Below are 72089 nucleotides of genomic sequence, written 5' to 3' on the forward strand. Positions count from 1 at the left end.
TCAATTTTCTTTTTTAATAAACAGCATATGCACTGCAGATATATATTGAAATATAGAAGAATACTTCAGAATTGTGTATTTGTTCTGCTGTGGTTTATTTATTCTTTCTACATAGCTCTGTGTCTAAGAAACCTTCAAAGCACACCCAAAATAAAACAGCCATGTTACACATAACTTTTTAAGTCAAGGAATCATGGTTTCCTAAAGATAGCTTCTAATGAAAGCCAAGGGTTTTTTTACACCACCTTTACTGATGCAATTATATTTAATCACTGTAAAGAATCAAGATTTTTAGCAGCTAGATGAAGTATACTGGATTAGCTTAATAGCCATATCTTTCTCAGACTTTTTAAAACCTGTTTTTCTTTCCACTGAAGCAGAGAGCGAGGGGATTGGAAACTTCCAGTGATTCTTTTGTAGACTAAAGTAGTTTAACTCTGCTCATATAAGAAGACAACTCTAATTCTCACGGGTCAAGAAAGAGAACAAACAAAAACTACACTCACTCTCTACATTAGCCAGAAGCACATATAGTCAGAAAGGAAACAGGACAGAAAACGTTAGCTGCTGTACCAAAATATACAGGCATAAAATAAAATCCTTCGGGAAATTTGAGACCCAAATCTCTTCAAAGTTTTTTGAAAAAGAGAGCCCATGAATTTAGAACTAAACTGGATGAATCCATCACTTGCCTCAATACCCCAAGGAAAATGTGGCACATAGTATATTAAGTTAATAAAAAACAAACAAATGTACAGCTAATAAGTCTGAAAATTCAAACCTTAAGTTCCTCATTATAAAAGCCACAAGTGACTTTCTATGCAGGACTACCCAAACCACTATGCTGCGTCCCTAGGGACAATCGGTTTTCCTTCTCATCTTCTTTGCTGCTTTTGTACTGATGTATAAAAGTTTAGTTGTCTGGGGCTCAACCACTTTCAGGCAGCTTTGAGCAGTCACCAGCCTAGTGATGAGATGACCATACGTGATGAAAGGACAAGGTTAACTCACAGTTTCAGAGTTAGCGTTGGTGTTTCACGTGCCACATGATGAATAACAACATGAGAGGCCCCCATTCTTCTGAAATATAATTGGCTTTTCTTTAGAGAACAGCATAGAGAAACACAAAAAAATGGGGTAACATTCAGGTCACACTCAGATTGACTTCCTGGTGCCTCTTTCAAACCTCATCTTCCTCCTTCTCCTCTCTCAGAAATGCAAATGGATCACCCCAACTTTCCTTTTGACACTCATGCTTTCCTTGCAAACATTTGGTGACTATCTAGAGATTGCTAACCCAGAGACCCCTAAAGGCTGGCTCTTTGATTCCATTTTCCTTCAGACATGGAGCAGAGCAGAGCTCCAGAGCATCCTGTTGCTTTGTCCACCTTGCCAATGCCCTGTCACTGCCCCATGGTTTCCTTCTGCCTCCTGTATCGGGAGAGCCTGCTCAGCCAGGCACAGCACCACTGCCCACTGCTCAACTAAACCCTTGTGGCTCCCTTCCCACCAGCCCCAAATCTTCACTTTTGTGCACTGCTCGCAGGTTCATCTCTCTCTTCCCTCTCTCCTGGACTCTGCTGTGTCCTGCAAAAGTGGCTGTAGTTTTGCTCCTTTTCCTGGACAGTTCAGCTGCTCTTGTTCTTTGATTCATTCCTTTAGGGTTAGATGTTTTGTTTTTTTCTCAGCAATTCCTCCTGTAAACTGGAATCACATGTCCTACAAATAATCCTGTCTCTAATTAGGAGATCTTTTATGTCTCTAATATACATGTGCATGCCAGAATTTTCCACCACACAATGCAAGCATCTATCCTCCTCTCTGCTTCTTGCGTTTGGGACTTAGAGAAAAGTATCACTCTACTACCTCCTGTACATTTTCCTCAAATATTTTTACCAGCTGTTTCAGGATTTGTGTATTCATTCCTGGAAATTTTATTTCACTCTTTCATTTTGTCTGGTGAAAGCGTAAGAAAGCCCTACGTTCATCTTGTCATTTTTATCCCTTTTGTAAGGCTCATGCACAGACACAGCTCTTCCACATGGGCCTGAAATCTTGGTCTGGCAGTTTTGCATTCTGAGGTGTCTGGTTCCTTGCAAGGGTTTACTCTGCCCTCTTCTAGGTGTCGTTAATCAGATTTTTTTCTCTCTGTGGCTCTCTCAGCCTGCCTGATGCTAACCACGCTTCCATGCACACCATGCTAGGTAAATAACATGAGGGCTCCATATTTTTGCAGCAAACTTTAATATGGGTATGCAAAGAGCTTTACTACCCAGAACATGTGGATATCTCAGTTGGGTATGATGACAGTAAAATATCCAGTGTTTCAAACTGTGCTCCTCTAAGTTCCAGCTGGGCTCCCAAAGTCACTGTGACAAGAGTTTACTCTCACACATTTTGCAGACACTTCCAAATCTCCTCACTTCGATCCTGCCTAAGTAGTGAATTTCTTTTCCTACACTTCTATCAGCCATGTTTAGGAAAACTACAACATTCTTTAATGACAAGTGTCTTATGAAGAAGTGATGGTATCAGTCAGTCCCAGCTGCAGATAAACATTCTTGCATGAAAAATTCTGGAGGCAATGCTTGACCCTAACAAATCACCTGGCAGAACACCTCTCTTCTGTAGCACAGCTCCATGACTGTACAGCAGACACAACCTGTCTCTCCATTAATTCATGCCTCTAAGAGTTTCTAAGCTCCATAAGCTGAAGGGAAGTTGTTTTAATCACGTACATAAGCTCTGATTGTCAGAAGCTGTGCTCTGAGAAGACACTCAACCCCACAGGAGGAGAGCACCCCATGTCCCTGATACTGGAAGGGGGCTTGGAAGGTGAGAGCCCCTCACTGTCCCAAGCCGAGAAGCTCCACTGAGCCTCCAACAGAGAGATGCACCTGTCTGAGGCATCCTGGTACTCTCTGACCCTGCACCCTCAACTCAGGGCTGGAGGAGGCCAGAAAGGATTCCCAGGACAGGTGGCACATCCAGGTGGGTCCAAGGGGCTCCCACAGGTCACAGACACGAGCACAACAGGGCTACAGTTCCAAGGAGTAAAAACTCGTTTAAAAATACTTTATCCGAGCAAGTGGAAATTCTGCAAATTAGGATGGCAGAATTTAAATTGTTCTGCAGGGTCAGTGTACACTTCATTTGACCACAAATACCACCAAGCCTCACCACCAAATGACACAGCAAAGTGCTGGGATTCAATCTCCTGCTGCGCCTCTTGGAAACCTCCATGAGAGCAAATTTTAAGAGCTGAGTTCTAAGATTTGGGACTGGTGCAGACCTTTCTATTTGCAAATGCAATTTTAAGGCTTGATTTTATTGTTGCTAAAAATGAGGTAATAGAAGGGTTCTGGTCTTGCACTATAATGAACTGCTGGCTCAATTGTTTGAAGAAGGAAAATCGCATTGATGAGACTGGATCAAAGACAAACAAAAAGAAATCAGTTATTTCCTCTTGAGGGTAAAAATTGGGGAGGCTCATGCTTTTTCAAGCTGCCCTTACTGTGGTTTAGAGGCAGAAAGATCTTGTAGTCAGATTTGATTTATTAACAAAACAACAAGAAAAAAAAAGAGAAATGGGCACATGAAGACTCTAGTGTCAGAAAACACTCAAAGAAAACCAAATGTAACTGTTCCTATTACAAAGTGGAACATGTGCCCAAGCTTGCTTTGTTTCAGAAATGAGCTGCAATTCAGACAAGGGAATGGCATTTTTTACAGCTACAACTGTCTGCCATCCCCAGGCAGGAAACCTCCTCCTAAACTTCAGAGGCACCACCATTTTTAATTCCTTGCCAACATATACATTTGTCACAATTGTTGGGATGCCAACTATTTCATGACAGAATCCAAACAGCAAGAATTTTTAATCCAGGGAATACTCAGAGCAAGTTATGTCAGTCCCTGTGCCTCATACAGAGTCTGAGAATAATGCATGGCATAGCCATTACAATTTAACATTTTACATTTAAAATTACTTAGTCTTTCATGCCATCTTTTAATGGTTGTCTATTGTAGCTAGTCTACTAAATCTGAATTTTGTGGACACACTATTTCCTTGTCCAATAATATTGAAATTAAAAAAAAGAAAAAAAAAATAAAAGAGCAAAGAGGCCAGGTAATTGCTTGAATCCAGGTTGTAGGAAACCAGTTTTATAGATGGATGTCCTGATTATATCAGCCAGCTCAGGAGCCCTAAACTTGCCTGTGATCTGTGAGGCTCTTCGAAAGACAGCTGAGTGGTTACATGGTATTGACTGATCATGTCAGGCTGCTAAACCATATCTAGAAATGGAAGAAAGATACACTGCACTTTCTTTAAACTACTATCCTATAAGTAGTATTTGTAGTAGTGTTGCGTGAATTTAAGAGTTTAGGGCAGTGTGTGTGCCTGTGACCAGCAGCTCCACATTTACACTGAAAACATGTCCTTAAAACTCACTTTTCAACAACACTGTGCACTCTGGAGTTTTCACAGACCAGAAACAGTCCCCTCCCATAAAAAACCAAACAAAAATCTAAAAACTTTCAACAAAATATAAGAATCATATCCCGAGTATTGTATCCCTAGGTTTAATCAAAGAATATCAGATATACCTGAAAAAGGGCTCCACTACCTTTCTTGAGCATTCCACCTTTTCCTATTCTGCTGCCCATCTCAAGAATTGCTACAATCCCCTGAAAGGCACATTGGGCTGGAATTTCCTGAAGTCTTTGAAAATGTGAGACAAGGGAGACAGTGACCTCAGAATCGATGGGGTTTTACTCAGCATCTGAACTGGGTTTCTTAAAAGCTAGTATCCCTCATGTCAGGTCACCTGAAGACAGAGAAGTGACAGGAAAAGGGGGAATGGCTTCACACTGACAGAGGGCAGGGTTAGATGGGGTACTGGGAAGAAATTTCCTGTGAGGGTGGGCAGGCCCTGGCACAGGTTGTCCAGAAAAGTTGTGGCTGTCCCATCCCTGGAAGTGTCCAAGGCCAGGCTGGACAGGGCTTGGAGCAACCTGGGATAGTGGAAGGTGTCCCTGCCCATGGCAGGGAGTGGAACTCTTTAAGGTCCTTTCCATTCCAACCCATTCCATAGTTCTGTGATCCTGTGGTTCAGTGTAAAGGAAAAATTAAAGACTGACCAGAAGTGTCCTGAAATTCTCCTGTTAAAATTTTTCCAGCCAGTTTAACAGGCACTGGCTCTAGTTCCAAGTAATGTAGGTGTGTGGGTCATCCTGTGGGACTTCAACCTGCTGGCCATGGGATGCCCAGGATTGGGCACTCACCATACCTGATGAGGACACAGGCATTTCCAGAAATCCCCCTTCCATCCAGAGCAGGCTTGTAAAGTAGGTGGGGAAACTGACCCATCTCATTTCATCAGCCACAGAGAAATGATGTTTCTGGGTACTTTAAACACAGGTATATCAATTTCTTTGAATACTATCTATCTCATATTTTTCTTTAGTTGGATATGGAGCTTCCAGGGATAAGAATTCACATATGTGAATCATCGTTTGTTTAAAAATTTGGTTTAACTGATTACTGATATAAGCAAGTTATTTGAAATAGCAAAATAATATTATGAGACTATGAAAGTACTTGGTAACCTGTGTGGTAATTTTAAAAAATACCACATTTATGAAAAATTAAAAACATGACTTATACCAAAATCTTCAAGAAAGATCATGACTTGCCAAAAATACTCCAAATTACCAATTCTCCTGTTCTACCTTTCTCCTGGTTACCCAGTGAGTATAAGCATCCTCTTATGCTATTTCTTGCAAGATCTTTTTTCTCCTTAAAATCTTAAAATAAAATTTCTTTTTTTCCAATGTTTGATAGAGCTTTTTCTCACAGGACCACCTGTACAGAGACAAAGAGCCACACACTGAAAACCACTGCTGTGTTTAACTACAGCTGTCGGTGCTTTTTAAAACCCATCAGAAATAGGATTGAATTCTAAGGAACCTACACTCATCTTGTGATCATTTTTCAGTCGGAGATTGAATCAGCCAGCTGACTGCACAAATGAAGATTTTCTTTAGAGAAGAAAAAGGTTATAGTTAAAGCACAAAGTTCTCAGAATTTAAAAGATGCCAAAGGAAAGGCTACCCTCTGCTCAGGAAAAGTGAACTGTTATGACTGAACTTGCCTATGGCAGCAAATCTGAATAATATACTCAGCACTGAAAGTTCACCCCAAATATTTCAAGTTTGGCAATATTCAAAAGAACAGATAACAATGACAGTAAGAGGCAACCAGGCCCTCCCACAATTAACTTCTCTTGTTTTAGTACTCTCATTTTAGTTTGAGAAAGTCAATACCTTTACAATTATCTAACTTTAGGATATGTATTAATCTTTATGTTACATACTGTATTTCTACCCCAGCACATTCTTTCTCTGGGAAAAAAAAAGAAAAAGAAAAAAGGATTATCAGTCATTTCCTGTGGGCTGGAAAGAAATCCAGCTTGAAAGGCTCACAAGAGCAATTTAATATTGGAACAACTGCACTGTCCATTCTCTGTATTCATTGCTCACCAGCTGAGTGAAGATTGCTTGGTTACAAGGGCATCTGCTTTTCACAGGTGGGTCTGACAAGCCAAATTTATTCATTTCTTGTGGAATTACAAAGAAAACTGCAGCTGAGAGAAAAAAAATCCCACACAACCAAACCTCTTTCTTCACCTGAACACATCCAAATTAACTTACAAGTAATTTAACAAGCATGGGGTCAGCCTTTCCTCTCAGCTATTATTTACTGTACACACTGCCGATGTTCTGACTACAAAGTTATTTTAATTATTTGTGACAATATCATTGGGTATTACCTGATTTTATTGTTAACTGTGTTTCTTCCTCAAAAAAATGAACTTCAGTCTCCAGAGACTTTAATATTAACATGATTTCATACATTAGAGTTCTTGGAATAGACCACTTCCTTAAAAATACATGAGGATCAAGTTTTAGAATATTTTAATTTAGTTTCTGATCTTGCAAATTTATTCTGAGGTCTAGCCCTAAAGAGATACATGTATGAGTAGACTTAGACACATCAGAGGTAACAGTAATAACTCACTGTTTTCTTAATAAGAACAGCCACCTCTTAACCAGACAGATACTTTTTTCTTTCTCTCCATTTTTAAAAAGAAGATTCTTATGATGAGATATTTGTGTTTCAAATTCAGTGAAAAATATATGGACACACAAATATCAGGTTTTTAACACTGCTGGCATTATCTAAAGACATAAACCAAGACAAAAATCATCAAACTGGTAATATTTCCTCAATAGAAGTCATCCCTCTAGATAATTATTAAAGACCTCAAAACTCCTGACCCCCAAGCACCTTTTCATCAGATACACAGCCCCAAACTGGTGTCCCCAGGTGTTGCAAAATGGGCTTCACAGCCAATAAATACAAGCTGGTTTGGACCAAGCTGTGAGAAGAATCAAGTCATAGATTCTCTAAGGGCCCTTACAGAAACTGTGCTATGGGAACTCTCAAACACCAGTGACCCCCCAGGACTGGTATTTCAGCTCATCTCAAGTGCCTCAGAGCAGACATAAAAGATGTGCAAACCCTGAAGTTAAAAGGTCCGCCACAAACAGGACTCTGCCCTCCAGACACAGGCAATCCAAACCACTTTACATATATATACACATGTATGCATGAACACACACGTTTCCTATGCAAAACAAAATAATATCATTCTGTGCCAAGATTCCTGGGCAGCTTTTTCATGTGCCTGATGTAATCCACAGTTGGGCCATGCAGGCTCCAGATTAGCACGATGGATTCCTCAGACAAATGGTAATTTACAGTAGTCATTTCCAGAAATAGGACACTGATGTAATGGTTACACAAGTCTTTGGCTGTGTTTATTAATACCTCTGGTGTTCTGGGGTGCACAGTGTGGCACTTGTGTCCAGCTATCGTTCTTATCTACAACATTTGGAATGATAGCAAAGAGAGAAAATAGGCATGCCTTTATTGCAGAGGCACAGATGATGGGAGGATAGGGGATAACCAGATTCAACAAATAAACAAAAAAATGAATCTGTATGCTGTTGATTCCCCCACACTTATTACTGTGCGCTCTACCACAAATATTCTCTTTGATGCTTACAGGAAAGATGAGCTACAAAGGCTGCAAGAATGCTTATGCCCATTACTGTCTTAATTATAAACTTGTCTGTCCATAAACAAATGAAAAATAATGTCTGTTTGTAGGCCCAGGCTAAACTCCTAAGGCTATAAAGTGAGCATTCCATTATTTGTCATTTATTACAAGCAGCATCTTATATTACCCTGAATGTGAAAACCTGCAACATTAACAACTGTGCCCAACATGCATTTAGAAAACAAGATTTCTGGAATGTGTTTTAGTTATACATATCTGACCTAAAACAAGCCAGAGAAAAAAGTAATGTATAAGAGAACATATTGAAAGCCTCTGGAAAATGCTCTTTATATAAAATCTTATGACTACAGTGATGGAGAAGGGATGCTGATGACATCCCAGCTGTACCACATTGACAGAGAAATAAGGAAATACACCGGAAGAGTTTAATTCACTGAATGTAAGATAATGGACACCACTACAAAACATGAAACAAAATCACTAAGGACAAGCAATGGCATGAACTGTACACAGTGCAAATACTGCAGCTATTTCTCAGGAACAAGCAAGACAAAATACAATGTCCTACTCAGTGGTTTACACTAACACTTATTTTTCATTGTTAAACACTTTGTACTTTGACACATATTTTCAAAAAAATAAAGAAAACATAATACATTCTCTCATTTTTTAATATTAAGAAATTTCTTTATATATACATTTATATCTATTTAATTCTGGGTAAAGTTTGGCTTATCATTCCTTCTGCTTGATTATTTAAACAAATATTGCATTGAAATTTTTTCAATGCCATTGCTCCTGTAGACAGGAGTCAACGCACAAACAGAATGCTCTCTGCCCTAGAATTATACCTTCACACTTTTCACCAGCTTCTACTTTGCAACTAAGTTGTTTGTTCTTTATTTTTAATTTTACCTTAAGCTTCAGAAGACCTGCAGGAGTCCTGCAGACAGTGAGATGGAAAACTTCTTGGCGACTTTCATAATGCATTTTGAATGATGGTTCAGTTAAGTAAGAGCTTTTCCAGTCTTAAAGTAATTTCTGCTGTAAATTTTACACTCCTGACAAGGTGACTACATCCAGGCTGATATGCTGCAAAAATAATAAAGACAACAACTTTCACAATGCAGGAAGAGATAAATATGTATCAACTGAAGCAGTAAATATCTGTAAGGGTTTTCTTTTCTCTGATTTTGGAACTCTGGGGCAGGATATCATTACTAGCTGTAAGAGAAAGGCTGCCTGCACACTACATTTAGATCTTGAACACACACAGACCAGTGAGAGTATAGAAGTCCCAGTTTTGCAAAAACAACCAGTGTTTTTAACTGGGTCCTATATCAGAGTTGTTAGCAGGACATTTTTTGTGCACACATTTTAAGTTTGCAAGGGCAGTGATTCTCAAACAATCCCCCTGACAATGATTTTGTTCTTTTTGTGTCCTCAACCCACTGCTCCTCTCTCTCAATGCATGAGCCTCACGATAACACTGCACAGAGCGCTGCTCTTTGTCAGAACACTGCACTGTGCCACCAGGAAAAGCAGCAGCTCTCCAGCTGCTGCCTACAGAGGGTGGGGAAGCAGAGCAGTTCTCTGCACGGGGAAACGGGACAGAAGCAGTGCTTTGAGCTGCACACCACGTGCATTTCAGTGCTGTGGGGAGGACCTGCACCTGCTCTCTGACTTACACATCACGTGGCCCGTAAAATAAGCAAGCAGAGTAACCATGGTACAGGCTGAGGTGGCACCTCACTTGGTAACTCACACTGGAGACTTCCTCAGGACAACTGTGTCATGCATCCAGGGAGCTGGAGCTGGAGTCGACACTACAAGCTTAAATCTAAGATAAACTCATCAATAGCTGCAGAATTATCTCTCAGCAGCCACAGGCCTCCTCCACACAGCTCAGCTGGACACAAACCCATCCTGCACCTAGTGCTCCCTGAGGGACCTGTTGTGGATGTGCCAGCCTGGCCTGGGTGAGCCACACCTCAAGGAGGTAGGAATTCCTCTTGTCCTGCTCACACAATGCTTGCAGACACTTCAAAGACTCCTTGAGCAGTATTTGAGCAGCTTGACAATTCCACCTTTAGTGGTTATTACAGTGCAAGTTTTACCTGTAAAAATGCTTGTCCCACACTGGATAAATATGTAAATAACCCCGCTCCGTATCTTTAACAAAATTAAATTTATTTTTTGTATTTAGATTTAATAAAACATATGAAACACCAAATGTAACTGTATTCACATTCAATATACAAACTCACAGCTTTCTATAGCAACACATATGCTGTTGGACTCAGCAAGCAAATTCTATAGGGGCAGTGATTATTTCAATCCATACTTCTAAACACATGTCTCAGAGCATTAAAGTATACTTTAATTACTGTGCCAAGCAGATGAGCACATAATAGCAGCTATCATTTCAGAACTTTACAGATGTGGTTCACTATTCGAAAAAAACCCTCTTAGATGAACATTTGCTTTACAAAAGCAACAGACTCTTGATCTTATTGATGTTGCTTTATTTTAAATCAAATCACAATTTGATGATACTGGGTATTGTTCTTAAAGCCTTGGGTTCTGCAGTTATGCAATTACATGACACCTAACAAATTTTAAGACTAAGTATATCTCTAACTGTTGTGTTTTATGCTTAAAACCTGTATCTCAGCAGCTCAAAAACCAGTCTGCAAAAAAAATTCTACAGTGCTTTAACACCTTCTACCATTTAAACTATGATTTTTGAATCCAAGCTAATATTTTTATATATTAATACCTGAAATTAGTAATGCCACACTATTAACCCAGGAATCTGCTGTGAAGGACAAGGCCAGCCAACAGCATCAGCTCCTGGCACTGCTTCCAGCTGATGGTCAGCAAAAATACCCACACCCCTTAAGGGGGCTGGACAAGAGTGATGCAGTTCACAGGGAGCCACCCTGCCTGTCCTGGTGCCAGCATCCCATGGGACAAGCATGAGTCAGCCCCAGCACTGTCCTGAGAAGCTCCTGTGCCACTCCTCAGCCTGCTGAACGATACTACAGTGTAGGCAGAATGAGAAGGACCCCCATGATGACCATCAGACCTGCGAGAAGGGGCTAAGGGACCTGAGTAGGCTTTGGTGACAGCCTCTCCACACCCAACAGGAGGCTAGGAGAAGCCAGAGCCAGGCTATTCGCACAGTGGAGTGTGGTGTGGGAACAAGGGACAACTGACAGAATTTGAAATACGCAAGGTTCAGGCTAGAAACAATGGAAAACCCTTCTGCCATGAAGTCAGTCAAGCAGTGGAAGGGGCTGCACAGAGGCTGTGCAGCCTCCATGCCTGGAGGCTTTCATGACCTTACTAAACAAAACCTTGAGCCGCCTGGTCTCAGCTGGCCAAGCTTTGAGCAGGATGCTGGACTAGATGCCTCCCAAGATGCCTCTAGTCTAGTGACTAGATCCACTCTGAAGCATGAACCTATGAGTGCCCTGTGCTGCTTACCATTGCTGCCTAACTGGAATGTTCTCTGGAGCTCATCTCAAAAGATTTTATTTGCTCTGTTCACAGCTCCGAGACCCTTACTTTTGACACCCTTCAGGACCTGGAAAAGTGTCTTAGTTGACATCCATGAGACTTTTTTCCTTCTGAGAGCAAAAAGCTTCAGACAATTGAACCTCAAAGTATTTTAGCAAATACTTTACAGTTCAGGGTTGGTTTTGGCCTTAATTGTTCCTATACAATGAGCAACAGCACACACACACACAAGAGCCATTTAACACGCACAACAGAAGAGTGAAACACCTGTTAAAATTTTTTCCTCAGCATGAACATAATCCAATTTAGTTTAAGACATTTTCCCCTTAACTTTTAAAAAATACAATTCCATGATATCACCTTGATATATCTTTTCTCACTGAGGTCAAAACCACTGCTGAAACTGTTGGTATAAACATATTTCCATTACTTTCCTCCCGCATACGTTCTACATTTTCAGCTCCCAAAGCATAGTGCAGAGATCAGGAAGGGCCCTATGACAGCCTCCATGCAGAACAGAAGCCCAGAGCCAGCCTGGCCCATGAAGCAGATTTGCACACATGGACCTTTTTTTGTGGTTACTGGAATGCTGAGCATAATACCACCAATACAACCATACACAAGGGAACTACGAAGCAGCACTGTTGAGCTACTTAGAACCCAAACTATCTGACATTTGAAAATGCTCCTTAGGCTCTTACATGAGATCCTGGGGACATTTTGGTACACAGATTTTACTGCTCAAGTCTGAAAATAGGACAGAGGGAACTCACTGAAACAAGTCTTACAAATAGTTTGAAATACATAGCTATAACAGGTGACCCCAAAGCAACTCACACAAGTTAGCACAAACCTACCATACTCTTATTAGAAGACCACCTTCTTAAAGCAACTGCTTTAGTTCCTGGAATGCTTCTGCTTAATTTCATTGCCTTGTCCAGCTGGGCCCTAACTCCATTTTGCCAGTGTGTATAATTTCCCCTTAGAAAATATCAAATGGACAAATCAGGTTCCAGCCTCTGGAACCAAGATATTACTGAGCTCCATAAGCTATTAGGGGGTTTCAAATTATGGCAAACAAATCCCTCAAGGCTCACTTAGAAAAAATATAAAAACACAGGTCTAAGCTTGCCAGACTGTCTGCCTCTCACATTCACAGAAACCCGCCTCAGAAGAAAAAAAAAAAAAGAAAAAAAAAAAAAATCTTTATTATGTATGAGGTACAGACCATCTGTGATGGGCTTTGAGAGCCAACTTAAAAGTAGGGGGGAGGAGAGTGTTCCCAACTGCATTCACAGTCAGTGAAGAGCTTGAGACTCAGCAGCTGTCTGTGAGCAGGGAAGAGGTGGTGGGTCAGGAAAAATGAGGCTGCACAAGACCTGCCAGGGTCAAGGATGGAAAGGCACATTGTTACACACAAACTGTGTAGAGGCATATGGAGAACAGCAGCAAGAACCAAGAAAACCTTGTGGAGATAGTAAGATATCCCAAAAACAAGGCATTCTAGGAGTGCTGTTTCCCTGTCACTGTGGAAAAGTAAGGGTTGATAATATTATTCTTGTGGTTCTAATACAGACCACTGAACGACTCATGCCATGGGAAGTAAGAATGGCAACAGTAGTAAACTGGTAGCAGCAAAGAATATGGGAAGGGTTTCTTTTTTACCCTTTTTTTAAGAGAATTATACACGTCTTTCTGTATCAGTCTTCTAACTTTGCGTAATCCTTTTGACGCCTCTTTTCACTACTCTACTACACAGATCTGTAGTAGCCATTTACTGTTTTGCATATAATGCAGCTCAATAATATTTCATTTCTGAAAAGGAAAATAATTACTTTTTAAAAAAAATTTCAACCACCCAAACTAGAGTTAGATTTAACCCTCCCCACCCAAAAAACACCAATCCCATTAGACCATTTCCTAACAACTAGCAGATTGCTACACCGTTTTGTGTTTGCAGCTCAACAAATAGGATAGTTCCTTTGGCTGCAAATGAACTGTGACCAGGTAAATATGAGTAAACCCTTACAAGTGACTCTTGCTGCTTCTGTCAGGAAGCAAATCTATTTATATCTCTACTCAAGACTAAATCATCACAAGTATTTATCCTGTTTCATAAAATTTTGCTGGCTTTTAAAACACAACAAATTAAACCCTGCATTCACTGATATCCCTGGCTAAAACTCATTCATGCCTGTGTGGCCAGGCTGTCACCTGGACCGTGAGTGTGTGTATGGGCTGATCCTGTAACACTTACCAGTGGTGGAAGGGGCACTGGTGAATCTTGCCATCACACACCAAACTCCCTTTTCCCAGCGGTCTGTTCCACCTGGCTGCTGGAGATGAGGGCTCTGCATGCTGAATCCACGGGCTCAGACCTCGGGTGTGCTGCAGCAGCTCTGCCGTGAGCGATGCCCATCCAGGGGCCAGAGCTGGACCTGTGGGTTTGCAATGAGGTAGCTCAGGTGTGGGTTTTGCTGAGGAAGCACTAATCCCCAGGGAAAGGGTGGGGTGGGGAGTTTGGGGCAGTAGGAACTCAAAGCAGCTCCAGGAGGCTTGCCAGAGGCTGTCTGTCAGCGCCCCAGCTTTGCTCCCGCACAGAGCCCGCACACATCAGGGCCTTCAGCAACATTCACACCTGCACAGGAGGCTGGCACCTGGTGAAAACACCTTCGAAACGGGCACAAGGACATCACCTTCACTTTGCTCAAGCACAGCAAAGACTGGGAGAAACAGTGCAGGAGTGCTGTGCTTAAATTTGCTCATTTATTTAAAATAAGGTCAATTTTGCACACCTGCGCCAATATCTGTAGAAAATTTACTGTCTGTGCCCCTGCAACTTCACACTGGTCTGCATACACTAAGCATCAATTCAGATAAGCCCTTGCTATGAGAATGCCTTTTTACCCACATATCTAGGAATACGGTTATGCCTAAGCAGGGAATTTTAAGTTGTTTCCCAGACTGTTCCTGAATCCAACTGCAACCTGTTTATTTTGACCTCAGTTCCTAGAAACTGTTGATGCCACGGTAGAAATATGCTGTGTGTTCCAACAGGCAACAAACAGTCCTAATGAGAGCACACTCCATCTGTGCTGCCAGCGCACACAGCCTCAGCCTATAGCTCGGATACGCTGGAGCTGAGCATGCAGGGACGAGCTCATGCTGCAAGGGACATCCTGGCACGGCAGAGCTCCCCAAAACAGGCCTCTGCGAAGTCCCGAGGCAGCCAGGGTAGGCACCAGCAGCACTTGAGTTCTCCCTTCCCTGTTCTGAGTTTGTAGACTACAAGTCTTGACGTTTTTTAAACGTTTCAAAACTACAAAGTAAAGAAAGCTGACTTAAAAACTGCCCAGTGCTCTCCAAAGGTAGGAGTTAAAACGTGCAGAACATATGGCACTATTTACAGCCGGCTCGCACACTGAATTCAAGGGAATTTTCCATAAACCTTGTACTCTCCAAAAGGTACGTTACAGAAAAATGCATGTGGGGATCCTTTAATTTCTCTTGCATCTTCTCTTATAAGATGCAGCTGGGGAGCAACACCCACTGGTATTGGTAGCATGAAACGGCAATCCTTTCCTGTTACCAAGGTCTGGTACAAATTACCATGGATTTAGAGGCACTATATAAAAGACAGTGCTGATTTGTTTCTAAATTTGTATCTTGATTAAACTGTCAGGCTATAGCACAAATGCAGAGCTCACCTGACTTTCCAATCCTACAACAATAAATTATCCAAGAAGTGCAGTACAATTTGAAAATGCTTATAAATGGATCAATACTATGCTTTATGTTTAGATTTTACATCTCGGTCATGCCAAATCAAATGGAATAGAAGCAGCACTTTATATTCAAACTGTAAACTCAGTGTGTTCCAAATAAAACTGTATGTGAGGTGAGACTGTGAAGCAGGATTTTAAAAACCATCAAGCTAGCCAATAGAATAACAACTGCATTATTATTTTCAGAACTATTTTTAACTCTGTTGTGGTAGACAAAAAAACAAATATAAAGGACAAAAACTCCTATTCTCAGGAACTTGCATGCAAACTTGCATAGGTTAGATCAGTGTTTTTCAGCATTTATCCCTGTAAACAGAGCAGAATTTGGTCTCATCCATTAAAGTGAAGTAATTCACTCCAGAGTAACTTCCTTGATACTGAATATATTTTAACTATCCAGAATTTCAACGTCTAGGATTAGTGCTGTAAACACACATAGGCATTGCAGTCTAACAAAAGAAAAGTCAACACAAACATGGTGCAGCAAAAGTGAGATCAGCCATGCAAAACTTCCAAAAAGCAGCTTAGGAATTAAACTACTATTATTAAAGCTACTGTTATTGAACTACAGCTGTTAGAACTTCCACAGTTTATTGAACCATTCTGCATAATGCAAATATTATAAAACAGAATAGATCAGTTTTCCATCATGATTACAAGCCACTGCTGTTCCTAAAGCTTTTGTTTTTTTAACCAGTATTCTTGTATGTTTGAATACAATTGTTCTACTTCCTTTTATAAGGCATCCATGTAAGAAAAGAGCTATTCTAAATTAATTAATCAACACACACCCTTCCAGAGAGGGAATATATGATAAAAGTATTACATAGTGTAGTTCAGGCATATTTTTATACTCTCAAAAGAGGTAATTGATCCTCCCCTCTCCCCAGTTTCAAATTTGGAACTTGGCTGCTGTGGGTTCTTTCCCACACAAATCAAGCCCTAGCTCTTTTGAATTGAAACAATATGGGATGATTATTGTGGGAAATTTTTTTACTGTTACTGTAATTTAAAACTTTCTGTACCCAATTTTGCATTTTCTATAAATCAAAAACCCATTTCACTTAGGGCTACAATTAAACAGAGGAAATCAAAGACTAACTTCTAAGCAAGTCTTGCTATTAATCATAAGACAAACTAGTAGTACAACCACTTTTACTGCAGTTCCTTTCTGGTTGAGAACTACATTTTCATCTGAAGCTCGAGCTCTTTGGAGGAGACTGTGCTGCAGATGGGACAGATTCAAGAGAGGTACAGCAAATGGGAGAACACCATGTGATGCTGAAAATGAGCCTGCTTGCAGTCCAGCACCAGCACAGGGCTACTGCAGAGACAACTACTTGGGGGTCTGATGCTGCCATTCCAGAAGCTACTGTGCTTCTTCCTTCACCAGGAGCAGCCATGGAGTCACGTCTGTTGCTTTACATATCTGAACGGAAATCAGCATCTTTTTCCTTTTAAAAGAAAAAATTACAAAAGCAGTGGATTTCAACACTGAAATTCGTATTGAAAACAGGACATACAAACACAAAAACGAAGTGCAAAATGAAACCATGTGGAATAGGAAACATAGGTCTTCTGTTTTTTCAAACTGGAAACCAAATTATGTATTTTTATTTTCTAAAAAGAAAAAAATGCATATTGATCGCTAGACAAAATAAAACATGAATTCTCAAATCAACAGAAACATGTTTCACCCAGCTGTCTTTATTTTTTTTCCTCTGTCTCTGTTTCTCAAAGAAAAATTTTTATGTCATTTCTTCTTTTCATATATTTTAGGGAGAGGTTTAATGTCTCATGGTGTTAGTCTTTGCAAAACTCCTACACGTCATACAAGTAATCACATTATTTGCAGCAGTACATCTACAATAAGAATAAGTGATACTAGTAACTTATTCATAAAATATATGCTCAAAACAAAAACTGGCTTCCAGTTAAATACTCCACAATGTGTATTTCCATGTTAAAGAGGAGCCTTTTACCTACTGCAAAGTAAAATTCAAATGTAAATTTGGAACTGTAAAAAATTCCACTTATTAAAATCAGACACAAAGAAAACAGCTATGAGGGGTTTGAGGAGTTATTGGAAGGGCTTCTTACACAAACAAAACCAAACCTTCCCAACACTGACTTACTACTATAATAACAAAACATGAATGGATACAGTTTCACCTCTGAGCAGGACTAGATTTCAAAAGTAAATGACTTTCTGAGGCTATAGACTGAAATATTGTTTTACCATTTATTTTCTTCCTAATATCTCTCACGCACTTGCAAGTCTCATTATCTCTGACAATGAACTCCTGCAGCAGTTGACACATCTGTTTCTCAAAAAGTGCACTGAAACCATGTCAGTCTGGCTGTGGCACCAGGAGCTGCCAGGCCTTTCCTTCAGGCTGCTGAAACCTGCTCTTCTCTTTGAGCACACCCTTCACCGAGGACAAGAGGGAGCTTCTTTTGCCTTCCTCCAATCTGTGTATCAGTCAAAGGCAGGCGCCAGCCACGCAGGAGGTGCACGAGCAAAACAATGCCTGCAAACACAGCTCTGCCTACCAGGAATATTGGAAAGACTGGATGTCAATTGACCCAAGGGGTAAAGAAAGAAAGAGTGGGGAAAACCCAAAAAATCAAACACAGAAGTTTGGAAGTCTCATGCAAAGAGCATGAGAAAACATCCAGAGCACTCCACATAGATGGCTACAAACCCTGCCCATCTCCACAGCCCAGACTGGAACATCTACACCTTCTCTTTTTCTGTTTAGGTTTATCACATTAATTTCTCCCATTTGATCTCAACTGATACTGCAAAAAAGGGAGGGGAGCTGCCTGCCCTGGCCAGCTTTCACTCCCCTGGTGCTCAGGACATCCATATGTAGTTACCAAAAGCAGTCCTGAGCCAGCTGGAGACACCAAAATAAACCCCAACATCGCAACTCAGGGGCCCAACAGCACTCACCCAAAGACTTTTCAGAGCCATTAATAATCAGACTATAAAGCTGCCAAACTGGGCAGAGGAATACCAGGAAACATTTCAGAGAAGTCTGGCTGCAGGACTTCTGTATTCCAGCCTTTGGTTCAAAGCACTGGTTTGCCAGTCAGCACCCAGCAGCTGCAGAGGAGGGCAGAGGGGATGTGGTAGAGAGGAGGAGAGGACATGGAGAGAGGACACAGAGAGTTCCAGTTGGGGACTTCATGTGGGTGCACAGGTCAGTCCTATGCATAAGCACCTGCAGGATTTGGTTTTCACAGGCACAGACGTTAAAAATGCAGGGAAAAACTAAACCCAAACAGCTTTTCCAGTGTTTCTGAAATACCCTGGCCTGCTGGAGCCATCCACACAGTGGAACCAGTGTGGCTCTGTGCACCCAGTTGCTCCTCACTGAGCAGCCCATGTGAGTCTGGGCCACTCCAGGGTGGCCATGCTCATGGGGCATGGACACTGGACACAGAGTGACCTGCACATTTGGAGCCCCAGCCACTGCAGTGCCACTGTGCCAGTGTGGACAAACCTGCCTCCTGGATCCCAGAAATCAAGCTGCTAGTGCAAACAGAGGAGAGGCTGCTACAAAAAGAAAGAAATCCTAAACTCAATTACATTTAGGCAAGCAGTAGGATAAAAAGAATAGAATTGTCATTAAAAAAAAAAAAAAGAAAAAAAAGACCCAGCAAACAAAACATGTAAAATATGCTTGTCTCTTTATTTTTAAAAGTCACCTCCCAGCTTTCTGTCCGGCAGGGAGCACATAAAATGTTATGATTTGTAAGTTCTACTTTTCATGGCCATTGCTTAATATTCCGTAAAGGTTTGGGGTTTCGTTTAGTTTTTTGGATTTTTTTTATGCAATGACCTATCCAATCTCCCAATATAATCTTAAAATGCTATCAACATATCAGATTTTAATTACTTGCACAGCGGAATCCTAAACTGGAAGGATAAAAGACCAGGCAATTGCACAGCATCTTTCTCCCAAGCTGTTCTGCTCTGACCTGGACTTTGACTATATTGACGTAGATGCTGAGTGGGTTAGTCTCTCCTATTATTTATCAATGCATAAAACAGCTTTATAAGATAGTGGTGATGAAGAAAAACCTCATGACAAGAAATACATAACCTTTCCACTTTGGTAAGGGATACTAGCGAATTTTGGGAGGCAAGGCCTCCCACAGCTATGAGAAAAAGCCTCCATTCAAAGGCAGTAAAGGCCTAGAGTAGCAGTGACACCCCAGATCTGGACAATGAGATGCCCCTTGTGCAAGGGCAGTGCTGGACCCCTCAAATTCTGCAGGCTCTGCAATTGTGAGCAACTCTCCCTTCCCACATCAGTGTTATGTGCGTTCACTGCATGAGGTTTATTCAGCTGTTTCTCACAGCAGAAATCTGGGCAACACCAGATTTATCTCCAATTTACAAGGGGAGGTGCTGAGGCATGGAAAGAGGAAGAAATTTGAAGAGGCTCTTACTCTTATACCTAAGGCTGAGTGAAAAAGAATCTCCCAACTTCTCACTCACTTTTCCAGACAAGGCCACCACAATTCCCATTTCATCACGGCCTAATTTCTGGACAATAGCATGTCTAGACGCATATTTTACAAATTAAAGGATATTATAAGAAAAGATAGAAGAATGACAAAATAAACTCTGTGATCAAAATAATCTGCAGTCCCAGAAGTGTTAACTCCAGTGATTTTGATGGCAAAATACAAATTATTCTTTGTAGCCATTATTTTTTCCAGTGGCTTCTATAGTAGTAGCTCATGGTACATGACAGACAGAAAAAAGCTGGGGGCTATCTGAAGTGATTTGAGTGGGGCTTAAACTTTATATAGGCCTTGAACTAGCCATCAGCACAAAGGTGAAATTCACTCTGTGAAGAGTGGCTTTATTTTTTTTAATTGCCATTAGAAGCAGTAACCACCTGACAGCCACTGTGGAAACTTTTTTGTCCTGAGTGCCCTACAGAAATGCTCATACAGAGCTGGAACAAAGGCTGCAAGTGCACTGGCAAAGTGGCTTTCCAGCTTGATCTCTTGGTGTTAATTGAATTGTAAGACTTTTCTATCTGTAGTTCTTCCACTACTTGCAACCTTAAAACTAATATACACAGTTAAGGCGCAGGCCTGGTTTTTCACAGATAGATGTTCAGGAGAGCTTGTTAGCACTTCCTCCTGAACTTTCAATTGCTCTTCCATTTAATGTTTTAGGTTAGATTGTATCTCAGGAAGAACATACTGATGACAAGAAAGGTTATAAAATTCAGGAGCTAGATACAGGTGCACTCATCCCCCTTTTCCAGGTGAAATCCCACCCACCACCAGACCTGTGTGGACTCTGGTGTATTCAGCTCAGCAGGCATCAAAAGCTAAAAAGCTTGCAGCAATTATTTCAACTATGATGCAATTTTAGTGCTTCTGTGTCCAGCCCAGAACCTTATATGGGTGCAAACCAGCCATATCCAACTGCCACTGTAAAGAAATCTATTTTGGGAAGAGAATTATGCTCATACTTCCTTCCAGCTTGCTAATATGGATTGCAAGACATGGCCTGCAGTGTGACGGACCACAGGGACCCACACCAGCAAGGGCACACATACATGTATGGTACCTCCTACACACATGAAGGTCTCCTTAGAAAATTACACTTTTATGTTCTCTCCTGACTTCTACTCTGGCTTGCTCCTTACAACAGGTACAACCACCTTCCAGCTGACTTTCCTATCCCAAATCAGCCCTCTCCTTGAGACTCCAGGCCACCTTGTTCCCAGCTGATTGCACCTGCAGCCATGTGCTATTCCTTAATATATTTTAATTAATTAATTAAATAGTAATACTTAATCTTCTATTCAGCAACACTTCTGAGTTTTGATTCCTGAAAGCATTTTGGGGGAAACAAAATGCAAGCACTAGATAGATATCATTTTTATGCTGTTAAATACCACCCCCAAAAACATTTTGTGTTATAGAGAAGTAATCACTACTCTAAGTGCTAAATAGCATCTTAAATGTATACATGTGAATACTATACATGCAACTTCACTTTTATTTACACCAAATAGGAATGCACACATACAAAAAATACTCAGATCTCATATGTGAGACATACACATAGTAGAGTTGGTTATACTTTAAATGAAATAATTTTATAGAGACATTCAAAGGTACCAGTAAGACAGTAGAAATAATTGTTTTAGTATAATTTAAAATGTAAATGTCATGTAATATGTAATTTAAATGTAAATCTGCCCCTTAAACCTTCAATCCATCAATGTAAATCTCCATTTAAGAAACAAAATTTCCATGTGATCATGTTAATTCCTCCTTCTATAATAATTATAGAATGAGAAACATATAACCTTCAATTAAAAACTGGTAACTAGCTATCTTCAAAACAGATCGAGTTGAAAAACTGTTTTTATTAAATGGTTACTAATAAAAATAAATTTTAAAATGTTAATTATTTATTCATATAATAACTAAGCAATCAAAAAACCCTATATGTCACACTGCATTAAAACCAAAACTAAACCTCATGATGAACCCCTGCAGCAAAATTATATATGTCCTTTGGCCCTGTAACAGTTTCCATCCATTTTGGGACACGATCAGTTTCTTCTATGCACCCTGCAATTCATAAATGTGTGCTGGAGTAGGAAGAATACTGATGCCGTACCCCTTAAAACCAGAAAGCAGGACTTTGACACTCCTTGGGTTAAACTGGATAAAGCAAGAAGGTACAAAGAGCTCACTACCCAAGGAAGCTTGTGCAGAATGTAGCATTCTTTAAATGCACTTTAAGAGTCATTTGAGTTCAGGCTTCCTGCATCAGGTTTTTAAATTAGTGTTAGTTGGGTTTGAGAGTACAATCCAAAACCCTCTGATATCTGTGGGAGACCTTCCACTGACTCAAGACTGGATATACTATTTTGTTTCCTATAGACAAATTAGACAATACATCTTATCTGCCAAAGGTAACAAAACTATCATGAGAACTCTCCTTTCTTTTAGAAAAACAAAACAAGCCCCCCCCCCCAAAATAACCTGCAACCAGAGACAAAAATAAATACATACATACAAAAAAGAAGAAAATAAAGAACGATTTATCAAAGAGGAAAATCTTTTGAAAATTATACTTGCTGTATATACAAATGTAGAAGTAAATATACCAGACCTCTTTGTGTTTGGGTAGCAAAACAAATACAGCGATCAAAATCTCTTGGATGCAACAAAACAGCCTTCCTAGCCGTTTGCAGACTGCATTTCAATAAAAAGCAAGAGCAGCTCTGAAAAGATTGCCAGTGCATTTAGAAGTCCATGGCAAAGCTTTGTGTTCACCAACACAGAACTGCCTGAACTGAAACAACTGTCCATCTGAGACACTGTCAATATTTGTAGCTGCTTTATGGTTATTACATCCTGCAGATGAAAATGTAAATGAACTCTCCCACAGAAGAACCCCTCCTCGATCACCCTATACTATTGCAATTCCATGAGACCAGTTACTGTGAGCAGTGCTTCAGAAATAAATTTTTTTGCATCAAAAACCCAATATTTGGTGATCACTTTAACAGGCCCCTCAAACTGACTCCTCTCTCTGAAGAATTAACTCCAGTGTAAAACACCTTGGCCTAGAAGGGCTGTGAGAAACAAAAGCACTCGACTCTCACATATTTCTCTAAGCTACTCAATTCAGCAGCCTGCCCCCCCTGCATTAAAATAAATAGACTTGATGGTGCTGCTCCTTGTTTTCCAACTTCTGAGATCAACTGTTCGCAGGCTACTTTCCTACTTTTGAAACGACATAAAACAAGAAAAAAAAATCAGAGAAAAATAAAGAAAACAAGACCAGTCTAAATAGTACTATTTTTTCTAATTTGGCACTCCAAAAATATTTGCTTCTGTAGTTACAAAACCATGTGAGCTGCTTTATTATTGAAATTGTAGCTGCCCCCTTCTCTGGAAATGTCTGCTTACATTGACAAAAGAACTTCAGGAGCTGAATGAATGCCACAGCAAACATATCTGTGTGAAGGTAACTGAATAAATGGGCAACATGCTAAGTGTCCCTCAGATTTGAAGTGTGGCAAAATATCAGTCAGCATATCAAATGCAATCAATCAAGGGCTGTAGAAAATGATGACTTAATTAATATTTGATAAAGGTATATTGGTTATTATAATAATAATTTCATTTTTCCATAGATCCTCTTCCTTCCCCTTTGCAAAATGTTCGATTGGTATGCATAGCAATTTACTTTTCTATTTGTGCTTTAACAAGTTTGAAAAGAGCAAATCACTTTGAAACTCCACACAGATTGGACAGGAGCTAAATGTTTTCCTTGGCAGATAACAGGATACGACGGTTGAGGTTAATTTAAATTTATGTGTATAAAAATAAATAGGCAGTACACTGCCATCTCAAATCTACGGACTCCTTCCAAAAAGGCTGCCCTAATTTAAATAAAGAATGCATAAGGTAATGCATCAGCTATATACCAAATATTGACCCAATATTCCCTCTTTTTTATTCATAGAACACTCTTTCGGAGCACCAGTGAGATAAAGCCCTTTGGAGCGCCACCCTGCCCCCTCCCCTTATTTTTTTAAAGCAAAACAACAAAACATGATTAATGCTTAGATGTGTATTTTAGAGCATCATGCCTAGACAATTTTTATGAGAGTTTTCAAAAGTTTTGTGGAAGACCCTGAAAACCACTGTAGCAGTTAGATCTTTATTTGAAACTATTATGTATATAGTCTTAATCCAAATCCCATTTGAAGTCAGTGGAAAAACCCCTGTCACCTTCAGAGGCCTTTGGATCAGATCCTTTGTTTCCAGAGGTACAGAACAGCAAATTTCAAATGTATGCAAGAATGAGGAGTATACAACTACTAAATAAATGGTAACACTACTCTGTGAAAAAAGACAGATTTTATAAAGGGCAACTCAAAATGATGAGATCTCATATTTGATGGTATTATTTTTTTTTTAAAGACAGGCTGCAAAGGGCCCGGGAATTTTATTCCTACATATACGTGTATAAATGAAGGCATCTTGAATAGAATTACATTCTATTTTGGAAATTGTAAGTCAAATACCTTCTAGAACTGGAGATTTAAAATATCCTCTGTGGGTGCAAAGGAATACCTGTCGAGTTTTCTGCACCATTCCTGAGAGAATCACAGGCTGGTTTTCTCTCTAGTGAGAAGTTACAGGCCAGAATTATTAGTGATTCCACAAATGTGCACACAGACTATGTTAGTGAATATCTGGTGGAGGGGGATTGCTCCAAAGCCCATCAAACTCAGCTCAATAGAATTCAATGTATTGTGGCTCAGGCATGGAGTCAGATTCATAAACAAGTACAGATCTGCACAGCCCAGTACAGTTTACAGAAGATAAACTCAGGACTTGCAGAAGTACATGTGCACTTCTAAACATCTACCCATCCATCTTCTGTCTACTGGGATCACTGCTGGGAATGTCTATTTTGCTGGCTACAGGGATTCCAACTTTTTCTCTTCTGGCTGCAAACATGAGTCTAGATAGCTGCACGCATACTGAATAAATGAACACTTATCTCTGCGACAATCAAACGCGCTGGGCGAGCACACACTGCACGAACACGCATGCGGCTATGAAGGAACACGCTCCACAGTGTGTCTTATTTGAGAAACAAAAGACACGCAATCATATTTTTAAATTATTTTTCTCCCCTTCTCAGACAGGTACAGGCACCATAAATCAGCATTAGAACTGTGGCAGCGTGGCTTTGTTGTGCATCTCAGACCTGCACAAGCACCACCACTGCGGGGGGAGGAGGGAGGGCTGATTACCGGCACCTGCTTCAAGCTGCGAGGGACTGATGCAGTTAGCAGGAAAAATGCCTAATTAGAGCACATTTCCATTTTCCTGAGGGAAGGTGTCACGATCACTGAGCACCCATGTGCACGGCAGACTCTGAGCACCAAGGCCCTGCCAAGGTTTATGGAACATGTGGCACATGGACAGAGGCCGAGTGCAGCACAGAACCCATTCTGCTTGCAGAGGAGCTGATGAAGTGCTGAGTGGATGTGAATTACACTCCCCTCCCCCCCCAAAAAAAAACCATAATTCTGTTTTTTTCCCCAAGAAAACTGGATGAAACAAGGCATTCCTTCCACTCCTTTTATTTCTCCTTAGCTGCTACAAAAGGTTTATGAATACTTGGCATGTACTACAAGAAGACAGTGCTGTGCCCATAAAGCCACACAAAATACAATCCAGCCTCACAGTCCTACTCATCTTACATATCCAACAAAGACGAGAATCCTGGACTGCACCCACATCTCAAAGAACTAACTACTGCTCCATTCCCTTTCCCTTTCACCTCTCCTTTCTTTTCCCACAATAAAATCTCTCTCTCACCCAAACCTGACAACGTTCATCTGAACAAAATTACAATTAATTTAAAAAAGTTTAGCCAGACAGCCCACTTGCTATCTCTGGCAGTAAGGATGCCATGGTAGCCTGCTTGCCTGCGGATCCTGTTCCTGTGGGATCACCGCTGTGCATGGAGCATGGCTCTGCCCAGCACTCCACAGCGCTCCCAGGCCTAGAACACATGGACCTTGCCCTTGTGTCCCCCTCCTTCTCCACACTAGGAGGTAAAAGCAAGATTTTCAGCCAAGACAGGTGGGAGGTTAAGAAGAGACAGTTCATTTATCAGCAACTCCTTAAATTTCCTTTTGGAGGATAAAATTGCATTTTGAGGACTGAGAAAAGGCAGAAACACTCATTTTGCCCTCAACTTGCTCTACCTTAGATTATTTTCACTGTGTTTCACTCAATTATTACCTGAAAATATGCAAAACTTCATAATTATTATCTGAAAATATGCCAAACTTCATCCTAGCCAGCTATAAAAAAAAAACTTTTAATTAAGCTAAGTATTGTCTATGCTTTTCATTTTTCATTCCATGCACCAAACATTTTGTACGAGAATCTTGGCACTCCAACACGAAACACTTTCAAAATGTAAATGGTCCAGCTCACACGCATAATTTCTGAAGACATTCATCTGAGGGGCTGAATAGTTCTATCAACAGTTACATTTCTAGTTACAGACTAAAAATAATTTTAAATTTAAACTCTGGAAATTGCCAATCTAATGAAGAGATTTTAATCCCTCTTCATTTAACATGCACAAGGTCTTTATACACTATGTTAATTTTCAGCATACTTATAGAAACCCTCACTGTGAAATAAACCAGTCAATTCTGCTTCTTTCACTTTCAGAGGAAATTTCTTGCAAGCCTCCACAAAATAATGAACTAATATGGGAGAAACAATTTTATATTCCTTTAAGCCAGTCCTCATCAACAAAACAGCCCACAAGTATTACAACCTAAGGATAAAAAAAAATCTTTAGACAAATAGGATCATTAGGAGCAATATCGCCGAGTACTCTGAAATTTCTCAGTGAGGAGTGTTCAGCGGTTTGTGAATCCTCAACTAATATTATTTGCATTATACCGTGTAGCTGCTACAGGCCTCTAAAAACTACTTTGAAGAAATTAATTTTAGCTATCACCAAGCCATATGCTCCTAAATTCCTTTCTTAATCTACACAGTTCACTAAAACATTCTCTAGTTACTGTGAGCATGATCAGCCAATAAATACTGCTTTACTACTTACAGTTATGAGTTGTATTTCAGTTTATGTTGCCATAAAACACTTCTAATGCAATGCCAATACGGAGATGGTTTTGATACAATGCTGTCAACGGCCTGAATTTAAAACTATTTTTGTATAAATCACTAGGGATTTTCAAATTATTTGTGGGTTTTGGGGGGGGGGGGGGGAGGTTTATTTGTTTGTTGTTTTTTTAATTTTTTTTTTGCGGCAAAACCCCACAAACTTATTCACGCTTGGTCTGTTATTTACTTTAAATCTTAGACATAAATAAAATTAACAAGAAAAGATGAAAAGATTTTACACAAGCCTCCCATTTTTTCCAGTGTGCAGAAAAAGCATTTTGGTTTAGAAATATATATGAAAGGACTAGTTTCCTCATAAAGTGTCTTAAAATATATTTATTTTCAGATACTTTAATTTCCACATAGACTAGTCTATATAATGAATTGAAAAATACCTATTATTGTAAGTCTGGCAATTTCACAGTAGTAATAAATCTTAAGTGTTTAACTGTCTGTCAGATTACGCCTAACTCAGTACATCTCTATCCACATGCTACTTTGGTCTATAAATGGCATTACTCTAATATTTAAGTATTCTACTTAAAATAAATTCCTTCATTAACACCCGAAGAGAAAGAGAGTGGGAGTGTGCTTGAGCATGTGCCAGGGTGCACACGTAAAACATAAAAAGAAAATACACTTTTGGCACTTATGTACCTTTATAGGCCTTGAAAAATAGTATTTTAAAAATATATTATAAAAATGATAATTAGAAACTAATCCTGAACAATTCCAGGTATTAAAAAACTTAAACATGAATGCTGAAAATATTTAGGTTCAAAATCACGTTGTTAAGAAAATCAGGAAACGTAATTGCAGTGAGATACAATGACTAAAGAGCATCAGATAGTTACCTGCAAAGCCAGGAGCTGAGCAATGCCACCAGGTCCCTTCTCTCGTATGTGTCCCTACAATTAAACCCCATGCACTGGCTGGTGGCTACGTTACAGCTGCTCTACACAGAGATGCTTAGTAATGCTTCACATTGACTGAAATATTAAATAAATGTAAAAAACTTGCACCGCCCAACTTTGTTTCTTCTCTTAAGCTCCCTTCTATTTTTATTTTTTAGAAGGGAAGGGGGAAGCGCCATTCAGGAAAGCAGCTATATTGTGCTCAATGAAGGCAGGACTGGCACAAGTCCTAGAACATTTGCATTCAGAAATAAAAGCTGTGATCGACCTTTGTCTGCTAAGAAAATGAAGCTTGCTGGTTTTAAACAGGCTAGCGAAGGGAGGGGCAGACTCGATAGAGAGGGAGAAGAGAACCTAAAAAACAGCAACAATAGCAAATATTAGTCTATCACATCCTTAATAGGCAGCAAAGCGATCCTCCCGAATGAGCCTGGACCTCGCCGGGCTGATAACGCACTCCTGGTTAATCATAAATTATCAGGCAGACGCGAGCCAATGTGCCGATCCCCACGTAGTTCCCGAAAGTTGATTTTCCCACTTGGCATCCCCTGCGCTCCGGCGGGAGCAGCTTACCCTGGCAGGGCGGGACGGCGGCCGGGGAGCCGCCGATGGATGCGGCGCTGGGTGTTCCCCTCGCAGCTCCGCAGTCCCCGGGAAGGCGGGCGGGAGGCTCCGGGCGAGGCGGCGCATCTGCGCGGCCGGGCAGGCCCCGGAGCGGCCTCGCCCCGCGCCCCGCACCGGCCCCGCCGGCAACAATGGGCGGCTGCGAGGGGTGGCAGGGACGGCGGCGAAGGAAAGGGAGCAGAGCAGGCAGAAGGGAAGGGAGAAGAGAGGGGAGGGAGCGAGGGAGGGAGCGAGGGGGGAGAGACGGAGGGAAAGAGGAGGGGAGGGGAAAAAAGAGAAGCATGTTAAGCTTGTCTGGTAGTTAACAAGTCTTGAATGAAGAATGTTAGCAAACAGACAAACAGCATGTCTGATGCATGCTAATAGTCCTGGCTTCACCACTGACAATATGAATAATTCAGTAGAAAGGAGGGAAAAGAAGAAGCGGGGGGGGGGGGGGGGGGGGGGGGGGAAGGAAGGAAAAAAAAAAAGGTATCCTCCTTTCACACTCCCAAACGTCTGCAGAGGAGACGGGAATAAAAAGTGTGCCGCAACTTTCTCGTTCCCACCCATCGCATAGAAAATATTCGGGAAAAAGGCCGGTCGGGCACCAGCCCTTTAGCCCTGCCTCTTGGAGATTTTCGATTCCTATTTTTGTTGCCTATTAATTTCCTCCCCCCCCCGCCCCCCCCCCCCCCCCTTTACCGCCTATTTTACTTCTTTTGTCTGGGAGCTGGCACCTGTCCCAGAGACGGCATTTTACTGCACATCCCCTTTTCCCTCCTCAGCAGAGAAAAGGGGGGCGGGAGATCTGCAATAACGAAACAGCCTGTGTACCCCCTGCTCCCCCCCCCACCCCCAGACATCCCCCCCATATTTCCTTTTCAGCCATGGTCCAATTACAAGGGGTTTGGAGGGATATCACACGCCCTATTTCACATGGCGCAGATACCTACAGCCATTAAAAATATATTTCTATGAGAGAGAAAGACAGAGAAAGCAAGAGGCTCGTTCCCTGAGCCGCACTGTGCACTGGGGCTCCGGGGAGGAAAATCACCAGCAAAAATCACCCTCATCCTCAGAACACACAAACCTGCAAAGCCCGAGTCATTGCTCAGGCAAAGGAATCCATTTCCTTAACGGAGGGAAAAGGGAGTGAGGGAAAGGGATGAGCGGAGGGGCGAGCCCTCGACGCTTTGCCCTCTGCACTGGGATGTACAGCGCAAGAGAGGCGAGAAGCAGCCCCGCTCGGGAACGCTGGGAGAGGAGAGGAGGGCTCAGGCAAGCAGAAGAAAAAGAAGATCCTATTTGCAGCATTTTTAAAAGTTCTGTTCTGGCAAAGGCCGTCTGAAGGGGAGGCCCTTGCAGCAGGAATGCGAGCAGCAGCCGCCTTTCCAGAGTCCAGCCTCCTTCTTGTGAGCGACTGGAGCAGTCTGGCGGAGGAGGAGGAGAAGGAGGAGGAGGAGGAGGAGAAGGACGTGAGCCAGCGAAACGCAGCGGGCTGGAGCTGATGATGAAAGCGGCACGGCCCTGCGCGGACAGGCTTCTTTCCATCCCCCGCAGCCACGGGCACACGGACACGCACCGAGCCCGGCCCCGCTGCGACCCCCGCCGGGTTCCCCCGCGGGCTGCGATGGGGAGGGACGGCGCGGCCGGGAGGGGACCCGGCAGAGAGGCAGCGATGGGAGGAAAGGCGCTGCGCTGGAATGTAAATGCACCCACGCTATGGCAATATGCTTGACAGGGCAGTACGGCTAATGAAGCTTTTAATTGAGGGAGGTGGGGGTGTGTGGGGGGGTGGTTTCTACGGAAATATCTCCCGGGATTAAACGAAGAGAAGAGGCTCCTCTCTGCATTCACACACCTACACCGCTCTGCATAACACAGCAGTCCGCAAGGACCACGAACTACAGCGCGCACACACACACACACACAAAAAAAACCAATCCCAACCTACCGAGCTGAAAATGGCTATTTGAAAAAGTAAATACTGTGTGTGACAGAAAAACTTTGTGATTTTGTTTTCTCATGCCCTCACTTCCAAACCAGCTGCACAGCCAAGCTCAGGCTGCTTGGCCCTTATAACTCTCTTGGCACCGAGTCAAAAGCTGATAAGCATTTGGGCGAGACAGCTCAACTGCTGTGCTGGAAGAAAAACAGCTGCCATGATTGCTGTTTGATTGAGAGCACTCGCACACACTCACAAAAAACATACCAGGCTGCAACGACTGGCCGCAAATGCCTGAGGATTCAGCTTCAGAAGATCAACATACATTTCCTTAAAAAAAAAAAAAAAAAAAAAAATTATATAGTTTTGCCTCCATACACCCTCCCCTTCTTTAAAGAAAATGTGCTGCGTCGACTTGCTTTTCTTCTTCCCATCCCCCCTCCATAACCTCAAGCAAACTCAAGGAATTGTGCCAAAAGTCCCGTTGCTAGTTACCAAGTGCATTTTTTTAAACGTCCCTTTGATACTTCTTTCCCTCCTGCTTGCCATGGAATATGCAAGTAAGATAATCTTTCCATTACTTACAAGAAGTAATTAAAAAAGAACTTCTAGCTCAGCGTTCCTTTCCCTCTTTCTCTCTTAAGGGGCAAGAGGAGGGAAGCAAGGGGGAGAAGGACGTTTTTTTCTCTTTGCCGAGTCCAACATTTGGCTTTTTCCATTTGTGGCAGATCACTGTAACGCTATTGTAAAACAACTTCCTGCCCCTTTTGGCTCACGTTCCAGAAGCTGCTAGGCTAAGTTCATAGCACAGACTTTTTTCCCCCTTGCCGAAGAAGAGAGACAAAAAAAAAATTCCTGCAAATTATTTTCCCCCTTTTTTGGCTAATGGACTCACAAGGTGAATTTATTGCAGCTCTTTAAGAATGTTACACAAGAGACGTCGGTATCCCAGCTGGATAATTCATAAGATGAAAAGGTGGGGTCATTATAAATATATGTCTATGCGTGTCTGTGTGTGCCTGCATTTTAATTCTGTCATTTTGAACTGTAAGTCTCAGTACCATCAGGTGGATAATGAGCTAAGCTGCTTCATCTGCCGTACTAATTTGTATATCTATCATAGCACAGATCATTGGCTCAGTACATACAGCCTCCTACTTTCCAATTGCTTTTGTGCTCTAAGGTGACCTGCATCTCTGTCATCTCCCTCCTCTCTTCTAAATGCTCAGCCTCATGAAAATACCCACTGGAAGCTCCTAAACCGTCCCTACTAGAAACAGGAGACATTGCTGTCTCTCTGCTATAAGCCAAAAAGGAAAACTAAGGCCTCCACAAGTTGCTCTCTCACGGTCTCTCCCTCCCTCCCTCCCTCTCCCTCTGTTTCTCTCATAGCAACAGCATTTCTTGGTGCGCCTGCTTTGGCATACATCAGCATTTCCACCGTCCAAGTGTCCTTTTGCGTCACATCTCGCCATTTCATTCAGCCAATGAAATTTCCTTCTTGCAATAAAATATATAGACTTTTTCTGTTATTGGTATATTCAAAATTTTTTTTTTCATGTGCTTTCCTAACAAAAAACGTTGTCAAGCATTTGATTTGCCCTGCACTGGGAGGGGGGAGGGTGGAGAAGGGGAGGAGACTGTACAAGATTCAACCTTGAAGAGTCTTCTTTGTGGAAAATATGTTACCGTAAGAAAAAAGGGATTACATAGTTACTTCAGGAAAGTCATAGTTGTCCCTCTCACTTACTATTCATTTTGCTTATGCTATCACTGCTTTCCTGATGTACTTTTAGAGCAGCTAGGCAGCTTCAACTGATTAGAAAAGTCAATACCATGTGTGTCTAATTTGTAAAATATTCTTCAGGAAAAAGAATATATTAATTTATGTTTTATTACACTGAATACTGATCATGAGATGATAGAAAAAACTGCAATGTAAAAAGAAAAACCATCTATCCCATCCAAAGCGGCTGCTCTCCAATGCACTATCCTGCAAAATGGAGCAGAGGTTTTCCGAGTCAGAGGTTCTTTCTCAGGTGCATTTCCCTCTTCCATAATCTCCCAAATGCAGCATTTCAGTGTCCAGCGGTGGTAAAGATGGTGACAAAGGCTGTGTCCTAGGCCCCAGGTATCCTGGCTCGTGAGGCACCGTGGAGCCGCACGCCCTGTGCCTGGCACGGCCAGCCCTGCCCAGCCATGGAGCTCAGCTCCAGCCTCAGGCTGAACACCGAGCGAGTCCTGCTCTCCAAATGCAGCCTCAGCCAAGGGCACAGGACATGGGGTGGCACATGTGGGTTCCTTGGAGCTGCCCGGCCATGCTGCAGTTCCAACGACTCCGGCTGTGGCAAATTTAGGGAACCTCTGTTACCCATTTTGATCCAGCCTCAGATCTCCAGAAAATGCTCAACCACCAGCATTCTGAGGAGAATACACATTTCTTCTGTAAGCAAAATATATGTTTTATGGTTTTCCCTTACCGAACTTTTTTTTTTTTTTTTAATGGTGTGAAACCACAAAATGTTTCTAATATTTATTTTTAAGGAATTATAGTAAAAGCATACTAGAGATTATCAGGACACAGCTGACAAGATATTTAAACAGTAACTTTCCCACAAATATTTATTTCAGTAAAATGACACCTAGTAATTCTGACCTCTTCTAATAACTGGTCTCTATTGCATGTAGAGTGTGGATGCAGAGGATGTGCATAAATTCTCGGTAGTTCAAAAGTAAAAGCAAGCAAAATTTCTGGATAACAGCCTTAGCAGCAGACAACCATCATATCCAGCCAAAACTCTTATCATTTTTGTTTTAAAATAATGGCATGACATTCCTGATAGCATTTTTTTTAACAGAACATGCACAGATGAGAAAAATCCTGCACAGAGAAAAAGATTACATACGATAGTGCAATCAACAACTTTTAATGCCAATGAAATATAAAAGACACATCTACTCTTTAGGGAAGGCTAGGACTTATGTAGACAAATTGCTTAGTTCAGAGTGTTTTATTTGTATTTAATCAGCTTTCTGAATTACTTTCCCCCCTTTTTCTCAGACACGATTTTCAGCTCCCTATTTATTTTTATACTTTCTATATAAAATATAGGTCTTCTTGTTCTTTACCCTCCATACCTGCCCCTTCCTTTCTCATTTTTTGTTAATGTGAAAACAGCTGAGATTCATCCCTTTTAATGGGGATAATTCAGGTGCATTTGGAGGGTTAAAAGTGCCTCGCCTTTACACAATTGTGGCTCATATTCATCCACCCAAAGCTACCCTTCCTCAAGGAGACACATAAACACATTCTGCCTGTAACCAGATTTGTGAAACAAGATTGAAAGCTGTCTAACTTTAAGTTACTGCAGTACTAAAAAATTAGGGATTCAGGAACAGGAAAACAATTACCTCAAGTCCAACTTGTAAGCTTCACTTTAACAGAAATGGAATTCCAAAAAGCAAAGTGGAAGAATTATTTTAAGATTCATATGCTTGAATAAATTCAAATTATGCAAATAGTAGTAAGCCAGTATTTTCATACCACAGTTTGTACTATTACAGAATTTTACATCTCTTTTCTTTTCCTTTATCACAAGTTCTGTCTACTGGAAACTCATTATAAATACTCCTTCTGAACTCTGATTAATTGTCCTTTCCTTCTCAGTTTGGTATGATAAAGACATCCACACTGAGGTCACCTCTAAATAGATGATTATTTTTGCTCTCCAGATAATACAGCTCATTTGCAATATGGGGTGGTTTGTAATCTAACAGCCTTCAGAAATATTTATAAAAGATGATCAGATATATGTTTAGGTTTTGGGGTTTTTTAAAATAATCCAATTAAACATTTTTTTTTAATTTTAAGATTAAGTTTTCCAGAAAAGTAAAAGTGAAATTCCCTCCTTTTTTTTTATTTCATAGTATCATTAAAATTATTCCAGTGCAGATTATTAAAAAAAAAGAAAATCACCAAGAATAATTTTACTTAACATTTAGACAGCTTTTGTTTTTAAAGGCATTCTCTAGAAATTAAAAATAATTAAAATCTATCTAGAAAGGAAAGCAGTCTTGTGCACTGTCCCCTGACAGGACCAGTCTGGGGATTACAGAGGTGCACACTTCAGAGAAAGGACAGCAATAACACATAGTGCCATTGTGCAGGTCACTTAGGGAAGTTCTATTAACTGCTGGATAACTTGCATTAATTCCAATGGATCAGTGGCCTATTAAATGATGGGAGAAAACCATTGAAATACCAAATAGACAATTCTGAAATGATCTAAACTGTAAAAGCAAGCTGAATGAGGGTGTATTTCTACCCCCTTCCCTTCAAAACATAATGAAGCATTTTGCAAAAACACTTCCTCCAGTACACTGTACTTTAACAATAGTGTTGTACAGAAAACTTGGCATTAAACTGGTATCAACATAAGTGAAATTCTGGCACTAGGACAAGTGGTTTATTTTCTAATTTAATTTTTTTTTTTTCTTCAAGACAGGAGATATTAAAGGGGGTGCTCGCATCAGCAGCTTTTTAAGGGTGCTACCGACACAATTTTGTTTATCTTGCAACTTTTCCCCCGCGTTTTTTTACCGTACTCTTGCCTCGGGACCGCTCGTTCCTTGCCGCTGCCCGGCGCAGGTGAGCGGCAGCCCCTTGGCAGCCGTGCCCGGAGGGAGAGCCCGCTCCCATCCCGGGCGGCATTCCCGACAGCCCGCCCGGAATGCCGCGGCCGGCCACTCCTGCCCTGCTCGGGAGCACCGCGCTCAAACACGCCGAGGGGCTTCAAAGCCAGCCCTCCCTCGATCTAATGCGCAACCCTGCTTACAACCGGGGGACTCGCAGAAAGAGCTGCTGGAGAGTAAAAAAAAAAATAGTAAAAAAAAAAAAAATATATATAAATCTAGGAAAAAAAGGAGGGGAGAAAAAGAAAGAAAAAAAATAACACCTTGGGAAAAAAAGGAAGATGTTTGGTTTTAGAGAATGATAAGCTGGAAAAAGAAAGCAAATATACATGATTAAATCTTCATTGAAAACTTACAATCTCTCAGGTCTCAAAAGGGCTTAAAATCCCTTTATATCATAAAATACTTAAAGGTTTTTAAACTACTCAAGAGCTATCCAGTGACCGAGTTCTCTTATACTAAGCATCTATGTTTTAATTACACCAGAGTGCAACAATCCTGAACAAAGAAAATTCCAATGCACACAAAATTTACATACAGCACATATTCCTTTGTGGTTTTTTTTTGGTAGTGAAATGTCAGCAAAGGTGAAAAATTTGCATAAACTGTAAGAAAATAAAAAGGGACATCCATTACAGTATCACTTTCATAGCATAGCTGCAATTACTGCACACAGAGAAAATCCAAAATGGTTGTAGATACAGAATTCTGTTTGTGAGCTGAGTGTTAGTATCAGATTTATGTGGCCAACTTCAGCTTTACAGTTCAAGTTACCATTTCTTTTGAGCCCATTAAAGGTAAATATATGGTACATAAGGTGCATCTAAGATTGGCTATCTAAAGGATAACTGGAACCTCACACAATAACAGTATGTTGGCAGTGGTAAATTTAAATCCCTCTCCCCCTGAAATGAAGCCCCTCCTAACATGAACGATATTGTCACATTATTGTTATAATCAAATATAACATCAAGAGAATAATGAACCTACTGGAAGTATTAATGTATTTATCTGGACAGATAAATACAGGCTTCCACACTCCTGGTATCACCTGCAGGTATAACATATAGTTGTGAAAAAAGGACAATACTTTATAGAATTTGTGTTCCATGAATGGTGTCATTTGAGTCTTTTGTCTTTCTGTCTGTCATGTCACACTTACTGGAGTTGTCACATGTGCATTATTAAGTTTCATGAATTTTGAAGGGATGCCTAAAGTTATAAACTCATCTTTAACACAATTCTTCTACGTTTCAGTTTTAGTGAACAAATATCTTGCACCGATGCAAAGGTGATATAACTAAAGGTTTCTTCTCTCTCTGCAGACAGAAAGGGCCCATTCCCAGGCTTGGGATGAAGCCATGCTCCTCCTGGGCTGTCACTACACACTGGTGTGGAAAATGGGTTTTAGAAAGGAGGGTCATTTTGGTGTTGCAAACAAACCAGAAATTCAGTGCAAAAAATATCTTTTTTATTCCCCTAATTTCCTGCTTTGCTGTTTTAAAGATGAATCAGCATCCACACAATTAAATGTGTGCCATAATTTAATAAAGATGATTTTACTAAAGTTTATTACCAACACAAAAGCCCTTATAAGGAAAAGACCAAATGAAGTTTTTGGTATGTTGTCTGCACTAATAAAGTGCAGCATGAATACTAAAATTGGCTTTGCAAAAGAGAAAAAAAAAAAAAAAAAAAAAAAAAAAAAGTGGGGGGGAAATTATGAAAACCTGGTTCCAGACTTATTCAGCAAACTGTTTTTCAGTTCATCCCAGGGGATATCTGTGACTAAGCCATGGAAATTTCAAGTTTCAAATTTAGCAAATTTTTCTTAGGGCCTAAAAGCAATTTACTGAATATTTTAATTGGCTCATCAAAGCACTGAAATATTAAAAGGTCAACTCTTAAATGCATATTCCCAGAAAAAGTTACCAACAGAAATACAATGCAATGAATTTTTTTGATCCACCAAAAATTTCAAGAAAAATGTACAGGTTTTTTTTCTAAAGCAAACATGTAACTTAGTAAATAAACTGTACAGGGAGAAAAACCCGGACCTTTTGTCTCTTGGCAGCAGGAGAATGTGACTTGGTTTGATGTTGAGAAGTCTCCCTGACTCAATTGCAAATACAGCCGCTTTTCAAAAAAGTTTGAAGCCAAATACCAAAATTAAAGTTGATGTCTGAAGCTCATATTATTTCTGTCATTTTTCCGCAATAAAATTAAGCAATTCTGCCTTTCCCCAACAATCATTTCAACAAAATCACATATTCTGCCCCTTCTGTACATGGGTGCAGTATGGGACACCTGGAAACAGGTATGTGTGTGTTTGTATGCAGTTATACTCTCATGCTTCCACAGTCCAGTAAGTGTGAATACTACTAGAATAACACTCTAAATTAATACTATTTATGTAATTCTGCACAATAGAAATTATGGTATTTTTATAATGCAGCCTAAAGATTACTAATGAAAGGTTGCATTTGAATTACAACAGGAAAATCAACGGAAGGCACAAGCTCACGCCCATTGTTTTTCTAGTTATATAAATAAATGCAACATTTTAAAAACCTTAATACAACTTAAATACAGAGTAAGAACTACATGAAAGAAGTTCATCATAACAGCATGACACCAGCAGGAATTTTATCCCTCAGTGTTACCGTAACAACTCATCCCTACATTCAGAGAACACGGCTCTCTGCTCTGGGACTGCCTGGATGCAGGACCTTGCTCCCACACCTGGAAGCAGGAGGGAGACTGACATAATCATCAGGGATTTCATTGAATAAAGCACTGCATGCATAGACCAAAATGTTCCCAGCCTTCAGCTGGCAGTGCTCTGAGTGTTCAGCTCAGAGGGGAAAGCAAAACAGATACTTCAGACTCATTGTGAAAAAACAGTTTTGCTTTAAAACTGCACTTACATGATCGTTTGTGTAGCAAATGGGGTTCCCATGCTCACAGGGAAACATTTCTATAGGAGCATCACATTTACTGAATTACTGTTCAGGTTTTACTGGCCAAAACACTAAGCAATCTAAGAAAATTACTGGAAATCTATTAGAAAAGGCCCTTTTGTGATTGGAATACTGCACAATTTCAGCTCATCTTTGCCTTTCCCCAAAAGAGAACACCATTTTGAGGCTGTCATGCATTTTTCCTTCCAAAGGGGTTAACGCCAGTGGAAAATGCAAGGATCCTCTTACCACAGAAAAACTGAGCAATGCACTTTCCCAGAGAAGCTGCCTTTTTATTTTTACAGGTGCAACTGACGTCTGTCTTGTATTTTCTGCTCACCCAAGTATTAATTTAAAAAACACACACACATGAATGTATGATATGCAGCTATCTGCACCCAGGTAGCTTTTTTACACTTTCACAGAGCTCAAGTATTTAATGGAAACAGGCAGAAGAACAGATTTTGCCATAAGACAAATAAGAAAAATAAGCATTCACTTTAAATGAATTTTGCTGAATTACACTAGGCCTGAATATATATCCTAGTGTTTAGGAAAATGTTTATCTTCAAAATGTAAAAAACAGGCTTCGTAATTTCTATAGCATACCTAAAGCCTGAACAAACACCAAGTTCTACAGGACTATTTAAAAAAAAAAATTCATGTTTTCCCTCCTTAAACTGATACATTTCAGTGGTCCAGAGATTCAAGGAAATCAACAGAACAAGGTGAACAGAAATGGTTTCATATTAAAAGCAGTACAGACAAGTGTACACCAGTTGCTAAAGACAGAAGGCTATTAAATATGAACGGTTCCTATTTGGTTTTCACTGCAGGGGTCACATTTGGAAACAATTTTGATACCAAAATTAGAAGCTCATGTTTTAATTTTAGCAACATCTTTGTCTAGGAAATGAGAAAAATCTTACCCACCATTAAGCTTTACCAGGTATACTAGCTGGAAAAATCAGTGCCAGAAATAGTAATGCTGAGGAATCAACTTCACACAGTAAAATAGACTATTCTCTGCTCATTCTATTAATCTAAACCTTACCACAGATAAAACTCTTTTTTAAACAGTAAAACAAAACTAAAAAAAAAATAAAAAAATCCTGAGAGGTTTGAATCAGGAACGTTCAAAGCAAAAGCATTCCGAAAGGTTCCCTTCACTAAGGATCTTTGAGAAGAGTACTTTTGTACTCTTTGTACATTGTACTTCTACAATGGCATCCTAAATTATATTGCATGCTGAAATGTTTCACATACTCTGAAAAAAATTAGTTTTCCCTTTCATCAGGCACTTCCTATAGTTATTGTAAAGTTCCAGTATCTTTTTAAAGAAAAAGAAGTACTTTAAAATTTGAATATTGGCTAAGTATTTTCTTAAATTTTTTCTTTTAAACTCCAAGATGCTATCCCCATTTTAAAATTCTCATACAGCCCATTAACTCCAAAGAAAGAACAACCATATCAATGCTTGAAGGCAAGAAAAAAATCAAATAGCATTGCCTTGAGACTCTTTTTAGTCCTTAAAATCCTGCAGATAACAGAAAAGCAATATTAGTACTAAAAAAAAAAAGATGAAAGGAGATGCACTTTGTATTGTTGTTAGTAAACACATTAATTATAACTAAGTAAGACGAGATAATAATGTCAACCTGACAGTATTATTTTTAGTGTAAAACAGTTTCCACTCTTTCTTCCAATAAAAAAATCTAAAGGTAGTGGACTTTGGGAATTTCCAGCAACAAATAAGGGACACAGAAGGGCTGGTTTCAGTATTGCTGCAGTCAGCATTACTTGCTGCTCACATTTGGTTCAGCTCTGAAAGCAAGTTTTCAGTCAAAGGGTGCGATGGCTCAGCTGCTCGGCCACTTCTTTTGTTAAAAGAGCTCATTCTGCCGTATTACAGAATGTACTTTTAAGTCTAAGATTAGATTGTTAGAAGTGTTTATTTAAATAATTCAACTGCAAGGAAACTTAAAGAGGGACGTAACATTTTACTTGAAATGACTGGAATGCACAGACACATTCTTACCTTAATCCTATTCATGTTGAGAGCCACAGAAGTATCAAAGTTTACTATTGTAATGTTATTTATTTTTGTGATGGCAACATTATAAGCTCCCCCCAATACACTCAGATCCCTTGTGCTCAGTTCTAACCCTGCTGCGTTTTACACAACTTGGCTGTCATCAGCAATCAGGGTTATTTTGGTTTGGGGTTTGTTTTTTTTTTTTGATAGAAGGAAGATATGTGAAAAAGCCGTATGCTGGCTGAAGTTATGTGTTTAGAGCTTAATTATTTTATGATCAAAAATGGTATTTCACAGATTTTACTGCTGAACAAAAAGAGCATTCAAATGAAAAATAACCAGCTTTCAGTAAAAGGTGGTGGTTTTCTCTATGCAAGTCTTCCAGATAATTTAGCTCAGCTTCCATGTTTATATACATTCCCTAGTCACAGCAACTAAAAATGAGATGCATTACATTCTGCCACCAGTTACTTTCGAAGCCAAGGGAAAAAAAAAAATAAATTCTCAGCCCTTTTGCATAAAGTCAGTGATAAAGACGAGGAAGTTCTAGTTCTCTCTGGCTCAGTACCCCTGCTTGCCACGCTTGGCCTCACAGGGCCCTGTGTGTGTGTGTACACTGCTGCAACACACAGAAGAAGTAATGGAAAAGGTGCTGAATACAATCTTCTGGGACACAGCACCATGATTCCTTATGAGCTGAGAAACAAGGCTCATTCTGAGACTTCAGAGGCCCAACTTTGATGCTGCAATTGCCATGTGCTTTCTCGCTTTCTTTTAAGGGAAGAAATCGTGATTTTTCACTAGTCCGTGTTTCTTCCTTTGGAAGAATCTAGTGAGGGGTAAGAAAAAAAATAAAGGCTGAAAAGTGAGCAACTGAATTACAGGGGGAAGACCCAAGCAATATATTTAGTTCAATGAGGGATTAAGTGCCACGGCCACTAGTAATTAAAGAGCTAATACGTCCTCTTTGAAATAGTTTGACTTTTCCTCTGGCTGCGAGCGCGGCGCCCTTGGAGGTTCGGCTGAGGCAAACCTGATACTCTGCCATTCTCCGCCAGCACGTGCCTAAATTAGTTCTCCATTTTGTGGTGGCCCTCGGAGAGCAATTCCCATTGAGAAATGAACAAAGGCCGTGACCCTGGGGTCAGAGTGTAATGCAGGAAGCATGACCTCCCCTTTGTTCAGAACAGCACTGTTTACTCTGCCTAAGTAAAGATCACCAATACATTAACTAAAGAGGATTAAAAAGGTCATATCCCCAGGGATGGAGCTCACGCAAGTTGCAACTCTCTTCAGTCACTAAATCACTGGACTTCCCTACCCTACTCCCCCTTTCAAAAAAGAGATACCTTAAGCTGTCATGGCTCAGAGCACATTATTTTCAGAGCAAAAGTCTGTACAAATTCATGTTACAGAACCAGGTTAATTTCTGCAGAGCTAGCCAGTTGCTTGAAAGTTATTTTTAAAGTTATCAAAATATTCTAAGAGAAAACTTATCATCTTTTTTTTTTAATCTCCTTTAGAAAAATTCTGAGTTGATTTATAAAATTGATTGGGTCTTTAAGTGGTTATTAAAAAGTAACTATTGTAAATTAAATTCTTAAAAGATCCTGTAGTCTGTGGATGGGCAGAGAAGTTGCCTGTTGCTGTAGACACTTTCTAGCTCCATGATAGATCACTTGCAAAGAGGACAACAAAGAAAATAAATTGAAAATATACTGCCTACAAAATTTCACATATGCTGATTGCTAAACTTTATCAGGCTAAATAAGCACTTATTTTGGCTGTAAAGATTTCTCTTACCAACTTCTCGTAATATCTTAGAACATCATTATTAATATGGATATTAAGAGAAGCATCTCTTGAAACAGCTAAATTAATGCTGCATTGGTAACACACAGCTTGACAGTATGTTGGAATGTCTCCTTTCCATTCTCATCTCTAATGCACTGGCCTGCTGAACGATCCCAAATTTGGTTTGTACCTTGGTTTCCTCATCTGTGATGTGGCTCACTGGGATGCACTGACCATGATAGGAGGAAAAGAGCACATAGAAAGGAGTTGTCCAGACTAAGATATTTTCCCTTCTTTATCTTCAGGCAGAGGCACCTCTGATTAAGCTGAACATTACGTTAGAACTTCCAGAAGAAAATAATAGGAATCAGGCCAGGCAAGGGGACAAGCTTTTGGTCAAAGTCTTTGGTGCAGGGAGCTCAGCACCAAAACCAAACCCCATACAGGGTAAATGAGTTGGAATCAACATGAGATCACCCATCACCAGCTACTTTCAGAAGAGGATCAAGAGTGGCCAAAACTCCAAAAATTGAGGTCCTAGAGTCCCACAAAACAGCATGAACCATACAGAAGGAGGGCTGAAAGAGTGTCCTTTCATTCTCATTCTCCATAACGATATGTTCACCTTTTTAGTTTCTAGCAGCATGAATTAATGCAAGAGGTATGGCAAGGTGGCATCTCATTACACCCAGCCTGCACTGGTCCTTCTTCACCCACCACTTCAGTTCCTGCTCCTGTGGTTTCTGATCTTTTCTCCCCCCAGTACTAGGAGTCAGAAACTTACTGAAGATTCCAACACTGCCAAGAGCAAAGCAGAAACTTGCAAATCATGTGTCTGCACCATGATGGGTGGCATTCCCACCGCAGGTGGGTGAATGTCTGGCACTCGGGGTAACTCTCACCTGTCCAGTTCTGTGCCTGAAACAACCAAACCAAGTAACATGCTTTCCTGTGACTGCTGTTCCCTGAAATCTGATATGATAGTATTGGGCTTTTTGTTACACACCAGAAGTCAAGGAGAGAAAGTGGAGCTAGAAAGCCTTGACAACAGGTTTAGAAAAGGCTGTATCCAGGACAAAGCAAACATGTACGGCAGGTATTTAAAATTATGTATGTTCATCAGATCTTTGCATCAATTTCAAGGGAAACACTTTGCTATTTGGCACAAAAGATTATGCAGGCATAGTGTATCTGTCAGGAAAAAAGGGTAACAAAATCTCTAGACACAGAAAGAGCAGGTGGGCAAAAGCAATGTGAGTACTGAGCAAAGCTTTTTATCAGGCTGAGGCAAAGGGCTTTCCAAAAAGCACTGGACTGAAAAAACCAGAACAAAGAATATACTTAGACATTTAGATTTAAAAATGGAGATTGGGAGCATAAGGACTAAACCAGTGGCATAAGGACAATTTATTGACATACATTAGAAGCAGGAAGACTGCACAACAATTGTCTGGCAAGTCTGAAATAGTACTGGGAAACAAAGAGACTGAAGAAAGAGGATGAAAAACGCCACAGAAAAAATAATGGCTGATTAGGACCTTGAGCTATTTAATTATGCAAAAGAGGAACCTTGCCTTTTCTCACCCATATGACCATACTAACATTTCTTGTTATCTGGGTTCCTAATCTGGGGTATTAATAGAAAAAAAAAAAAGTACACATTACTCCTTCCAGTGGAAATTTTTAGTCTTTTCTTTTTCAGTTCTCTTTCACTTTCACACCAGCCAACAGCACACTCCCTCCAAGATGGGAAGCAAAAGCAACACTCAGAAAAGTGAGGGAATGAGACGTCCCTTCCCTTGAACAGCAAAACAGAGGAGACATGATTCTGTGACACAAAATCCTTGCATTAGCCATTTTTGGGGGGGATGGAGCAATCTTGACCCTACCTCATATTCTTAACATATGCCTCTCTGTCTCCTGATGCCCAGAAATCCAGACAGACCAAAAGGTACCTTTTAGGCTAAAAATAAGTTTTTAGGCTTAATACAGATGAGAAAATCTACGATATTCAAGTCACAAAATTGTCCCCTCTGATCCTTTCAAATAACAAATCACATTAATCAATTCTTTTGCAAGTAAAGGGCAGCAGATAGCAAAACAGAAAGTGCTGAAATAAAGGGATAAATTTAAGGCACGCCATTCTGAGGACACACACAGCCTTTCAGAAGCAGCCCAAGGTTGGAGGCAGGGCTTCAAACAAAAATCTGTACTCCTTTATCAGGAATGAAAGGATAGCAGTCCTCAAAAATAGCCACAAATGATGATCCAGATTACATGCCAATGAATTCTGTGATTTAGTAAACCGTCTGGAAGGCTACTTTAAAAGATTATAACTTTAATGCCCGAGCAGGGATTACATAATGGGGAGAAAAACAACATTGACAACATAACAAAAAATGCGTCTTTTTAAACTTTGAGTGCATCCACAGAATTCATTATTATTTATTTGGCCTTTCAAAAAGGCTTTGACAATGTGACTCATGAAGACCATAAAGGAAACAAAATAGTCACGACTGGAAGTTGGAGTCATGATTAAAAACAAGCTAAGGAGCCAAAAGTAAAATGGACAAATGAAAAGACACTTTGACAAGAGAAATGTTAAGAGCTGTTGAATATAGAGGCCATGCTGGTACCAGTTTTTAACTTTAGTTCATATCTAGAAAGATCAGCTGTAAAATAAAGAGCAGCAAAAATGACAAGCAAGAGGAGAGTATTGGGGTTACTGAAGAGTTTAATCAAGCTGAGTGAATGTGAAAATAAATATTTTTTTCTATAATTGCTAAGGAGATCATATTGTAACATTCTCCAAGGGGAGGACCTGGGTGCCAGCATAATAAATCAACAGAAACTTTCAGAGATACGCAATAATGTCAGGTAAATCAAGCAGGAAAACAGTTCTATATTGAAAACATTATCCTTCTAATATCCGCCTGCCAGGGAAACAGCTTCCTGGAGAATGCTAATGAGCCTTTCCTCATTAAAGCTACAAAGTAACAAGAGTGCAAGGGCAGGTGTCTACAACAATGTCACTTTTAAGAGACTGCCATATATGAAAACAAAGTGATCTAACTATTTATGTTAGTGAGCACATGAGCAACACGGAACATAACAGAGATACGCAGCCTGAAAGTCTGGATCTGTAGTCCAACTTTCTCACCTGCTTCCAGTCTTGAAGGGGAAATGATTCAGCTAAATTAAACAAGAAGTAAATTCAAACTATAGGAATATGTTATTTTTCAATATGCAGCCTGAGCATGTGAAAATGAATGCCTTGCTAAGGGACATCAGTAGGAATCAGAAAGAATTATTCTATCCAAAGCCTACAAACATAGAGTGTTGGATGGGATTGTTTGCTGGAAAGACTACACGGACCTTTGTGCAAAGCCAGGGGACCTGTCTGCCCCACTTTCTGACAAGGACAGGGTATTACAAAAGCATCTGATGATGGTCAACTTCATTCTCTTACCAATCAATCCTCTGTAAAAAATGTCAGGGTAGACTTGGCATTAATTACACTGTGGTGTGGCCTGTTTCAGAGCAGCAATTTCTGCTTTTGTTTTCCATGGCCAAAAGAAATAGCAAAAATACAGACAAGCGCACTTTATCTAATGCAAAATGCCTCATCCTCTAAGCTAGCTATGGTGCCTGACACAACGCTGTCAACGCATCATTCAAACGTCAAAAAAACATGTAAAAACAAGCGTGTTTACTTTGCCACCTGCTCTCCCCTCTGCCACCACAAATAATTAGCAAGAACCTAAATTTTAAAACTTTATTTTTACTATATAAATGTTGCATATAATGCTCTGCTTCATAACATATAAATACATTTCCTTTTTTCCATCTTACTATTTTTTCCCATCCACACATCATTATTTCCGAAATCCACTTAATAATTGTAAGAGAGTCCAAGTTGTGTGTCAGATGCTGGGATATTGCCACTCATATGGTGGTGGTTTGCTACACTCAGCCTTTGGTCTTGTGGCTAACAATTCACCCAAGCTGTGAGAATACCTCACCACAACCCACACACTGCTGCTTTTCAAAGGAAGACAAGGATACATAATTAAGAGATGATGAGCTCAAATATAAGACATGAGATGTGGGAGCAGATTCTGTAACCACACCAATGAGTGGTTTTACTACTGAAGTTTCATCAGCTCTGTCTTCACTTATGGTATCAGTAGAACTCACACATTTTCAAACGATATTTGCAGCAGCAAAGGGAATAAAAGGAATGCTAAAACAGTATCACTGCATAAAAATAGTTTTAACATCAACAGGTCAAAACTGAAATTGTAAATCATCATTATTAACAAATTGCCCTTGTAACAAGTGGGGCCTATGTCTCAAAAAAAAAAGTAAACCAGCACCTGGTTTTGCTAAAAATACTGTCAAAATTTCATCCCATGAGAATTGTAACCTGAAAATATTCTGTCTCATTTCAAGACTTTATGATGCTGTGGTCATAATAAAAAGAACTATAGACAGTGGCCATAACAATAAAGAACTGTAGACAGAAGTATCTGTGCGTATATGTGCCAGCTTAAGGACTAAAGGCACAATGCAGAGTGGAAATGAGAACTCAGATGCAAGTACAGATCCACTCCAGCACGTACAGGATCAGTCCCTCACCAGCTATTCAGAATAAACAAAACATCAAACCACTTCTCCTATTACTCTGCAGAGCTGAAACTAGTTTTTGTTGTTCTTGTCATGATTGATTAGGGAAAGAGTTGAAAAGCCTGGAACAAAACAAGATGTGAATAAAGTTACCAAACTCAAGAGAGGACCACTGACCAGCCTTCAGAAACAGGCACAGAAAGGAAGACAGAAATAGAAGGATTACATGCTCGCGTGTTTTCTGATTAACAACAAAAAAGAATAATTCACTTTTACCTAAAAGAAGTCTTCGTTTTGTGCCAATTTGGGACCACATCCCTACAGGCCAGGGACCCTTTGCCGGGCCAGAGCCTTCCAGCAGCAGCCACACCCTCCTCTTCCTCATTTTTTTCCACTGACCATTAAATACTTTCCAAGTCAGGCACTGAAAAAAAATAACCTAAAACAAAACAGAATTTTTACTGGACATCAGATACCGTATTTCTGATTTAATTAAGCATATTAGAAATAAATATATTTGCACACATACACATATTTGTATTTTCTGTTTCATTTCAAACAAATTTGGTAGGCCTGATTTGAATCTCTACTCAAACCACAGGAAAAAAATAATGAAAACATGTTCTATGCTGACAGCAGAACTAAGCCCTCTGGCTATCTCTTTTTAGAGTTTTATATGACATATTGTCCATTGGTACTGAAAAAATTCACAGAACAAGAGCTTTTCAGACAATTTTCAGATGAACCTAAACGTTCTGTAGCAGTAATAAATGCCAGCACAAGACAAGCTGAGAGACATCCCAGAACTTGTCTCTTCTATGAAATTCTATGGATTTGACACTGAGGCAGATCTATGACTTTTTATGAAAAAAAAAAAAAGCAAGGAAAGAAAAGGTAAGACTTTCCTGGCAAAGGTATCACTCGAACTCTTCCAGGTAATAGTGATGCTGCATAGCAAGTATCAGACAACATGTCCTTACTCATTATATTTCATCCAATTTACTTTATCCATAATTTGGCAGTACATAGAACTATCTGGAAATTGATTGTTGCTATAAACTGTTTTGCATATTGTGTCATCTGCTAGCTTTAATTCATTATTTAAACAACACTGTGATTATACTACATTTCATATTCTATTTAACCAGAAAATAGTCAATACGAATTCAAAGTGAGAAAGCAAACTTCCTCCACATCTCAAAAAATCCCCACTCTTTTCAAATAACAAGCTCCAGCATTCAACAACAAAGCAGAAATACAATATTTAGGGTTCAGCAACTTAAGCTAAATTTTTTTTGCAAATAACTGCACAAAGATACTTCTGTTTAACTATGATCAGGACTGTCAAATGAGTATTAAAATAAGACACTTGTTTATTTAAATTTAGAACAAAATTTATAACCTTAATCCACAGATTCGTGCTATTATGCTTGCTGAAAGAACAAATCAGTATTAAAAGAAGAACAGAGGTCATATTGAGATGTGTGTTAGGGGATGACAACATACCTTACAGATAGTATATTAAATAATGCCAAATCCAAAATGATTTTGTAAGACCAGCATCTTCTACATATTTATTCCTGTACAATTGTACACCCACAGAAAAAAAACTGCTATAAGAAGTGATACACTTCACTACAAGTCGAGGTGTTTGCACTTCTATACAGTCCTACATCCTAACAGGTTTCCAGTATACAATTCTGAATTCTCAAAGCCTGCATAATGCTGTATTTGCACATACAGTAAAATATGTATAATTGACTTGCAGAGTACATCAATACTGAAGCCTTCCAGACATGGTTATTCCCAAAGAAATCTAAACTGCAGAATATTAGGTAAGACTGCCATTTATACCAGAGTGCTCCACTACACCACTGACTTTTAAATCCAAACACACAATAAGGGAAAATGCTAGTATTTTACTGGCCCACAAAACAAAGATTCACCCTTCCAAGCCCTGCCATCCATGTATTCCATATCAGAAAAGCACACTTACTCCAGACTGTCTGCTTTCCTATTTAACAGAGAAGCTCTGCAATAAAGGGAGTGAACAGAAATCCAAGGGTTAACAGAAGAAACAAAACAAAACAAAACCCTAAACCAAACCAACAAACCCCACCACCAAAAGGCCCAGCCATGTTGCAGTCCTTGCAAGAAAAGAAAAATGTTCAGCAGACGAGAGCCTAACAAAAAGCAAACAGAGAATTTAGTGCCGCTATTGCCTGGATACCAGTTTGGGATTCAGGCAGCCTTGGATTACAAGGACTATTCCCTTGAAAATCCAGCCCACAGTTCCTGCACTGTTTTCTACAAATCCACATCCAAACTGTGACTAAACACCTCATTATGCTTCTCTGCACATGTATTGTACAATTTTCTGAGGCACCTAAAAGCAGAGGGAAAAAAGTCGCTGGATTTCACCAATCAGTAATGAAATGATGAACAAGTTCCCTGCAAAAGCTTGCATGATCAGTAAATCTTTCCTCCCCGTCCCTTTTGTCCTGTGTAGGCAACAGGTGACAAAACACAGCCCCAATCTTCAGCTTTACAAATAAGAAAATGTATGTAGACGATGAGACATCTTCAGTGCAATATAGCCTTTAAAAATAAATTTAAATTGAATGAAGAGATTTAGCTGGGCCTCTACATTGGCTTCAGAAAGTAAATGCTTTCCTTAATATTTATTTGTAGAGGTTTCATTTAAAGAAAATACAGTCCTCACAGTTACAAACAATAACTAGTGACCTGAGGTAATTATCTGGTATTGACAAATCTTAAAAGAGAAAATCCAAACTGTATTTTCAAAGGAACTGCATGCCTCAAATATTTCACTCTTTTTCCTATAACTTGATAATTGATCTTAAATATGTAGATGAATTACGACCCAGTAACTCCCAATTTTCTGAGCTCTTACTCCGGACAAACATTAAATTCTGGTTTATGAACATCTGAAATATTTCATTTGCTGTTAATGGCATTCAAACAGTAAATATAATCTATGAGAAGTAAGGATTCTACATTAAAGACTCCTTCTACTTTCTCCTTTAAGCTTCACCACTTCAAAAGCCTTTTCCTCATCCCTTATTATTTAGGAATAGTCTCCTTTTGTGCACTGGACATACTGTGGTAGTTCAGGAGGCTGTGGCAGTTACATGGCTCCTCTGCCAGTCCCCATATTGCTCATTAAATAATTTTACTCCCATATAAACACACACAGCTGGTAAAGGGAAACCTTTGCTGCATTCAGCTACATCTACACTTCCAGAGTGAACTTCAAAATAAAAACCACAGCATTACAAAAATGATCAGCTCCCATCGCTGTACACTTCCCGAGTCTCCGACTGCTCACGCTACATTTGCAAAGCTGTGATGGAGCAGTACACCTGTGTCTCTTCTAGCAAAAAAATCCACAATAGGCTAAAAACGTTTCAGTTCTGTTAATACCCCCTTCTCAATCGGCAATTAAATAGGATCTTTCTGCAAAGAAAGGATTCCCTAAAATATTTTGCAGGCTTACAAACAGTTTTCTGTTTTGGAAAGCTTTGCTATTTCTTCCCTTTCCACAGCAAAATTTCAGCTGTGCAGCACCAGCGAAGAGCTCCGGGTACAGCAGATGGTTAAAATTCTGAATAATTTTTAAGAGCCTAAGAGAAAGCACTGCCTTTTTTCGGGGGAGGCGGGGGTGGAGGAGAGGAGAGAAAAAAGCTGAGAACAGCAATTCGCAGCCCCCTTTTTTTTTTTTTTTTTTTTTTTTTTCCCTTGACAGCAGCAAACCCCGCCTCAGTCTGGCCCTTCCTCCAACCTCTGCTAACCTAAAAACCAGCGCCAGCCTGGCAGCGGGCCAGGGATTCAAAAGTAAACATTATCCTCCTGCCATTTTTCAGTGCTGTTTATCATATCCTGATCCCCCTTTTTTTTTACCCCCCTCCCCCCGCCGCCTCCCCTTCGCCATTGCTGAAATCCCGGTCTCTGCTCCAGGTTTGTTTCGCTCCGCGGCGACATGCAGCCCGCGCAGTCCGGCTCCGATGCGCCGCAGCCGAGCCGCGGGACGCGGCCGTGCCCGGGGCGGTCCCGCAGCGCAGGCCGCGCCAGGCGCTTCTTTCCGCGCCGCTGTCCCGTGGGATGGGGTGGGACGGCCGCCCATCACCCGCTCCCCGCACAATGCACTCGCCTCTCCCAGCGCTGCAGCTGCCGGTACAAACGCGGCTTTTGCCTCCGCGGCTTTCCCGTTTTATTTAATTGTGAGGGGAGTGCTTAAAAAACCAGAGCCGTCCACGGGCGGTCGTGAGGACGCCGTACGGCGCTGCACCTGACTCTTTGTTATCCCTCACCGTTCATCCCCGGTCCCTTCCGCTCCGCGCTTCCTCCTCCCACCTTGGGCTGCTCCTTGTTTATCAAGGCTCTGCAAAAAAACCCGAACCCGACTAATTGAAGCAGTTGCCCATTAGGGGTTTTTACCTAGTCGTGCACTGCATGGTGTGGATAGCGGGCATACCGACAGGAGGAGGAAAGGAAATTTAAAAAAAAAAAAAAAAAAATAAAGGGGTGTGGGGGGTGGGTGGAGTAAAAATAAATCAAAAATAAATACATAATGAGAGCGGGAGGGTGCCGCTGGAGCCCCCGAGCCGCCCCTTTGGCTGGGGAGGAGCGGGAGCGGGGCCGGGCGAACACGGCCATGTTGTGCGCGGGGTCAGCGCGGGGCACTGCGCTGTGCGGCGGAGCGCTGCAATCTGCGGGCGACTTGGCTTATTTCCCTGCTAAATCCTCCACCCCCACTCCCCTGCACGTTCCTGCCCGGCAGAGCTGGATCTGGGGGTTATTTGTATTATTTCCCGTTAAATCCACCCCCCCCCTGCCGGGGAACGCCGGTTCGGGGGTTTCGCCTGCACCCCCTGCCTTCCCCTCTCCGGGCACAGCGCAGGGACAGAGCGCAGCGCGACTCAGCTACAAGGTCATGTGCCACGGGCCCGACGAACAAAAGCCCTTCCCTCGTTATTTATTTATGGCTTTGGGGCGTGTTCCCAGTGAGGAGGAGCCTTTGTGCGCGCAGGTTTCACCCCCACCGGGGCGCAGCGGCCGCGGCTCGTCCAGAGGCGCCGCGGGACAGCCCGCGGGCTTATTAATAATTGCTCGCCATCTCCATATTGAAATTGCGGAGCAGTGCATGATTAATTAAGGAGGGAAAAAAGAAAGGGGCGAGTGAGGGAGGCCCGCGCGGGCCCGGACGCGTTAACCCCTTCGCGGCCGCCGCCGGGGAACTCGCCGGGAATATTAATTAATTCTGCTGTTCGCGTGTCGTTAGGCGACCACGTGAGGCCTGTGGCACCCGCTCTCCAGAGCCACCGACTAATGAACAGAATTCCCTGCAATCCGCGCATCAGCAGCTTTTCATTTGGGAAAGAACCCTACCAAAAAAAATTTGTAAATCTTACTGTGATTGTAAATTAAAGTATTCTCATGCAGCGAGGTTAAAAGAGTATTTACAAGGTTATTTATATAAAGAGATATTACAATTACTATCCTGCGAAATGTGTAATTTAAACTCATCCGAATGCTCCGAATCACGAAAATATTTCCCACTTCAATGCAGTGATTAACTCGCACGGGGAATCGCAGATTCTCAGACAGAAATGGGAGCAATAAATACGCTCTGTACAGTAATCAAAATATTTAACAACCGTTTTTCACAGCGCTCCGACTTCAGACGCTTGTCTCTCCACCGAGGACTCGGTCACTCGGCTTCCCCTGCCACAGGGCCGGGGTTTGTCTCGGCCGCAGTCGGTCTGCCTGAGCGCTCCCGGAGGCGCTCGCCGGGAAGTGAAGCTGCGAAGCGCTCGCTCGGCACCCGCAGCTCGGCGGGGCCGCGCCCGGGGCCGAGGGGGCCCTGGCTCGGGGCAGCCGCGCGGCGGGGCCGAGCGGAGCGCGGGCGCGCTAAGGCACGCACGCGGGGCCCGGGGGCGCGCACAGAGCCACGCACACGCGACGGTAGGGACACGCGCACAGACACGCGCGCGCGCGGCGGGCACACGCAGTCCGGACCCACGCTCCCGCGGCGCTGCCCCCCTAACCCGGCAACCTTCCCTTCCCTTCCCTTCCCTTCCCTTCCCTTCCCTTCCCTTCCCTTCCCTTCCCTTCCCTTCCCTTCCCTTCCCTTCCCTTCCCTTCCCTTCCCTTCCCTGCCCTTCCCTTCCCTTCCCTGCCCTTCCCTTCCCTTCCCTGCCCTGCCCTGCCCTGCCCCGCCCTGCCCCGCCCTGCCCCGCCCCAACTTGCCTTCGTAACACTTTTCCTTTTGTAATCCTCCCTTTGTTTTAAATCCAGCTGCTCCAGAATGTCACCTGTGACTCTTTGGCCATTTATTTCCATTTAATCTTTAATTCCCTTGGTTATTACTTAGCATCCCTTACAGTATTTTCTGCAGATGGGCCCTTTATTTGGCTGGGGTGTGTGTGGAATAGATGGACTGTGCACTAAACTAAAGCACCTCCTTTTGTGAAGCCAAGCACATATTCATTTAACTTATTAACCCCCCTATTTTGCAGAGTATGAATTCTGGCTGTCACCTGCTGGGTGACTCCAGCAAGCAGAATTTATCCAGGCATGAATCAGGCCAGGTATGTTTCATCTCCTCAGCATGCTCAGTCTGCAGCATGGTACCAAATTCATCCTGAGCAGCTGTTATCCCACTGGCACTATTCAGCACATCCATCGACATTCTGCCCAATGACAGAACAGACAGACTGCAAACTGACACAAATTCCTTTATAGAGCCCCACTTTTAGGACCTGCTAGATAATAATAACTCATATTAACAATTTTCCCCATCTGCATATTAACAGGTGTGTGTCAGTGTCCTCCTGTTTCCTCTAAAATATTTGGTGACTTGGAGAGAGCTGAAACACCAGTGTGCTGATCAGGGATGACAAAGTTTTGTGTTTTTCTTCCTACTGCTGACATTTTGCAAAAGTTTTTACTGGCTGTAATCTGTTTATCCTTGTAATAGGTGAAGTCACACTGGGCGACTCAATGAAGTCATACTGTGGCTACCACTGTCAGGAACATTTTCATCCCTTTCACAGATCAGAATAAAGCATACTCTGCATTGCAATATGAAAAGCAACTTGTTACACATGAAGGTTTTGCGTTTGAGTTGGCATCCAACAAAGAAGCAAAGTGCAGACCGAGGAAACCACAGCCCATAACGACTTAGAAAAACAGGCCCCAGTTCTTTAGATACATGTTTGACTTTAGAAGCTAGAAAATTCTTTAGAGGATATAATCCTTTAGCTACAAAAATACTAATAAATACTCAAGTCAAAGTGAGTAAAAGCCTTCTTCCTTCTTACAAAGTTATTTCAGTGTTGTCACAAGAGAAAATACCAAATAATTCATACTAGCGAAAGTTGCATATACTAAAATGTTCTTCATTTTCAGTGTCCTTTACTGCTTTTCTCTGGTTTAAAGCAGCAAGGCAGTGTCAGAGCTAATACAATAAACAGTCAAACTCAAGAATGGAACATAGCAGTAAGACTTTAATTTCTCATTTATAAAATAATTTTAAGAACATGTAAAGACATGCTTTTAAAATAATTAAAGATATACTGAGGGTATTCAAGATGTAAAACTAACTAAGAATTTTAGTATATTTTTTCTCATTTTTTATCTACATGTTCAATTACAAACTTCCTAGTACTATGAAGCTTATGGGAATTGGCTAATTATTCCAAACTCCACATGCTAGTTTGAAATTCTCTGTCTACGGTTTGTAGCTCAAAGGGGTATGAGGAAGCAGCATGGTTGTATATTATTAAATTCTAATGGAAAAAATACTCCCTTAAAATTCTTCACTGCTTTATTAAATGATCCAAAAAATGAGAGGTGGGGCTGGCATAACTGCCAGGTGGAATGATTGCCAGATACCTCCTATTAGAAGACTACTTTTTCAGTTGGTTAAAGTGTTTGCCAAACTTCAACTGTTTGGCTGAAAACAGCCCTCACCAGGTGTGTGCCTCGGGGATGACTTGTTTGAAAATCTTCTGCCAAACATCTTCGGCCTCTCTGAGAAGGAGCCTATTGAGGACTGGTCATGCTGCCAAATTATGGAAACTGCTTCTTTGAGAAGCTCCTGCTCGTCCATGTTTGGAACAGGAGTTCGGATGGGAGTGGCCTGGTAAGGAGGTGGAGTTTGCTGCTTCACTCTGGCCAGGCTGCCAAGATGAGAAAGCCTCAGTTTATGAACCCTGGCCAGTGGCTTCCTGAGGTTTGTCAGAGAAAATCCCAAAGCCCTCGCTTTCACAAACCATGCTGCTGGGGAGATGGAGAGAAGCCTTCTGCCTGACACCAGAGCTCTGTCATTCCACCTGGGATGGTGGAACTGTCCGCCTGGCTGCCACAAAACAACCGTCCTCTGCTCTTAATATCTCTCCTTTGGCATCCAGACAGCCTAGTGCAAATTGCTTGATTTCAGTATGGAAGAACTAACACTATTAATCCAGAATACAAGGAAAAGAAGGGAGAAGGGCATCAGTAAAGTGACGGAGACTGGCAAGGGAGGCAGGCTGGGTGCAGAAGGTGGGAATAGAACCTGTCTGAACAGGAAGCTAAAACTATTTGCAAAGACAAACTGGGCATCTTTTCTGAGGGAGCAAATGGGAGCAGGTGGAGAATAGACAGTGCTGACAAGGCATTTTGTCAAGGGAAAAGGGAATCACCAACAACTGTGTTGTTCATGGAGATGCTTGAAATAGAGAATTACCTTCTCATTGCCATCAGATGGCTCAAGTAGCACTGTGGGATGGTTCAGAATATTCCACTCCTCCTGATGACTCATTTGGATCTTAGTAGACTGCTACAGGATAAAATCTCTGTTCATGCCATTTGCTATTAACCCCCTCACCTAACTTGCAAAAAACAACTTGCTCAAGCATGTGCGCTGACACCGAGACACATGCATACACATGTCGAAACTATATTGAAACAAGGGTTAATCTTGTCAAAGAGGATTAAAGTATATAGAATCAAGTAGAGGAAAACAGGAATGAAATCTGCTGTGCAGCAAGCAGCATGTTTTGTATACAGCCCTTGTTTGTATGGTACAATTCTCACTTGTGGGCCTTCCATCTTTTCTGCTGGGGCCCAGCTTCAGGAACTAGTTGAAACAAAACAATGCCAATATTGGCAGCTCCCCTATTTTGTATTCTCCTCACTAACAAGGTGCAGTTCCATGTCTTATTTCCTGGATGCTTCTCAAACTGCCCATCGGAGCCTGAATTACAAGGTTTTGCTGTGGCACTGTTTACCGCTGGGGTCCTTGGACAGTTCTCAGAGATCCTCTAATTCATATTCACAGAAATCCCATGAGCTAAACGAGAGATACTACCCACATTTTAAAGGTAAGATTTTGGCACAAGCATCCCCTCATGGTGGGGGGAGCCCAGGCTCATGGTAAAGCACCACAGATACTGGCACTGTGTGCTGGAAGCACCTTCCCCCTGGATCTCCACTGGCAGGGGCAAACTCTTGCCGGTGTTCACAACCAAGGAGCACATGAGGAACCAACATTAACTGACTTATAATTTGAATGAGTTAAAAACAAAAAGTAAATTACCTGCCCCCATGGATTTCTGCCAAGTACATACCCTTTGTTGTATACAAAACACAGCTCTAAAGCAAGCACTACGAGGCACTAGGAGGTTGGGGAGCATTTCCCCATTATCCTAGATTTAAAAAACTGGTTTTCTCAGTGTTATAGTGCTGGAACACTATATAAAATATAGTGTTTTTACAAAATCAAATCCATTTTAAAAAGTGCTTTCTATCCTTCAGTATCTTCTTTTTAGTATTAAGACTGGGGAAGGTTTGACTCATAAACTTTGTACAGTTGGCAATTTCAGTAATGCTTTGGAGGGTATAAAGGGCTGCTGAGCTTTGCTGGTTTGTGTCCAAGCAGACACAGCAGGCGCTAGCCGAGATCCACAGCTCCTGTAGCTGCTGACAGCTCAGGGTATACATGGGCTCACCTGCATGTGCTGAACTGAGGGCAAGGACTACCAAGTGACCATTGAAACCACCTGCCAGGCCAAAGTCAGGTTTCCTCTTCCTTTGGCACAAAAGGAAGACTGGGAGGCTGCAGGGAATGCACATTCCTTTCACACTGCCCAAGGTAGGAGGATCCAGGTCAGGGCAGCACGGAAAGTCACAGTGCACTCACTGCTGTCTAAATTTGTGGTTATTTTGGATTATTGTTTCAGTACCACATTTTTTCAGCTTCTTATGAATTTTCATCCTTCTTGAGTATTTTCAGTATTTTGAATGTGCCTAGAGCTGAAAGTTGTAACTCAAAGAAATCTGTAATAACATGAATGCTTATGCTAACTTTTGCAGGAACCTTAAGACACCTCTGGAAGCAAATCTCTGAATGGGATAAATCCAGAAATCACAGGCAAGATGCCTTGAGCAGTTAAATAGGAGAGTATTTAGAACAAAAATTGTTTTTCAAGGTGAATGAGTTTGGCAAGAACTCACTGCAAAGAGATTGAACCATAAATTCCTTTTTGCACAGCACAGGAGACCTTGAGCCCCAAAGGGCAGCTGAGTCTTTTGGCAGAATAAGTTTCTACATTGCAGCATAATGATGCCAATAGCAATGACCTTTCACTAAGGGTGGTCAGATGGCACCTTCCAGGAGGACACATGGTATGTTTTAGTGAAGAGCAAACAGTTGCCTGTATATATGCTAGACACAAATTACTGGAACCCTGATGATATGGGAAAAATGTTGCTATTTCAAACACAAAGACCAGCATCTTCGCAATGGAATCATGACGGCCTTTTGGGGTGAAATGTTCTTGGCACACTGTTATACCCTGAAACCAGCCTTGCTCAGGGCAAGCTTGACCAAGGCTGAAGAAATTATTTGGGGAGAAAAACAGTTAAAATAATCCAAATAAAATCTGTAAAGGACTTGAGTATTATTTTAAAGGCATTCTTTTCATCTGGTGAAAGGAAAATTCAAGTTCCTCCCTAAAAAGTATTTTTTTCATTCTTGCCTCAGCTCAGAACTTGTATTTCACCAGAAATATAAAAAACTGCTACAAATCACATTCTGGAATCCTAAATGACCTATGTGGAAGAAATGTCCTAAATCAGCTGGAACTGTTGGGTAATGTGTGAGCATTTTCAATGAAAAAAACCAGAAAGCAGCTCTTTCATTTTCCTACAGAAAGCCGGATTACTTCTGATAGAACGTATAATTTATAAAAATCTGTTTCTTCGGAGAAGGTACAACTCACCCCCCTGTACTCTCATAATTAAGAGAAAAATGAACCTGGTAAGTGATTTATTGATGAAAAAGTAGGGAAACTAAGAGTTAAACTTTTTATGTTCACAATGAACACTTAATTTTGAAAGGTGAAAAGGCAAGTGATAAAAAACTGAGTTTAGGAGATGAGAAGTCCTTCTTAATGTTGTTTGCAACACTCAGCTGCAGGTAATCCTCTCTATAAAAGTCATATTCTTCTTATCTAAACCTTGTAACAGCAGTATTCACATCTTCCAGGACAAGACATACACTCTTAGAAATTGAGGCTGATACCCAAGTAGAAAAATAATGGAAGAAGTGGGATAAACCCCCAGACATTCAGTGGATTAAAAAAGTCAAAATCAACCACCCCCAGATTTAAACCAACCTAGCCAAGTGTTATTTCCTAATTTTGGTTTCTTTTTGTCACAACATTGTTACTGAAACCTGGATTTTGGTTGATGAATTTATTTGTAGCACAGGACTGTATGACAAGCAATGTTTCTGCATTTTGTCATATGTCATTAGTTTCCTCCCCATAAACCATGCAGGCTGTCACTCAAAGATACCTTCCATGGATTTTTTTAGTCTCAATAGATTAAATTTTGAATTATTTTAAAATATAGAGTGAAAAATGAGCTGGAATAGTGAAATGAGGGTTAATTCAATCACACTTTTAAGGGTATCCTGACATTTGAAAAACTGGCCAAGCACATTCTGCCTGCTTGTTTTGATACAGATACATCTGTCAGGAATTTGTGCACAAGCTTGTATGGGACTCCCAGGATTGTTTGTGTTGTAAAATAAATCTGTATTGGTCTGCTCCCAACCTAAATACACTTGTGACTAAAGCTCTCACATGAAGATAGAGATCTAGCAAATCAAAGTATGTTGCCAAGAGCTGTAACTTATTGAATTTACGTACAAAATCTATCAGGTGATGGAAAAAAAAAATACATCAAAGATTACTTGAACTCTGCCATAATACACTCCTACCATTAGATCTTATTTTATTGAATGATTCATGCCTTATTGGCTTTTATAGATTTGCTTTTATATTTCTGCCTCACTATTTTAAGATGCATTATCTTTAATCCAAAAAGTGCCATCCTACCTAAACCTATTTAGAATTCTCTATGATTAAATCTCATTGAATGAAGATTAGTGAGAATTATGGCTCTTTCACAGCACAGTCTCATGGAACATACCAACCACAGTATGGCATAACCCAAAAATGCCTTGCTCACCTTTACATCTTATAGCACCAAGATGTGAAGCTATAAAATGGGAGGGATTTTTTTCTTAACTGAGAAAAACCAATGGGAGACACACTGATTTGTGTTCAGCTTGTTCCTCACAGCAGAAAGCCTCACAGTTTTCGTACATTCATGCGTTATTTGTACCACGTGCAGAACACAGGATATATCACTTCTGTAGAGATGCTGACAGGGACCCAGATCTCAGGGTGAGAGGGAGCTCAAACCAGGACATGCTTGAACCACAGACCAGTTCCTCTGGAATGTGACTGATTTGCAGGAAATTCTCTGATTTGGAGCCACCACAGATGGCTCAAAATCTGTCTGCACATGCAAACAGCAGAAAATCAACAGAAAATTGCCATTATTGGGGAAAGACCAGGGCAATAACTGAAAAAAGTCCATTGAAGCTTTTATATCCCATACTTTCTGTTCACTTCAGATAAAATCCCACTCATTTAAAAACTAGAAATTATTTCCTTGGTCATTTAGCAACCTGGAGCATATTGTGTAGTTTGAAGTTATTCGAATTCCTGGACTTTAAGGTGGCAGCAGTAGACAGGTACTCTGGCTTTGGGCCTGACCCTGTTCAGTGCTTAGCAAAAATAAGGATCTTGATTCTAATGCCTTTTGAGCAACAGCCCTTTTTACAAAATAAGTAAAAAACTTACATATTTGTAATATACAATCTCAAATTTTAGTTGAAGAAATAGCATTTAAAAGTTATTCCTCTGCAGAGTAGTTAACAACTAATTGATTACAAATAATTAAAAAAACACACTAACTTCATCACCTTATTGACTAAATTAAACATTTTCCTTTAAAAAATACATATAATAGTTTAATCTGAATTTTTCCTCAAAGTTCTGATTTAGTGCATGATTATTTCTAATGGAAAGTCTCAGTATGCCTTTTCTGCAATGAAAATGCTTAAAAGATAAAATTATTTTAAAATATATTTTTTTATATTGCTAATTTCCAATAATTTAAAAAAATCATCTTCTTATGCTCACCATATTGTGCTCAGCATTTTGTAAATAGAAAAGTTTAAGATTAAAAAATCCACTAGTATGAGGTTTGTTTAATAAAAGTACTCCAGTTATTTGGCAGTTATTCAGTTACATCAGAGTACCTGGTAAGCAAGTCCACATTACTTTGAAACAACAGCTTCTGTTTTTGAGGGGTATTTTAGGCAAAAGAGTATTAGTTGCACTATGAGTTGTTGACTTATTGACCTGTAGACGAGACAGCCTCAGACACTACCTGAACTGCTTCCCGCCTGAACTATGCAGGCTGCTGCTTTGCCAGTATTTCAAAGTAGGTTTAGCTGAATAAGTGTATTTTCAACATTACATGGGGGTGGAGTCTTCCCTTGAACAGCACTTCATGGGAGTTTTGGTACAAAAATGCCCAAAGTTATACATGGAGGACAACAGGCATAAATAAATGTAAAATTAAAAAGTCTCCAAAACATTTTCTATCCTCCAGCACCCTCCCTAAAAAAGGGCATGAGAGAACCTTGATGTCATGAGGAGTGTGGGAGTCCCTTGGGAGTTTCAGGCCACTTCCCCTTCCTCTTCTCTTTCCCCTTCCCTTTCCCCTTTCCCTTCCCCTCACTGAGCTCTCTCACAACTCCATAGGCTGTGTGCCATTTAGGATGTTTTCTTTCATCTGAAGTGACCTTAGTGGCTCAAGCAGCGCCTGAGGAACAGCTCCATCCCCTCTGCCAACCACTCCAGTGCCAGGAGCAGGAGGTGAGGGAAGGGCTGGCCCCAGCTCTGCCTGGAAGCTCCCTGCCAGAGCAGCACACACACTCAGAGGACACTGCACCAACCACCTGAGGCTCAGCAGGATACCCAGGACTGCCAAGAGGATACAGGGAAAACGTCAGTATGTGAATGTCACAGGGCCACAGGTCTGATCTTTTCCCCAGTCACAGACATTACTCCTCAGGACTTGAAAGGACTCAGGATTTGTGCTGGTTTTGGTTGGGGTAGAGTTAAATTTCTTCGCAGTAGCTGTTAGTAGCTGTGTTTTGGATTTGTGTTGGAATAGTGCTGATAACACAGGGATGTTTTAGTTACTGCTGAGCAGGGAATGCACAGAGCCAAGGATTCTGCTCCTCTCTCACCCCACCAGCGAGGGCCTGGAGGGCACAAGGTGCTGGGAGGATACACATCCAGAACAGCTGATCCCAACTGGCCACAGGGACATCCCAGACCATATAGCATCATTCCAGTACACAAAGCTGGAGGGATGAGGAGGAGAAAGAAGGGGATATTTGGAGTGATGGGGTTTATCTTCCCAAATCACTGTGAACCATGATGAAGCCCAGCTTTCCTGTGATGGCTGAGCATCTGCCTGTCCATAGGAAGTGAGGAATGAATCCCTGGTTTTACTTTGCTTGTGCATACATTTCTGCTTTTCCTATTAAACTGTGTTCATCTCATCCCATGAGTTTTCTCACTTTTTTGTCCGATTCTCTCCTGTGTCTCAGGGGCATGAGGGAATGAGTGGCTGTGTGGGGGTGAGTTTCCTTCTGGGGACATGACAGAGTTTCTCACACAGTGAAACCCTTGTTCAACTGCAGAGGGAAAGGCTACTAAAATGACAAAGCAAAATCCTTAAGAAGCAAACTACAGAAGAAGCTTCCTCACCCTTCTCTTTCCAGGTTTCAGAGGAGGTCTTTTGCTGGGCTGGTCTAAACAATGGCAACTCAATGCGGATCAGGCTGTTTCACATCACTCTGGGATTAGGCCATGCAGGGACAAGGTTGAAGGCAAATACCCCTCTGAAGGAAGGTCTAATACAGTCTGGTTATCTTGCTGGAGGGAAGACAGTCTGGGCTTGAGCTGTCATTCAGTTTAACCATCTGGTATGGAAAAGCAGAGCATGTGGTTCAGGGCTGCAAGCTCATACTTGTTTCTAAGTCATCATAGGCCAATACCTAGTTCCAAGCTCCGTGGTGAATACTGGAGCACTTACACAGACATTGTGCAAAAGAAAGTAACTTTCTTAATGGAAAAATGGCTGTGGGGTAAACATCTTCTGCTTCAACAAAAACCTGGCCAAGGCAGTGGTCAAGATATGAAAGACTGTGAAGTCCAGTGCATTGTTTTCAACTTCTAATCGCTTTTTTTTTTACATGGGTTTAGTTGTCATTAGTTGTCTGTTACCTGCTCTCCAGAATTTACTATTGATATTCATGAGCATTAGGGGAGCGCTCAGGATCTCTTCTGAATTTTATGGCACTTTGGAAAATTTACAGGGTTAATATAGATATTAATGAGGAGAAATAATAAAGGGAAAGGCTGGGAGCAAGAGCAGTTTTTTGTGGGATGTGTTGCATCTTTGGGGAAGAAGAAGAGGCTAAGAAATAAATTAAAATGCTACCTTTAAAACAAGCTTAGTAACTCAATGTGGAACTAAAGTAGTATCTGACTTCAGAGGTTTAATTCAAGAGGTGTGTGATTTAGTGTTACCTGTTCTTATTTCAACCTTAAGGTATCCACATATTAGCAAATATAAATAAAAATGGGGGAGAAAGGCAAACAGAGCTATAACAACCATGTAGCTAATCAGAGTGCTCCCTGGAAATATGATTTTCTTTTTAAAATATAAGTCAAAACTAATCGTAAGACCATGCTGTGCGGTACTTTCAGCACAGCTGGGCAAATAATGCCCTTTTATGTTGACTGTGCGAGGCTGATATTTGAAGCCATCACTGTAACAGTTGCATTTGCTTGGGATAATCAGGAACAATTAAAATGTTTCATTTAACATAAAAATCATGCAACTCTTTATTTATTATTTAACTAATGGGAGGGGCTTTCATCTATAAATGTTCATCTATTATTCAAAAAGGAAAATGCATTACCGTGTTCTTTTCATATATCAGATGATTTTCTTTTCTGCAAAGGCTGAACGTCACAGTTTATAAATGGACAAAAATAGCTTTTGAAAGGTACTGCAGTATTTTCCAAGTGACAGAATGTCTCTGAAAAAACACATTATGCCTCCCACAAAATACAAGATCCTCCCCCCAAAATACAAGATTGTAAATAAATAGCATTATTTGACACAAGGAAGTTATGATGTTGAACCTGCAAAGATCTCTGTTTTCTTCCTATAAACATGCTATGTAGAAAATCTGTCCTGGAGCTTTCCCCACCTGCTCAGGCCCATGAAAGCCCTTGAGGCCTTGGCCAGAGTATCCTCATCCAGAAGGATTAGACTGTCAGTGTAGAATGGCCTATACAATGTGATACAGTGCTCCTGGAAAGGTCTGGTTTTCCCCTAAACAACCTGGCTACTAACTAAGCTTTCTCCCACCTCACTTTTTGGTCAACTTAGGCTCACTCTCCTTGCTCTCTGATGCACTCAAAACTATGGAACTAAAGTCAATTTTATGCAGATAATTCTGTTTATCTCTTGCCACCCATTACCTTATCATGTGTTATATCTTATTGAGGTTGCAACTTACTTACAGTGTTTATTTCCACAATTTTATATCAGAAGAGCTTCTGCTAAGATGCCCTAAACTCCACAGAACAGAGTTCCCCAAGCCTCTGGTTTCTTTACCTTCTTTGGAGTCTGAACCAGGGGTGATGACTCGATAGCCAAGCCATTTCAAACTCCTTTTCCACTTGCCCTCTCTTAAGCAGAATTCAGATGTACTCAAGAGTGGTGGCATGCATGCCTAATTCACATGGAACTTTTGCAGAGCAGCCTGCTAGTGACAGATCCATTAAGCAAAGCATTGCTTCTGAAGAGCAGCTCCCAGTCTTCCCTGCCAACTACTGGTTGGAAGGCAGAAACTAGCCAAGATATAGAAGTTTTAAGGCATATCAGGAGGCTAAAAGCACAGTGCATATTTGTAATCTTTCATTCAGGGTGTAGATTTACCAACTTCGAAGTACCAGAGGATGTTTATTGTGTATATTGTCTATAAAATGACATTACTAAAGCATCTTCTGCCTTAAGAAGGCTGAAAAGGCCAGTACACACCATCAGCAGAGGACAGTACATGTTCGTTATACATTCATAAAGTTTTCCAATACACCTGTTGGTGAACTTGCCTGAACTCCATTATTATATCCAGAGACAGTAGCCATCAGCTATTCAGAAGGGGTCAGAAAATGCGTTAGCAGTTACCAAGTGAATTCATTTTTCTGTTTTAAAATTCTTTAAAGAACTAATAAACTACAATAACAATAGAACCCCACTCTTACTCAGACCAATGTTTGGACACCTGACATGCTCCAGTGAATTGTGACAGCATCTCTCACCCACCCATGTCACACAGCTACACAGCATCTACCTGCAGCTGGGAACTACTTGGATGGACAGGCTGTCTGTAGAGGCAGGTGGAGAAATTCCCTCCAGGAACGGGACCTCCACAGCTTTCCCCTGCCAATACCAGAACTCCAGGTGTGCAGCTAGCCCTCACTCACTGCCAGTGGGAATTAGACTTGTGAAATGATCTTCCAGATACCTAAACCCACAGTACATTTAACTACAAGACACTGGTGGCATAACCAGATTTATGAGTCCCCTTGAGTTATGCAGTGCTGACAGAAATGCTGATACAACCTACTTTAGTCTCAACATTTTAACACCAGTTACTTTGGTTACCAAAGGTTTTGCTGTGGAAAGATAAGAGTGCTAATAAGTGTTAAACTCCCTAAAATATTTTACATGTTTCTTATGCAATGGAATGCTATGGTTTTCCAAAGTCTGGTATCTCAACACGTTATATAGACTTGAAGCTGTAATCTGCTCTCGAGTAAGTGCCACCTGAGGAATAAAACTCTGTTGCTATTCTGCCAAATTACCTGATCCTCAAACTGTGCCACTGATTCTGGACTGAATACTGAAACTACTATAATTCTTTATTTAGGAAAAAAAAAGTATTTCTGATAGATAATTACTTTTCTGTTAGATTCCTGCCCTTCTAAGGAAACAGAAAATTTGGCAAGTTAGAGAAAGTCATTGAAGAGTTAGATTAATGCAAAAAATGCAAGAAAAGCAGTTTCTCTAGCCAATATCACCATATTCCTAAACAGGATAGCAACAATAAATCCACAGCATGTATACAGCACCAGTATGCACACCTGGAAGCTTATATAAAGCATGTTCATCAGAAAAAAAGCCAACTACATTTTTTTTTCTTGGTTTTGGTTCATTTTTGCATTGTTTAGAAGTACCTATTTTTAGGTGAAGCATTGTAAAATGCATTTGAGAGCAAATTATTCACCTGTATTTCTTGAGCAACTTAAAATTTTCTAGCACCAGATGCACACAGAGAAAAAAACAGTGGCTGCAGAACAGGAGTCACCACCATTAAAAGTAATTAAAATTCAGTATTAATATTTCATGGCAATTATTCTTTGAGTGACCCCTCCACACTATAAGAAGTGTCTAACTAGATCTTTCCCTTCAGCAGTAGCACTCTGACCTCGCCAAGGGAAGAGAACACTCCCCACGAGTGTTCCTTCTGGCAGAAGGAGTCCAAATCAAGCATGGCATCTCCCCCTTCAGACACCTACAGTTTACAGAGAATGGTCAGACCTGGCCACATTCCAGGCTAACATTCTCTGCAAAGTAAAAATCCTTTGGTTATGTGAAAAAAATCCCAGAGGGACTATATACAACACCTAACTCAGTTGCATGTTGGGCAAATACAAGTCCATAAAACACAACAAGTGCAAATTTCCCTTCTAAGGAAAAACAGTTTATATTAAATTTGTATTAAATTTATATGGCTGGCAGTCCCCTCACTGTCTTTCCCACGTAGTTCTATGCCACACTTTTATTCACTCATTCTCAGTCTATGGCTGCACTGTCTCACAGGTCAGCTCTAAGTGTCAAAGCTGGTGCTAATGTGGTGACAGCAGGAAGGGCATGGAGGGGTCAGGCTGATCTAGACCTTGATACAAGACAAGAAACAATTTTCCCCTGTGCCTCACCAGTTTCCTACCCTGAGCTCATCTCCAGGCCCCCATACGCCATCGCACCTTTCCAGCTACCACTCCAGCGGCTTCAGCTCCTGCACACAATTCAGCTCTGAGTGCCATAAAACAGCGCACTGGGACAGGAAAACTATGGTCACAATTAAACCCACTTCTGTTTAGGTTTGGTATTGTTAAGTGTACAAAACATCCCCTTCTTACAGGGGGAAACTGATGTAAAATACAGCACAATAACAATATTGGCAAGGGAGATACTTCTTATATGTGACAGGCCTGGGGCTCCTGTGCTCCTTTCCATTACCTCTGGCAGGGCCAAGGAATTCAAAATGTTCTTTGTCAGGTGCAGTTGTGTGTATGCCTTCGACTTGAACTTCAGCGAAGGGACAAACTAATGGAGCAATCAAAAGGAGACTGTCCTCTACCCCAATTCCTCAAAGAACCCTTGCTCAAGGACATACTTGTGTTCACACTAGAAATATCCTTAAACTCCTGTATGTAGCAGAAATGAAAAAGGATTATCAAGCAGTGCCATGATTTCTGCATTAATATAATTAAATTAATTTCAAGTAGTGTTGTGTAAATTAACCCATTGCTTAGAGGCCACATTTCATTGTGCAATTAGTCCACATGGATGTGCACCAAGCAGTGAAGGACTATGCAAAATTTGACAGAAGTTTAGCTTTTAGGGTGCCAAATGCTTTCTAAAGAGTAACTATTTTTAATTTAATTGGTTATGTTCTTAAACATTTTAATTACAAAAACTAAAATCAGCATCTACTTTTCTGAGAATCTGAATTCAATGAAAGCAACTGTTTAGAAGGATTTCCTATTTTAATGGATCAATGAAAAAATACTGAGATAAAATAACAACATGGGGTAAGATGAGGAATAAAGTTATGCTTAGTGGTACAGTACATCTTTGTGCTGAGGCCCATGGGACAGAAAGCATAACCAGAACTTTTCATAATGAAAAATGGTCACCATCATAAGGAGATTCTTCATTACATCAGGCAGGCTCTTGGCTTTTCCAACCATTTTCTCAGTATGAGTGAAGAAGATTACATATATGTGTCCTGAAGTAGGGGATGGAAGGTGGTGCATTAAAGGTAGTAAGAGCAAAACTTTTTTTCCAATCTTTCAAAGATTTGACAGGAGAAAAACATGAGTCCTTTGCAGGGATCCGCGTTCTGTTTGTCAACTGAATCGGTCTTTTCAGTTTCCCACTATGCCTTAGTCAGAGCAAGAGGTGAATGGAGATGAGGCTTCCCGACAATTCTTCTGTCTGTCTGAGAACTGGCACTGATAGTCTCTCATTCCCTCTTCTATCCTCCATCACAGAACACTCCTGACAGTGACCAGCCTTTGCAAACTCTAGTTCCTGGTCACACTTTGGGTTTGGACCTCAGTTGGGGAGGAGGGGCAAAGAACGCAGGTGATCAAAAAAAAGAACAAATCAGGTGATCAAAAAGAACAAAGGTGATCCTGGGATCAGCCAACATGCATGTCAGTGAGCTGCCACTGCCACATCCCAAGAGGCGACAGTGACAGACTGTCACAGTTCCTGGGACATGGATGAGGAGGGAGGACAAGTGCCTTGGGATAAGGGCCACTCCTGGCACAGGGATAACCTCCCTGGCAAGGTGAAGCTCAGTGGGCTGTTTGCAGTATCAGGGCATGTAAATACTTGTCAAGTTCCCTGGCTTTTCTGGATGTTTACAAATTGCATAATGACACAACGAGGAAAAGGGCCATTTATTCTAATACTGAAATATCCCATATGTCCTACCTCTTCAGAGTTTATTGCTGGGGTCTTAACACAGCCATCAACCCTGAGGCAGAGCTGTGTGCTGAAAAACACAGGGGGAGATTCACAAGGATAAGATCAGTGTTGGGGGAAAAAAAAAATATTAAAAAAAAATGAGAACAAGTAAAGGAAAACTAAAGCACCAGGTAAGAAAATCCCATGTCCTTTTCCCACCTTAAAATAAAGCAATTTTCAAGGCTGATTTATTATTTTTTCTTTCTAGAAAACTGCAAACTCTAAACAGCCTTATCCATGGGGTCTCTCACACTGTACACACCTAATTAAAGGATTTGTCATCATCCAAAATTACTGCGATATGCCAGTGGTGTGCTTGCTCCTTTTCTGTGGCACTGAAATCTCAATATGCAATTTCTGTATTTTCCCTCCACTATTCAAAACTAATTCCACAAAACCAAACCAAACCCAAAAATCCACCTATCAATCATGGCTGCAACAGCCAAAAAATCCACTGCAGTCCAGAACACCCAAGGGCATTGAAGTTGTGGCTCCAGCTTTGGCTTTCACTTAGGAGTGATCCAAGGGGTTTAGGAGCTGGTGGAAACCACACCAATAAAAGCACAAAGTAACGTAACAGCTGTGTTTCTGACATTAGCGTTTGTATAAATACAGCATCTTTCACACTAGGTCAGAAAACAGTGTGTATTTTTATAAAAATAAATCTGTTTTCTACAGCAAGCAAACCATTAGAGACTCTTCAGTTTGTGTGCTTCTCACCTCCTTAAAATTCCAGAAACAACGGAAGAGCACATGCGGATGTATACACACACACACACAGACACACATGAGTCAATTAGAAGAAAAATGCCAAGAAATTATTAATGTGGTATATCTGATGCACTACATGAAAGAATTATTCAATTTAAAGAATAAATTATTGACAAAAAGAAAGATATTTTGAGTGCATCCTGTATGAAACACTCTACAGTGTTTGAGAGAAAAAGAGAAATTCTTATTATTTTAAAATAATAAATTATTTTAAAATAAGAATATGTGTTTACAAGGTAACTGAGATACTTTGTTGCTCTTCATCTGTTTCCAGAGCTAGCTACAAAGAAGCTTCCCATAGGCTACATCACATCCATGATTACCAAGATACTTGAAATCCCAGAAAGGGACTTATCAAGTTACCCTTTGATTATACTGAATGCTTTACAGACAGATCACTACTCACCTGCGTTCAGAATTTAATGCTAAAGAAAATAATTCTTTAATGAAAGAGCTATTTTGTCACATTCAACGTGCTTTATGCCTTGCAAATTGTGGGGAAAAAATAGGTAAAACCTCTGCCTTCCAGCCCTGTTGTAACTCTAAAATGATTAAATATGGGTGCTAAAATCATACAATTTTTGTATCCAAGAGTCATAACTGAGATGCTTGTAAGTATGAAGCACACAAACAAGTTAGGAAAAAATATTTGATTCGCATAAAAGGCTGCAGCTAAAAATTTGGAAATTGCATTTCCTTGCATATTTGTCCATACCCAAACCTTAGCAGTGCCTGGAGGTGGTGGGATTCAGCCTATGCCTTCACTGGGGGGATGGTCCTCACCCAATCACTGTATTAAATATTTATTTGTCCATTTTGAAGCCAACATTCACATTAGATTTCAGAGCATGCCCACATTTGCAGTCAGGTTAGCATTGTTCTTTTACTAAATACTAAAGCCGTGGAGCAGTATGTCTCTAATTGTGGAAAACACTCTTAATAAATCAATCATGGTTGTACTTTAAAAATTATTTTATGAGTGGTAAAATATTTTGCTTAAAAAAATAGTCAAAACTGACTGAAATATTTATTTAAATATATTAAACACACCAAACTGTTTTTTTAAGTAAAAAAACCTCTCCAACTAAATTATCACATGTTCTTCTCAGACTAATTTCCAGCAACTGACAATCTTATGCTGTTTGCACCACATTAGTAGTTGTGTAGGCTGAAAAAGGAGGTTCATAAATAACTATTTTTTTTGGTGCTTACTAGTATTCTAACTGTGAAGTCTTTTTCAATTATTCCAGACTATCTTCCCCTCAATACTTTATGTGATTTTTAAAAATGTTTATTTTCGGAGCTGTTTTTTCCCCGAAAGGTTTAATATTTTGTAAACATTTCCACATAAAACATGCTTTTTCTCTCTGCATGTGTTTTACCCAGGATGGCATTTAAAATAACATTCCCAACTGGATTTCCAAGGGTCAGATGCAACTTGGCAAGGCAGAGACAATGAACTGATTATACCTTTGAGTTTGGTTTGGGGCGATTGTTTGCAGCCAGTGCAGCTGAAGAGTTAAAGCCATGTGCTGAATTTAAATCTATAAACATGAACGATGGTGCCAACTTGGCAGTGAATCCTGCATTCAAAAGGAACGGGGCTCCCTGGCTGCCCCAACAGAGGCAGCAGGAGGAGTGGGAGCTGCTGCCTCCCCAAGCTGCACATGCGACGCCCCCAAACTGCCCCTACTTTGCAGAAAGAGTCTTTACAACAGAACAAGAAAGGTCACAGTTTGCATTTCAATGAGCATATTAAAAGGAGATCTGGCATTATTTTATTCCTTCAGAAGAAAATTCTCAGATCTCTAGCTACAGCTATAAAGATAAGTGGTTTTTGTAACTGAATTAAAATCAGTCCAACTCAAGCGGGGCTTATGGGTTTCAGGGTAATGGGCTACAGTGAGCCAACCTGGGAATGAGATATCAGCTCCCAGAAAAATTGCAACAGTACCCTGCACAATGCAATGTGCACACCATTTAAAATTCAAAATGCAGCTTGGAAGGAATCGAATTACAGTGAATAAATCTATATTTCATTTTAAGAACTGCAAAAGGCCATACCTTCTCAAAAACTAGAGGATGAAAAACAAAGCTAAGGAAATGCTTTCTTTGGGAAAGACAGTATTTTTAGTATGTATTTTAAGCTTTGATTGCAAGCTCTCAGAAGATTGGGCTGTTGGTGATATACCAAAGTTTTCAGGAGATATCTTTATGAGTGTATGTTAAAGCTATATAAACAGTGTCCAGCTTTCTGGATCCTAAAAGATGCCAACTCTTTGTCAGTCTGTACACAAATGAAAGTCTCCACACCATCGCAGCATCTGACTAAACAGGAAACATTTCAGGATATAACCTAAATAGAAACAGAAAGAAAAAAGAGCACCCAAACCCAAACCAGAAGGGAGATTAAGCTAATGCAATGTTTTCTGTTAAAGGACAAATGTCATCTTTTATTCAGCTGGAGTCTTTTTCACAGAAGAGAAAAACCCGGCAGCACTCCAGTGCAGTGGTGAGCAGTGCCCTCTCACTGCCTCCAGACGCATGGACATTTGATTTGCTGCTGATTAGTGTGGGCAAAAGAGGGGGGGAAAGCTGGCATCAAGTCACATCCTCCATCTTAGTCCCAGCTGGTACCAAGCTCCGAAGAAACAAAGCAACTTCAGACTGTGCGATCATATATTCATGACCAAGAAGAAATATAAAAACCAGCACGTTTGAATTCCTGACAACCATAGAAGAATAGTGCATTGGCATGTTGAATTTTTCCAGCCAGCCTTTGCTGACCTATAAACCTTTGTGACTGGAACAAATGCAAATAGAGCTGACTTGCCTCCCAAACTACTGAAGGGTATTCAAGCCGAGTTGTGTCTAACAGGCTAACAATAACCCACTGTCCCACCCATGCAAAACACACAGTCTGGGAAAAACAGCTTTAGAAAAGCACTTGACGGAGATATAAAGTGCAGCCTATGCCAGAAAAAAAAGCACCATATTTCTTTTTCTGTACTTCACCTAAAATACCACAATATAAAATAATATGGAGTAAAATTATCTATTAGAAGAAGAGCACACAGTTTTAAAGACAGGCTGGGAATTGGCAGCTGAAAAAATCAGGGACTGCACTGTCTGAAGTCCCATCAGCTTCAGCCACCAAATTTCATACCCTAAAAGCAAACTTAGAGTAAATTAAAAACCTGAAAAATGGTTGTATGCT

At 40.8% G+C, this 72089-nt stretch overlaps 1 long non-coding RNA gene across 1 annotated transcript; it reads right to left on the minus strand.

Annotated features, from left to right (window-relative positions):
- Positions 1-9069: 9069 nt before the first annotated feature.
- On the minus strand, positions 9070-50315 carry LOC131592854 (uncharacterized). Its single transcript, XR_009280719.1, has 6 exons — positions 50277-50315; positions 48756-48791; positions 47036-47198; positions 30920-30982; positions 13927-14107; positions 9070-9239 (listed from the first exon to the last, which is right to left on the minus strand). It is a non-coding gene; the product is annotated as an uncharacterized LOC131592854 (long non-coding RNA).
- Positions 50316-72089: the final 21774 nt, after the last annotated feature.

The sequence above is a fragment of the Poecile atricapillus genome, chromosome Z (genome assembly GCF_030490865.1).
Source record: "Poecile atricapillus isolate bPoeAtr1 chromosome Z, bPoeAtr1.hap1, whole genome shotgun sequence".
NCBI classification, from domain to species: domain Eukaryota; kingdom Metazoa; phylum Chordata; class Aves; order Passeriformes; family Paridae; genus Poecile; species Poecile atricapillus.